Genomic DNA, 72,089 nt, shown 5'->3' on the forward strand with positions numbered 1-72,089 from the left:
ATTTTTTCTCAAGAGTCTCAGGACTGAAGCAACCCTTTCGAAATTTTTAGCATTCTGAAAATATTTTTTCTGACTACAGTTGCCAGTTTTCTGATTGCTTTTATGCAAGACACACGTTTTTGGAGTTCCTTACTCCACCATTTTTACTGTGTTCTTGATGATTGTTGGAAGAATTTAATTATTTGTGCTTGTATGATTGTCATTTTTACTTTCTTACTGGCTACCAACCAGAGGCAATTCCAAGTATCTATCCACTCTCTGCACATCACTCCACATCCTGAACATTTGCACCCTCAAGGCAAGCAAGAGTATATACACTCTGAAGAGACACAACAAAGATTAAAGTTAAACTCAAATATGGCACATATTTTGAAAATAATAGATAAGAAATCTAAAACAACTGAGGTTATTATTATGTTAAGAGCTCTAATGGACAAATGTAGACAACATGCAAGGACAAAGGGGAAATGTAAGCTGAGAAATAGAATCGCTAAGAAAGAATCAAAACAAAATTCCTAATATAAACAAGGTAAATAATACCTTTGGTTGGCTCATCAGTACACAGGATACTGCTGAGGAAGGAACGAGTGTAAAAATATGTCAGCAGAAACTTCCCAAATAGAAAAGCAAAAAGAAAACAAAATAAAAAACCAAAACAGAACATCCAAAAATTGTGTGACAATATCAAAACTTGTAACACACTCATAAATGGAATACAAGAAGGAGGAGAGAGGCCAAAACAGAAGATATATTTGAAGTAATGCTGGCTAGTTTTCCAAAATTAATGACAGACACTGAACCATAGATTCAGTAAACTCAGAGAACACCAAAAATTTTAATATCAAAACATCTATATGTAGGCCTATAGTCAAACTACAGAAAACCAAAGAAAGAGAAAAGCCTTGAAGAAGACAGAAAAATGCTTCTTACTTATACAGGCATAAAGGTAAGGATTACATTGAACTACTTATCATTAGCCCTGCAAGCAAGAAGAGAATGAATTAAATTATGTAAAGAGTTTAATAACAAAAAATCCCTACCAATTAGAATTCTATATCCTGCAAAATATGATATAATGTGGTGAAAATGGTACTTTACCTCTTCTATCTTTCTCCCAAAAGCCCAAAACTCCAGACTAATTATGAGAAAAACAGCAACAACATTACAATATAGGGTTAGTCTACCATGTGTCTGACTGACACTCTTCAAAAGCAGTCAAGGTCACCCAAGCCAAAGAAATTCTGACAAGCCATCAGAGCTAAGAGGAACCCAATAAACATGACAACTAAATGTAATGTGGTATTCTGAATGGGATCCTGGAAGAGGAAAAAAAAAATACAGGTAAAATTAAAGAATTCTGACTAAGTTCCTCATAAAGGATGTCATTGTATAAAGGTTTGTATACCCACTTCACAGCAAAGCAAGGAAATCTTATGAAAATGATAAAATACTTTTCTGAAGTCTCTGGAAATTATCCTAAGTACATACAATAAATTAAAAAAAGGTTTATTCAAAACAATCAACCATCACTTAGTATCAATAGTGACAATCTGTGGCATTTGAGCCATACCCTACTTTATCCCAAGCTCAGCAAATGTGGCTAAAAAGTTGAGTCCAGCTCCCTATCAAAGGTTACCATATTTCATCAAATGGGACAAGGTGACAGCATTTACTATTCTCTCCAACTTTGAGTTGAAGAAGCTAAATTTCTGATGTTTGTTGCTTTTAGGACAGGGATTTCCTTCCTCCACCCAATCCTTGTCCTTAGGGTAGGGACTTTGACACAGGCACATTAGGCTAATAATACTTAGACCAACAATACCGTTGATCAAACTGTCTTGTAAAAGAAAGGTTCCTGTAGGGAAAGGCAACCTAAGAAGAACAAAGGCTACCACCTTGCTCAATGCTCAGAGTAGTGGCTCAGAGAGTTTTCCCAGCCAGTGTAAGAGGCAGTTAAATTGAGAGAGAGAGGGAGAGAGAGAGAGAGAGAGAGAGAGATTTTCAAAAATCTCCTAAAGTAACTGAATTTATAGAAAACAGAGTGTGGAGAAGTCAAATGTTCTCTGAAAAATAATAGCTCCTCTTTATTATGAGACACAAGCTTCAATGTGGCCAAGTAGTTAACCAAAGAGAACCAGTTCATCAGAAAAAAAAAATAAAGATGAGCACTTTTTAGATCAAAACAAACTTCAAAGACTGGTCTTAAACACTGCATCTATCCAAATTTAAGTGGAGCAGATTTCTGAGCAATTTATGCCATAACATTGTCAAAAACAGTAGAGCATCCAACTTTGTTCTTTTAGTTTATGATTGCTTCGGCTATACAGGGTCTTTTGTGGATCTGTACAAATTTTATGATTGTTTATTCTGTCTTTGTGAAGAATGTCTTTGGTATTTTAATAAAGATTGTGCTGAATACCCATTTGGGTAATATAGACATTTTGATAATATTAATTCTTCCAATCCATGAACAGGGAATATCAATCCATTTATGTGTATCTTCAATTTCTTTCCCCAAAGTTTTAAAGATTTTTTTGTAGAAGTCCTTCATGTCCTTGGTTAAATTTACTCCTAGGTACTTCATTTTTTTGGTAGCTACTGTGAATGGGATTACTTTCTAGATTTTTGTCTTCAGGTATTTCATTATTTTCACACATTAATCTATTGACTTTGTGTATTGATTTCATATCTTGCCACTTTACTCAATTTATTTTTTGATTCTAGTAATACTTTTGGTGTAGTCACTAGGGTTTTATACAAATAGGATCATGTTATCTGCAAACAGGGATTGTTTGACCTCCTCCTTTCTGATTTGGTTGCCTTTTATTTCTTTCCCTTGCCTTATTTCATTGGCTAGAATTTCCAGTACTACATTGAATAAGAGAAGAAAAAGTAGGCATCATTGACTTGTTTAAGATCTTAGAGGAAAAAAACTTACATTTTTTGTACATTCAGTATGATATTAGGTGTGGGTTTGTCATATGTGACCTTTATTGTGTTGAGGTACAAAGTTGGAGGCATCACGTTACTTGAACTCAAAATATATTATAAAGCCATAGTAACCAAAACAGCATGGTACTGGCATAAAAATGACAAATAGACACCAGAAATGAATTCACACATTTACAGCCAACTGATTTTTGACAAAGGTACCAAAAATATACACTGGGGGAAGAGACAGCCTCTTCAATATAGCTGGGAAAACTGAATATCCACCCACAGAAGACTGAAACAAGACCTTTATCTCTCACCATACACAAAAGTCAACTAAAAATGCATCAAAGACCTAAATTTAAGACTCAAAACTATGAAACTGCTAGAAGATAACTTAGGGAAAATGTTACACTAAATGAGAGTGAGCAAAGTTTTTTGAATAGCACTACAAAGGCATAGTCAAATAAAGCAAAAATACGCAAATAGAGCCACATCAAATTAAAAGGCTTCTGCACAGCAAGGGACATTATCAACAAAGTGAAGAGACAACCTACAGAATGTGAGAAAGTGTTTGCCATCTACAAATCAGAGAAGGGGCTAATATCCAGAATATACAAGGACCTCAAACAACTCAAACAAATGCTGGTGAGGATGTGGAGAAAAGGGAATGTAAATTGCTAAAGCCATTGTGGAAAACAGTATGGAGGTACTTCAGAGAACTAAAAATTGACCCAGCAATCCCACTACTGGGTATATACTCAAAATAAATGAAATCGATATATCAAAGAGACACCTGCACTCATATGTTCTTTGCAACACTATTCACAAAATGTAAGAAATGAAATCAACCTAAAGGCCCACCAATGATCAAATTAAAAAACCTGTGGCATATGTACACAATGGAACTCTATTCGACTATTTTAAATAATGAAATTCTGTCATTTGCAGCAACATGAATGGAACTTGAGACTATTGCATTAAGTAAAGTAAACCAGGCAAAGATAGATAAATACCACACAATCTTACTCATGTGATATCTAAAAAAAAAAAAAAAAAAAAAAAAAAAAAAATGTGGTTTTTATAGAATTAGGGAGTAGAATAATGTTTGCTAGAGGCTGGGAGGGAAGGGGGTACTAGGGGGAGGGGAAGTGGTGGATTAACAAATAAAAAACTATACTCTTTGAGCTGGCTGGTTACCTCAGTTGGTTACAGTGTGGTGTTATAGCACCAAGGTCAAGGGTTCAGATCCCTGCACAAGCCAAACAGACAATAACAACAACAGAAAAAACCTGTGCTGTCTTTTCTAAATGAATCAAAGTACAGTATATTGAAAGAACACACTGTACCCCACAAATATGTACAAATAAATATTAAAATATAAAAACCCATAGCAATCAGCTAGTAAATAGTGGAAATTAAAGAAAGAGTATTAACATCAAATGCAGCAGACAGCTTAACAGAGTTATCAGAGAATGAGATAGTCAAAGAAGCCCTTACAAAAACCACTGTCATCCCCAGTTGACTGTGTATGTATTCCCAAGGCTGTACTCTCTGGAGAATGACACCAAAATCTTCACACAGTGTGGGAAAATACACCTCACTAAATTAGCCTTACCAATTCATAAAACGAATAAACAATCAAGCCCCAGAGAGTGGGGAGAAAATTCAATATCCAGAGTATTAAAATGTATAACATAAAATTTCCAATTTTCTACTAAAAATTGAGACATGCAAAGAAACAGAAATGTGTGACCTATACACAAGAGAAAAAGCAGAAAACAGAAATTGCCTGTGAGAGTGACCGGAAGTCAGATTTAACAGAGAACAACTTCAAAGTAGCCATTATGATATGGTCAGAGAACTTAAGAAAATAATACAAAGATGTATAAGAAAGAATAAAGACAATATCACCTCAAATATAAAATATTAGTCAAGAGATATAAATTATTTTCTAAAAAATGAACCAAACGAAAACTCAACAGTTAAAAATTACAATAACACAAGTTAAAAATTCACTGAAGGAGCTCAAAAGTAGATTTGAAATGGCAGAGCAAGAATCAGCATAATTGGAGATAGACTGATGGGGATTACACAATCTGAATTTTCACAGGAATTATACAATCTATGAAACAGAGAAAAATAGAATGAAGAATAATGAACAGAGCCTCAGAGAATTGCAGGATACCTTTAAACACACTAACACATACATAATGGAAGTGTCAAAAGTAAGGAAGAAAGAGAAAAATTAAGAAAAATATTTTAAGAAATCATGTCTGAACACTTCTCAAAATTGCTAAAAGTTAGTAATCCATCTATCCAAGAAGCTCAACAAACTCCAATTAGTATAAATAAAATAAATTAACACCCAAACATATCAAAGTAAAAATGATGAAAAGCCACAGACAGAGAGAAAATATTGAAAGCATCAAGAGAAAACTGACTGCTCATGTATCAGGGGAACCAAATAAAATTAACAGCTTATTTCCCCTTGGGTGATGAAGACTGAGATGAGTGGAATGACATTTTTAAAGTGCTTTGGAAAGAAAAAACAAACAAACCAAAAAACACTAGCCAAGAATCTTGCATCCAGTAACTTTTCAAAAATAAAGGTGAAATAAAGGTATTTGCAGATAAAATCTAAGATAATTTGTTGCTAGTACATCCACCTTACAAGAACTACTAAATGACGTTCTTAAGGGTAAAAGCAAGTAAACACATATGGATATTAACATACACACACACACACACAAATACACACACATATAACAAAGAGCATTGGTAAAGGTAATTTTGTAATTATAGAATACAGTATACATGCATTGTTTGCTTATTTTAACTGATTTAATTATCAGTTGCATAAAACGATATTTATATATTTGTATAGTCAGGGTTATTAAATATAGAAATAGAATATACTTAATGTACTTGACAATAATAGAATAAAGATGGTAAAATGGAGGACAGTCATACTGTAATAAGAAAGTTACAGCAGATGGCAACTTGAATCCACAGGAAGAAATGAAGCAAACCAGAAATGATAAATAAAAAGGATAATATAACAAAGTCTATGAGGGTATACTTGCTCTTCTTTCTTTTCTCAGCTTCTTTAATAGATATAAAATTATAGAAACAATACTTATAAATAATGTATTATTGTGTTTGCAACATATATAGATATAATGTGTGCAACAATAATAGCAAAAAAGGGGGTACTGGGAAATAGAGGTATAATGGAGTAACATTTCTATATATGACTGGAACTAAATTAGTATGAATCTGAGGCAGATTATAACAAGTTAAGATGTTTATGGCAAACTCCAGAGCAACCACTGAAATTTTAAGAGGATACATAGAAAAAATTTATTTTAAAAAATTGAAATGTTATACTAGGAAACATTCACTTTATGCCGAGAAATAAACAAATTAAAGAGGAATAGAATAACAAAAATGACATAACATATACAAAGTAAAAGATATAAATCCAACTATAACAATAGTAAGATTCAGTATGAATGGAGTAAATAGTCCTATCAAACAGCAGGGATTGTCAGACTGAATATAAAAACAAGATAAAACTATACACTACCTACAGGAGACACATTTTTAGATTCAAAGATAAAAGTTGGTAGAAGTAAAAGGAGGGAGAATGTTATATCACGCAAAAAGTAACCATAAAAAATCTGAAGTGACTATACTAACATCAGACACAATAGACTTTAAATGAATAATAAAAGTGTGACATTTTATTATAATAAAAGGGTCAGAGGGGATGGCTGGTTAGCACAGTTGGTTAGAGCACCACCTTGTAACTCCAAGGTCAAGGGTTCAGATCCCTATACCGGCCAGCCACCACAAAAATAAAATAAAATAAAATAAAAAGGGTCAGTCCATTGGGAAGTTATAACAATTATAGCCATTTATAAACTCAACAACAGAGTCCCAAAATACATGAAACTAAGGCTGACAGAATTCAGGAGAGAACTAGACAATTCAACAATAATAGTTGAAAGTTTTACTATTCCCACTTTCATTAACAGAAAAAAACAACTAGGTAGAAGATAAAAAAAATTAGAAGTCTTGACCAGTGCACACAAACTAGACCTAGCATATGGGGCATTTTTTATAGACCCCAACAACAGAATGAACATTCTCAGAACATCAGAATACACATTTTTCTAAAATGCAAATGAAACATTCTCCATTATAGAACACACACTAGGCCATAAAACAAAACTCAAAAATTTTAAAGAAGTGAAACCATAAAAAATATATTCTCTAATCATAAGGCAGAGAAATTGCAAATAATTTAAAGAAAGAAATTTAGGAAATTTACAAATATTTGAAAAGTATACAACACACTACTAAATAATCAATGGTTCTAAGAAAAATATTACAAAGGAAATTAAAATACTTTGAGATAAATTAAAATAAGACACACATACCAAAACTTATGTATTGATAAGGTACTCTTGGAGCTATACTTTGAGGAAAATTTATAATGGCAAAATGCCTGCGACAAAAAGAAGAAAATCTTGAATCAACAATTTTACCACACACATTAAAAAATTAGAAAGAAAAGTAAACTCAAAACGAGCAGAAGAAAGAAAACAATAATGAATAGAACACAAATTAATAAAATTGAGGCTATAGAAACAATAGAGGGAAATTGATTAAACAAAAAGTTGGTTACTCAAAAAGATAAACCAAACTGAAAATATCTTGAGCTCAATTGGCCAAGAAAAAGAGGATAGACTCAAATCATTAAAATAACAAATGAAAGAGCAAGTATTACTACTAACTTTACAAAAATAAAAGAACTTATAAAAGATTACTGTGAATAACTTTATGACAACAAACCAAATAATTTAGATGGAATAAACAAGTTTCTGGAAAGATCTAAATACTGAAACCAACTCAATAAGAAATAGAATATATTGACTATACCAACATATGACAAAAAGTTTGAATTAGTAATAAAAAAAACTTTACACAAAGAAAATTTCAGGCATAGTTGTACTCATTATTGAATTATGCCAAAGATTTACTGTGACATCAATTCTTTACAGTGTTTTCCAAACAAATAGAAGAGGAGGGACACTTTGCACCTGTTTTTATGAGGACAGCCCAGTATTAACCTGTTACCAAACCAGACAAAGACATAACAAAGAAAGAAAACTACAGACCCATGTTGCTTATGAATACAGATGCAAAAATCCTCAAAATACTGGCAATCAAATCCATCAATATTTATGAAAGATGACCACGTGGATTTATCCCAGAAATACATGATTGATTTAACATCTGACAATTAACATAATGCACTGCATTAATATAATAAGCAAATAAACACATAATCATCTCAATAAATGCCAAAAAATAATTTGACAATATTCAACAAACTTTTATGATTAAAAACTCTCAGTAACTAAGCAGAAAAGGGAACTTTCTGAACTTGATAAAGGCTTATAAAGATTGACAGCTAGAATTGTACCCAATGGTGAAAGACTGAATGTTTGCCTCATAAGATCAGGAAAAGTTTGGAATAAGAATATGCTTTCTCACCACTTCTGTTCAGCATTGTACTGGAAGTTCTAGCTATGACAATTAGGCAAGAAAATGAAATTAAAGATTTCTAGTTTGAAGAAATGGGCTGGGAGACAGAAAGTAATGTAACAGGAGTTGGGTCATGGGCATTTGGGCCACTTCCTCATGAAACTTATTAGTGCCTTCAGGGAATACTTGAATACTCCCATGTCTCTTGTAGCATTTTCATTTGATAATGTAGCATTGCTGTGCGTGCCCAAATTCATGGCTTTTGGGGACAAACACTGTTTATAGTGGGCAGCTTAGATATCCTGGTAACTTGGAGGCCCAGGTTTAACCATTCAATCTCTACTAAAGCCCAGCAGCAAGCCAAAAGTTGGTTTTCCAAAGAATAGTTATCCACAGAGAATGGCAGGACTTCGCTTCAAAATCCATAAGAACTATGCTGCAGTTCACTTACAGGGACCTGCCAAAGGCTCCAAACAGAATCTCTCTCTGCCTCTAACAATTAAAGCACAATTCAGTCTTTTGGATTACATGGCCCAAATAGGAGAGCAACTTGCAGAGTAGCCTGGACCTGTTACAGAACCTTTCGTTTCTCATTCAAAACTAGCAGCTTTTTGGGTCACTCAGTAAATGGACTTAAGTAGCACACCCAAATGAGAAGTATGTTTTCTCCAAAATTAAAAGAAGCCCACTAGACACTGTTTCATTTTTTTTTTTTTTTTTTTTGGTTTTAGGAGAAGTTGGATGCAACAACTTATTATCCACCTTAGAAGTGATATTTCAGCATGCACCACAACATTGGGCTCCTAGAAAATTCACTGAGGTGAAAGATCCCTGAATTTTTGTTGGATCTATTTCCCACTACCTGACACTCAAATGCTTAATGATAATTCTGGAGTAGTGGCTACTTCGTATTCACTAGGTATTCATATTAGCATAATGTCATCAGTGTAATGGATCATTGTGATGTCTTGTGGAAGGTAATGTAAATCAAGGTCTTTACAGACTAAATGATGACTGCAGTCAGAGAGTTCATATGCCCCTGAGGCATAATAGTAAAAGTTGTCTTGCCAGACAGCTAAAAACAAACTGCTTCTGTTGGTGTTTATTAACAGATATTGAGAATAATGCATTTGCCAGATCAATAGTCACACACCAGTTAGAAGGGGTATGTTAACTTGCTCAAGCAATTAAACTACATCAGGAACAGCAGTTGGAGTTGGAGTCATCATTTGGTTATATTTACTATAATCTATTATCATTCTCCAAGATCCACTCGTTTTCTGCTTAGGACAAATAGGTGAGTTGAATGATGTGGTGAGAATCACCACCCTAGAATTTTTCAAGTTCTTAATGATGGCATTAATCTCTGCAATCACTCTAGGAATACAGTACGCTTTTGGTTCACTATTTTCTTAGATACAGGCAGTTCTAGAGGCATATATTTGGCCTTTCCTTTCATAAGAGCTCTTACTTCACATGCCAAGAAACCAATGTAGGCATTCTGTCAGGTACAAGGTATGCCTAATTCAATTATGCATTTTAGAAAATAACCATAGGATGGGTTTGGGCACCAACTATATCCACTGTGAGAAGGACCTGAACTGAAATCGTATTCATCACCTAACCCCATAAGCTTCAACTTTGACTGTTGGAGCCCTGTGACACTTTGGGTCTCATAGAACTAGTGTCAGGGTCAGTTCAGAGCCAGTGTCCAGTATCACCAAAAAGTCTGATTATTTCCCCCAATAGTAACCCTAGTATAAGGTTGTCAGTCCCTTTGGATAAGGGTGGAAGAAAGATTAACACTACACATTTGACAATATGACAGGGTCCTTTCTCAGGAGGACATTGCCTCTTTTTCATTCAAGAAGTTCTGTGACTGTAAATAGGCTCAAGTCTAGGAATTGATGGAGGCACTGCCTTGGTTTAGTCCTGCAGCTATAAAAAAGTGTTACAAACTGAGTAATCTATTTATTTGTTTATTTTAATTATTTTAATTATTTATTTATTTATTTTGTCAATATACAATGTGGTTGATTATTGTGGCCCATTACCGAAACCTCCCTCTCTCCTCCCTCTCCGCCCTCCCTCCCAACAATGTCCTTTCTGTTTGCTTGTCATATCAACCTCAAGGAATTGTAATTGTTATGTCTTCTTCCTGGCCCCCGTTGTTTGTGTATTTATTTATTTATTTTTAGCTCCCACAAATAAGTGAGAACATGTGATACTTCTCTTTCTGTGCCTGACTTGTTTCACTTAATATAATTTTCTCTAGGTCCATCCATGTCATTGCAAATGGCAGTATTTCATTCTTTTTTAGAGCAGAGTAGTATTCCATTGTGTAGATATACCACATTTTCCGTATCCACTCATCTGATGATGGACATTTGGGCCAGTTCCATCTATTAGCTATTGTAAATAGTGCTGCAAAGAAAATTGGAGAACAGGTACACCTTTGACTTGATGATTTCCATTCCTCTGGGTACATTCCCAGCAGTGGGATACCTGGGTCATATGGTAGATCTATCTGCAATTGTGTGTCCAGAAGTTCATCCATTTCTCCAGATTTTCAAATTTGTTGGCATATAGTTGTTTATAGTAGTCTCAAATGATTCCTTGTATTTCAGATGTATCAGTCGTAACATCACCTTTTTCATTTCTAATTTGTGTTATTTGGATCTTCTCTTCTTTTTTTAGTTAGCTGTGCTAATGGTTTGTCAATTTTATTTATCTTTTCAAAAAACTAACTTTTGGATTCATTGATCTTTTGTATTGTTTTTTGGGTTTCAATTTCATTAAGTTCTGCTCTGATCTTAATGATTTCTTTCCATCTCCTTACTTTGGGTTTGGATTGTTCTTGTTTTTCTAGTTCTTTAAGGTGCAGTGTTAGGTTGTTCACTTGCCATCTTTCCATTCTTCTGAAGTAAGCATTTAATGTGAAAAATTTCCCCCTTAGTACTGCTTTTGCAATATCCCGCAGGTTTTGGTATGATGTATCATTATTTTCGTTAGTTTCAATAAATTTTTTGATTTCCCGTTTGATTTCTTCTTGAACCCATATGTCATTAAGTAGAATGCTGTTTAATTTCTGTGTTTGTATGGTTCCCAGAATTTCATGTGTTATTGATTTCTAATTTTAATCCATTGTGGTCTGAGAAAATACATGGGATAATTCCAATTTTTCTGAATTTGTTGAGACTTGATTGGTGACCTAACATGTGATCTATCCTGGAGAATGATCCATGTGCTGATGAGAAGAATGAATATTCTGAGGTCGTTGGATAGAATGTTCTGTAGATATCTGCCAAGTCCAATTGGTCTAGAATGTTGTTTAGATTTTGTGTTTCTCTGCTGATTCTTTGCCTAGATGATCTGTCCAATAATGACAGTGGGGTGTTCAGGTCCCCTGCTATTTTGGTATTAGTGTCTATTTCCTTCTTTAGGTCTAATAGAATTTGTTTTATAAATCTGGCTGCTCCAACATTGGGTGCATATATATTTATGATTGTTATGTCTTCTTGATGGATCAATCCTTTTATCATGTTGTAGTGTCCCTCATTATCTCTTTTTATGGTTTTTAATTTAAAGTCTATTTTATCAGATATAAGAATAGCTACTCCAGCTCGTTTTTCATTCCTGCTTGCATGGTAAATCTTTTTCCATCCTTTCACTCTTAGTCTATGTGAGTCTTTATGGGTGAGGTGGGTCTCTTGAAGGCAGTATATAGTTGAGTCCTTCTATTTAATCCAGTCAGCAAGTCTGTATCTTTTGATTGGGGAATTTAATCCTTTTCCATTAAGAGTTGTTATTGAAAAGTGTTGATTTACTTCTTGCACATTTTATTGATTTTTGCTTGGATGTCTTAGGTATCTTCTGTTCCTTTCTTTCTGATTTACTGTTTGTTTTCTGTATTTGTTGGTTCCTTGGGTTGTAGACAGCCTTTTTGTTTGTTTTTTTCTCTTCGCTGATGCCATTTGGGTTTTTATTTTTCTTGGGTTTTTATTGCAGTGGTAGTTATTATTCAGGTACCAAACCCAGTCCTCCCTTCAGAATTTCTTGTAAGGGTAGTTGTGTGGTAGTGAACTCCCACAGTTTTTGTTTGTCTAAGAAATATACTATTTGCCCTTCATTTCAGAAGGATAACCTTGTGAGGTAGAGTATTCTTGGCTGGCAATCTCTGTCTTTTAGTATTTTGAATATATCATCTCATTCCTTTCTGGCTTTTAGGGTTTGTGATGAAAAGTCTGATGTTAGTCTGATTGGGGCTCCCTTATAGATGATTTGATGCTTCTCTCTTGTAGCTTTTAAGATTTTCTCTTTGTCTTTGAGTTTTGCCAATTTAACTGTAACATGTCTTGGAGAAGACCTTTTTGGGTTGAATACGTTTGGGGATCTTTGAGCTTCCTGAATCTGAAGATCTGTGTCTTTTCCAATACCTGGGAAGTTTTCTGCCACTATTTTGTTGAATATGTTTTCAACGCAATCTCCTTTTTCCTCCCCTTCTGGAATACCTGTGACTTGGATATTTGAACACTTAAGGTTGTCTGATATCTCTCTTACATTTTCTTCAATGCTTTTAATTCTTTTTTCTTTTTATTTGTCTGCCTGTGTTATTTCAAACAACCCATCTTCAAGGTCAGAAGTTCTCTCTTCTGCTTCTGCAAGCATACTGGTTAAACTCTCTGTTGTGTTTTTTATTTCGTTGAATGAATTCTTCAGCTTGGCAAGCTCTGCTACATTCTATTTCAAGGCATTGATTTCCTTTTACATTTCTTCTTTCAGGTCCTGTATACTTTTCCTCGTTTCATCGTGTTGTCAAGCTGAGTTTTCTTGTATCTCATTTAATTTCCTTAGAATTATCACTCGAAATTCCTTGTCAGACATTTCAAGGTCTTCTTGTTCTATAGAATCTAGTGTGCTTTCTTGATTTTTCGTATTTCTGGTATCTTTCCTTTGATGTTTAGTCATTGTGGCAGGGGATTTCACAGTCCACTGGTTTGACACTATTGTCTGGCTAGGATGTTGCTGCGGCTGCCAATTTTGTATGGCTGCCTCAGTGTCTGCTTGCTTGGCCACTAGTGCTTTGGGTGTGTGGTTGCCTCTAGTTTTGGCCCTCTCCAGGGAGTCACCTGTCTGGTCAGCATGCACTTGGCCATGCCGGGGATGGAGTCAGGCGGCAGCAGCGAGGCCCACCTGCTGTGTCGTGCACTGGCACCACAGGGCGTGTGGTTTCTCCGGATCTTCTGCTTCTCCGGCTGGATGTCTCCCTGCTCCGCATGCACTCAGTTGGGCTGGGGATGTAGTCGGGTGGTGGCAGCAATGCCTACCTGCTAGGTCACGCGCCAGCACTGCAGGGCATGTGGTTTCTGTGGATCTTCCACTTCTCCAGCCGGGTGCCTCCCTGATCCACATGCACTCAGCCCAGCTGGGGGTGGAATCAGTTGGTGGTGGTGAGGCCTACCTGCTGCGTCGTGTGCCAGCACTGCAGGGCGTGTGGTCCCTGCAGAGCTTCTGCGTCCTCTGCTCCGTGTGCACTTGGCTGGGCTAAGAATGGAGTCAGGCTTTGGAGGTGAGGCTTACCTGCTGGGTCACGTGCTGGCACTGCAGGGCGTGTGGTCTCTGAAACTGAGTAATTTAAAACCAATAAAAATTTACTTCTCACAGTTCTGGAAGCTGGGAAGTCCAAGATTAAGGCCCCAGCAGGTTGGTGTCTGGTGAAGGCCCGTTTCTCATAGATGCTGCCTTCTAGGTGTTTTTACATGTTGGAAGAGATGGAAGGGGACAAACAGCTCCCTTACACTTCTTTTATAAGGTTGTTAATCCCATTCATGAGAGCTCAACCCTTACCACTAAATCACCTTCTAAAGACTCCTACCTCTTAATTCTATCACATTGTTGATTAAGTTTCAACATATGAATTTTGAAAGGACTTATTTAGGACATAGCAGGCTTCATGATTCTGTTCTGATAATGCAAGGTGAACTTCTGTTCATTCAATTGAGAACACTTCCACTTATACAAATCAAGTAAGAATTTAGTAGACTTCTCATCCATTTGCCTTTTAGGAACACCATGATCAACTAGCCAGTGCCATAGTACTCTGTGAGGCAGACCATTCTGCTTACTGCTTTGACTCTATCATCTATTATGGTAAACACAACCACTTTGCCTTTGACAGTTAAGTGCAGCCACTTGGCCACTCCTCCCCAGGATCCAAGTATCCCCAATCCATTTAGGTTTTCCAAATCAGTGGCAGCAGTTCCCACTATAATTCCTGATCTATTGAGTAAAGCAACCACAGATATGTTCAAGGATTCTGGGATTCCCATCTCAAATTTATTTTTCAGAATCATGGTGAAAGTTTTGTTCTCCAGACTTTCCCCTGTTGGTTAAGTGAGTCTTACATAATAAATTCATTTTAACTTTTTAATCTTCCTAAGCCTTTGGATACCTTCCTATAGAGTATACCAAGGCAGTTTCAGCATCTCAACTTTATTTAAGGTAGGTTACTCTTGTTCCATGCTTCAGCCAACAAACCAAATTATTAGAACACTTTCTTAGCCCTTGAGCTACAATATTTAATCCAGAATCTCTATTTAGTGGGCCCAAATCAGCAAATCCAACATGAGTCAATTTTATATTTCTTCCACCATTTTTAAAAATCTTATAATTTTGTAAATTATACGTTTTATTTTATATATATATATATATATATTTTATTGACTACATATATTCATGGGGCACAGGGATGACCATGAGCACCTGTGCCCAAGATGTGGTGAGCAAATCAATGTTATCAGCATGTCCACCAGCTCAAATTGCAATTATTCCCCACGTCCTCCACCCAACCTCTACCCAATGCCCCTCTCCCTCCCTTCTGCCACCCCAGCAATCTTAGGTCTGTTCTCTCCATCTGCAAATTCAACACACCATTGAGGTCTTTCTTTCCTTCTGTCTCTCTTACCTCCCACTTATGAGTGAGGACATGCTGTGTTTTTCCCTCTGTGCCAGGCTTATTACACTTAACACAATTTTCTCCAAGCTTTTCCATATTGCTGCAAATGGCAAAATTTCATTCTTTCTTATGGCTGAATAGTATTCCATCATGCATATATACCACATTTTCTTTATCCAATCATCCATTACTGGACTTTTAGGTTGGTTCCATACCTTGGCTATTGTAAATAGAGCCGCAATGAACATCGGAGTGAATGTATCCCTATGAAATGAAGATTTCAATTCCTTTGGGTATCTACCCAGAAGTGGGAATGCTGAATCATATTTATCTGGTGTTGTTTGAGAAACCTCCATACTGTTGTCCAAAGTGGCTGTACTAATTTACAGTCCCACCAACAGGGTAGAAGAGTTCCACTTTCTCCACATCATTGCCAGCATTTGTTATTCTTAGTCTTTTTGTTTATAGCCAGTCTATCTGGGGTGAAATAATATCTCAATCTGGTTTGATTTGTATCATTCTCATGATTAGTGACATTGAGCATTTTTTCAACTTTCCCAGCACCAGTTATTGAAGAGTCAGTCTTTTCCCCAGTGTATGTTTCTTGCTGCCTTTGTCAAAGATCAATTGGCTACAAGTATATGAGTTGATTTCTGGGTTCTGTATTCTGTTCCATTGGCCCATGTGTATGGTTTTTATGCCAGTACCATGTTCTTTTGGTTACTATTGCTGTGTAATATAATTTGAAGTCAGGTGGTGTTATGCCTCCATCTTTATTTATTTATTTATTTATTTGCTCAGGATTGTTCTCGCTATTCTTGGTATTTTGTAGTTCCAAAGGAACGTTAGATTGTTTTTTCTATTTTTGTGAAGAATGTCATTGGATTTTGATGGATATTGCATTGAATCTGTGGATCTCCTTGGCTAGTGTGGACATTTACACAAGTTAATTCTTCCAATCCAAGAGCATGGAATGTCTTTCCACATTTTTGTGTCCTCTTTAATTTCTTTCAGTAGTGTATTGTAGTTCTTGGTGTAGAAATCATTCATCTCTCCAGTTAAACTGATTCATATGTATTTCATTTACTTAAATTCTTATTTCATTTTCTGCTAGTTCTTTATTGGAAAATAAAAATGTTACTGATTTTTGCAAGTTGATTTTGTATCCTGCAACAGTACTGAAATTGTTAATCAGCTCTAAGAGGTTTTTTTCTTATTTTTTATTTTTATTTATTTATTTTTTAAAAAATTTTATTTTATTTTATCAATATACAATGTGGTTGATTATTGCAGCCCATTACCTAAACCTCCCCCTCCCTTTCCTCTCCCCCCTCCCTCTCAGAAACCTCATATCCGTTTGTTGTAACAACTTCAAAGAATGATGATTGTTGTGTCTTCTTCCATTCCCCCCTAGTTTATTTGTGTATTTATTTATTTATTTTTAGCTCCCATAAATAAGTGAGAACATGTTATATTTCTCATTCTGTGCCTGACTGGTTTCACTTAATATAATTCTCTTTAGGTCCATCCATGTTGTTGCATATGGCAGTATTTCATTCTTATTTATTGCAGAGTAGTATTCCATTATGTACATACACCATGTTTTCCATATCCACTCATCTGATGATGGACATGTGGGCTGGATCCAACTCTTAGCTACTGTAAATGGTGCTACAATGAACACTGGAGAACAGGTATACCTCCGACTTGATGATTTCCATTCCTCTGGGTATATTCCCAGCATTGGGATAGTGTGGTTATATGGTAGATCTATCTGCAATTGTTTGAGGAAACTCCATACCATTTTCCATAGAGGCTGCACCATTTTGCAGTCCCACCAACAGTGTATAAGAGTTCAGAATTGCTTTGGCTATGCATGGTCTTTTTTTATTCCATATAAATGTCTGGATATATTTTTTTTTCCATTTCTGAGAAAAGTGTCATTGGAATTTTGATGGGGATTGCATTGAATTTGTATATCACTTTGGGTAGTATGGACATTTTCACAATGTAGATTCTTCCAATCCAGAACATGGGATATCTTTCCATCTTCTTGTGTCATTTGCAATTTTGATGGCAGGACTTCATCAGACAGTCAAAAGCCAACAAAAATTCAGGGGACTCAATGGCCAAAAGTGGGGGTGGAGGAAGTGGATCAGCAGGAGGTGATTCTGCCTCACTATCTATTTCCTCTTTATCCTCTATCTCTTCAGTGCATTCCACTATCAAAGCTTTTTCAATAACAGTGGGGGAAAAAAGTATATCAGAAACTTCAAAGAGCTAAGTAGGCATTTCTCTAAGAAAGATATACAAATGGCCAACAGACATATGAAAAAATGCTCCACATCACTCAGCCTCCGGGAAATGCAAACCAAAACCAGACTGAGATACCATCTAACCCTAGTTAGGATGGCTAAAATCCAAAAGACTCTGAACGATAAATGCTGGCGAGGTTGCGGAGAAAAAGGAACTCTCATACATTGTTGGTGGGACTGCAAAATGGTGCAGCCTCTATGGAAAATGGTATGGAGGTTCCTCAAACAATTGCAGATAGATCTACCATACGACCCAGCTATCCCACTGTTGGGAATATACCCAGAGGAATGGAAATCATCAAGTTGAAGGTATAACTGTTCCCCAATGTTCATCGCAGCACTTTTTACAATAGCTAAGAGTTGGAACCAGCCCAAATGTCCATCATCAGATGAGTGGATATGGAAAATGTGGTACATCTACACAATGGAATACTACTCAGCTATAAAAACGAATGAAATACTGCCATTTGCAACAACATGGATGGACCTTGAGAGAATTATATTAAGTGAAACAAGTCAGGCACAGAAAGAGAAATACCACATGTTCTCACTTATTGGTGGGAGATAAAAATTAATATATAAATTCACACACACACACACAAACTGGGCTGCGGGGGGGAAGAAGATACAACAACCACAATTACTTGAAGTTGATACGACAAGCAAACAGAGGGGACATTGGTGGTGGGGAGGGGGGGAGGGAGGAGGGAGGGAGGTTTTGGTCATGGGCAACAATAATCAGCCACAATGTAGATCGACAAAATAAAATTTAAAAAAGAAAAAAAAAAAGAAACTTCAATATGTTTAGCGACAGCTGAGACCACAGGGGCTTTAGAAGCCTGATGGCCAGGATGTAAACAATCTCTGTTTAAATTCCATAAAGAAAAGGTGTCAACAGGGACCTTAGAAGGATGTACAACACAATAATGGTCTCGGAGCCATCTCCCAACATGTTCCCAAGTTTCAATATTGACTGTCCTTTCTTCAGAAAACCAGGGGAAGACTTCTTGAATGTGATGTAAAAATTTTTCTAACTGAACAATAGAGACCTTGCAGTCCTGGGCTTTAAGCATAGATTTCAAAACTTGGAGAAAGAGATCCTGCTCTTTGCTCCCTCCTTGCCCCATTAGTTTTACTCCTGACTATATGCCTTCGTTCCTAAACAGAATAGGTGGGCACCATAAAGCACAAAGATTCCCTCACATGTTTCCAAGAAGTTTCTCTATACTGTTTGGGTGCCACTTGTTGTTGACCAGTACCCAAGGGGAGATGGTAGGGAATTGAAGAAACACACTTATGGGATCAGGAGGGCTGTACAGGCTGCTGACCTGTAGAGCATCTTAGTTTATTTTAGGTTCTTTTTTATAAGCCAGTAAAAATAACATACTGATTAAGCCAGCTATGTCTGGTACAAAGCTATTTATAGAACATTTTCTGCTGCCACGGTCCTTGAAGATTCATGGCTAACTACTCATCAGCAAAATAAGAGCATAAATTCCTCATTTACAAAGTTCTCAGGGTCCCAGGTTCAAAGAAAGGTCAGACCTCAAGGGGAGGGAGTAGAGGAAAGCAGGCAAATGGGAAGCCAGACTTGCTGGCCTACTCCCTTAAAACGGCAAGGACTCTTTTAGCTCGCTATTCAGTATATCACAATGAACCTTCTGGAAAAATATTAAATATGTTTTATTTTAAATGTCAATGAAATAAGATGACACTCATCTATAATTGTTTAAAATGAATTTTTTTCCAAGAGCATTAGTGTTGAATTACATTATGGATGGCGATATGATTAGTTACACGACCCAAAGAATAAGCTTTTACAATCGGTCATTGAGTCTTGCCAGTGCTGCCTTCAAAGTAAATCTAGGCTCTGACCATCTATCATCACCCCTACTACTGTTAAATATCAACCTCATCCTATCCATCATCAGATCTCTCCTTCACTCCTGTAATAGCTTTCTAACTGGGCTGTTTCACCCACTCTTATTCCTCAGCTGTTTATTCTCCACATAGTCACCTTGTCAACCTGAAGTCAGAAAATGTGCCTCCTACATAAAATACCACAATAGTTCTCCATTATACTCAGAATAAATACAAAAGTACCTACGATGACTTATAAAACCTTGAAAAATTTGGCTCTCATTACCTTTCTCATCTCATCTATTACTCCTCCCACTTTTCTCTTTACTTTATGGTCTGGTTTTACTTGTTCTCACTCGAACAGATTAAGCATCCTCCTCCCTCAAAGCTTCTGTACTCACTATTCCCTCTGCCTGGAATACTATTTTTATAGATATCTTCATGTCTTGCTCCTCCACTATATTTTTTAGGACTTTGCTCAAATGTCACCTGCAATTGCTGCCTTCCCTCATCATTAGCATTAGAATTGCAGTCACCCTACTTTTCACCCAGCACTTCGTCTTCCCTGATTTATTTCCCTTTATAGCAATTATCAATATCTGAAAAACTATCTATTTTGTTTACTTGTTTATTGTCTATCTACCAGCAATCAGAAAATAAGCAACATGAGAGGAAGGGTTTTTCACTGTTTTTTTCTTTTTTTTCTGCTCTCTAAACAGTATTTTCCATAGAGTAGGGACTAAATAAACATTATTTGTGTGAATGAAAAATATGTACTAGTAATATCCCAAAGCAACAATTACTGAAAATTAGTGAGTTGGCATTCAATGCTTATTTTTGCCACAGAAACAGAGAGTCAATTGCCAATATGTTATTGTAAGTAAATTATGTGTAGGCCAGAATATAATTCTGCTCATGATTTCACGATAGTATCTATGAATACTGGACCGTGTTTTATGATGGTAAACATATGTAATATAATTGTTCAGTTAGGTTTCTGAAACTGGCAAATGCAGTGGTAAATTCAACTTCACATTTATCTCTTCAGATTCTGAAATATTATTTAGCATGTCTAATCTTAGTATTCTCACGTGTAGAATGTTTAAAATAGTGGTTACATCATACAGCTACTGTCAGAATTATATGAGTGATAAAAGGTAAGCAAACAATATAGTGCCTAGGTCATACTCCATAAATGTTAGTTCTTCTTAGTAGTCTGAAATATCTTCAGTATTCACCAGTTGGTGGACACAATTTAGTATTTTGCTCAATTGTGTTGGCTCAGAAGTCAAACATACTTAGATTTGTATCTCAGCTGCACCCGTCACCAGCTTTGTGACCATGGGCGTATTACTTGACCTCTATGAGCTTCAGATTGCCCTCTGTGAAACTGCCACTAAAAGTCCCTTCATAAAGTTTGATCTAAGACTTGCTTGAGATAATTTTCTATTTATAGAGTGCCTAGAACATAGTAAGCACTCAAAAATATTATCTATTAATATTGAATGATAGAATGGAAAGGTATCTATATGGTGTGAAATTAAGGCCACAAGTAATACTTCTCCTTCACCACCCCCATCCTGCACACACTCATACTAAACAAAAAACATGTAAACAGACAGACATATCAAAATTTTTTGTCTCAGAAGTGTCCTTAAGGCATGACAAATTGAAGATGTTCTTGGTCTCTTGGGAATACCTAATCTAACTCTAAGATAGATTCCTAGTAGCCCATGGGAGGCACAGGGTGAAAGACAAGGGAGTATTGCTACATGCTGGTACCAAAAAATATTTAAGGTGTACATCCAATAGGATAATTATTCCTTTCTTTTGTATGGTGTCTGGCACCATACAAAGTATGAAACATTCTTACATCTATAAGCTCTTTTACATATATGGTACATCAAATTGCCATGCATGGGGGAGGCTAGCATGTATGGAGCTGTCTGGCAACAATTCACTTACATAAAATTATTTTGATGGGAAGGCGGGTAATATATGGAACATACATTGATCTTGACCTCTTTCTAGGGATGTTTCTGTTGCCACTAATTTCTGCAGTTATAATCAGTGAATTTGTGCCTTTGGGTCGAATACTGCCATTTGCTTACAGGCATCTTTTCAACTGCAAATATCCCTGGGAAAGACAAATTAGTGATGTAGCCATTCCTTAATGTGAATGAGTTGAAGGTATTTTTCTAAGAAGTTGTTCAACTGGAGTTTACCTGCCTCTGGGAGAGCAGTAAAGAGGGGAAATGTTTATGTGGAAAAACAGTTTTCCTTTGATTGCATCATAAGTTTTATACTTTAAGTCATTTCTTCTTCACCATCAAATTTCTGTATTTAATCAGTACTTATTTGTAATCCAATTGTATGTTAAAATCACCATAAAGCTGTTTGAGGGTATCATTGTCTCTTTCCACACTCACACCTAAAAACTTGTATACTCAATGAATACTCATATAATAGGGTGTGGCTATAATTAGATATTTGCCTACTTTAAGAAAAATACAACAGCAGACTTTACCTATTAAACCAGTGATCAAACACACAACCCTACAAATACACATACACAGAGCTGCCCTCAGGGCACACAAGCCCACATTAACTAACTCATTATTTCTGTGGCAAGTCAATCCTTGTCATCTATGATCAACTGAGTATTATTAAAAAGTATCAAGCAGCACACATCTCCAGATTCCTTTCTCAGTTATCACACTGAAGAAAGAAGGTGAGCTGATTAACTACTGACTATTACACTGGCAATAACGGAAAATGATCATTATTTTCTTAGTTCACAGGAAATTACAAGTATTTAAAATGGCAGTCTACAACCATATAAGAAACCCAAGTAACTCATTTTACCCCATTTTTCAAAAATCCAGGGCAATGCAGAAATGCGAGCTAGAATTTTACTTGCTAGTTTCAGATATATTCTAAATGCAGACTGAAAACTGAAGGTTTATTAGGAATATTCATTATGTCCAACATTTAGAGTCAAAGTTAACTTCATCTCTTTCAGACTTAAAGTAATCAAAAAGATCATAATCTCAAAACCAACATTTATAAGTTTAACATTGGGTTAATATTGATTAGTGAGAATTATTCTTAAGATGATATTACCTTAGAAGAATATGTTCCTTAAGCAGCTTATAGTAATACAGTGTCATCAAAGTTGGATTTAATTCTGGTTTTGTGCTTGGCAAAGCAGATATCTACTTACACAGTGAGAGATTTAGAAGGGCCAGAAAGGCAGGCTACATTCATGCCCCCAAATATTTGTTATTCCTATTAGACAAGGATCTGAACTACAACCATTACTGGCCTAAACCATGCGCGTCATCATGAGTCCTCAGTTAAAGTATAAAACTCCAGTAAAAATTACAACACATATTTTGGACCTCAGTCATTTTAGACCCCAGTGACCAAATCTCTGCAAAAACAAAAACAAAAACATATCTATGTATTTCCTGGTTTCATTCCAAATGCCTCCATGGATAAAACCCATTTTCTTTATAGAATTAACAAAATTACTTCTTCCGTTGGGATTCCTCTGTTCTTACTAATCAATCCCCTATTTCTTAAAGGTGTTAATGCTTTCCATAAGACATGTCTTATGTTAAATTCTTAATTAAGAACCATTAAAATACTGTGCCAGCAGAACCAAACAGAGTTTAGGAAGGTAAAATCAATGAATGAAGCCGACGGCATGTGAGATAGTAGGGAGTGATAAGGTAGATATGGTAAACTTGGGAACATGACTTGTCTAAAGACATTGAAATAAAACTATTTTAAAAGCACTGGATGTGAAAAACTGAATATGTCTGTGGAAGGCACCCACTTGAAACCACTGTCCACATTCAGTGATATTCAGAGCTTAGTTTGTCTAATTAGAAGGAGTATAGGTCCTTAGGATTCAAGACAGAAGTGGGCCCAGTGCACAGTGTCCTAATCACCTCCAAGCATCATTAACAAAGTGTCCCTGGGCATTGCTGTGAGATGCTCTTTTCTTGAGTATTTTTAACATCTGACCTTACGAAATCTTTCTCGTTTTCTCAGGTAGAGACAGTCACTCTTTTCTTGGTGCTCTTAGAATGTGTCATACATATTTCTATTATGGCACTTGTCATCTTGTGCTGTGATGGTTTGTTGGCATGTCTTTCTCCTTCACTGGACCATGAGCACCACAAGGGGCTAGCCTAGGATTTATTCTTCTGTGAAAGCCCATGACTCAGGATTTGGTTGCTCCTCAAATATTTGTCTCCCATAAATGTTAAATTTTCTAAAGTTTGTTGATGTTTTTTAGAAGATAGGTAAGAAGGATGGTGGATAAGTTCTAGGGTAACAGTGTTTTAATTTTGAACATTTTAATAACTGGCTTAAAATTATAAGTGTAACATGATGCACACAATTTCTCTATGCCTTTGGTTAAAATTTCAAAGGGGAGATGGAGAGAATACACTACTATAAAATAATTCAGAGGCAAATGGATGATTTATATTTCTTTAGAGGCAACTTGTTGAGGTTAAGGTGCTATAAAAAACTTGGTTAACTTCTCGGAGTGTTTGTTATCTTGTTGGGGTCACAGGAAATGCAGGGCAGGTCATGTGTGAGAGTTACTATTGAGAAGCGTGGTTTTATAAATTCATCTAAAACTGGTTAGGTTGCAGGTAACTATTTGCAGTAATAGAATTTGCTACATATTAACTGATAACACAGAACATCAGCTTCTTAGTGTGGGGGATACTTCTCCATTAAGCCATTAAGATAGTGGTGTATCAGTTTCCTCTGGAGCATATGAACTAAGAAGCGGTGGCAAATTTTTAGATTAGAAGATTTCATTTAATTTTATTTTTATAATACTTTGTCCATTTAAAATTAGTAAAAAGGAGGTTGAACATTTCTCAGAGAATATTTCCACTATAGCTTGATAAATTGCTGCTTTCTGCCAGGGTTATATGTGTTTAAAGAACAAGGAACTGGAATCGGTATTCTAGCTCTGATAAATAGTACTGAAGACTCAAAGGCACATTCATGGTACTTTAAAAAATACTTGTCAATCGGGAAAAAGATTTTGGCATAACCCCACTACTTCATCATAAATGGATGACAGTGAATTAGATTTCATAACAGTTAAATGCTAGAGTGGCATAATTCTAAAGGTACAGTAGGCTACCTGAAAAGATTTAGGAGATGGGTAACTTGTTGAACACACAGGTCATGTCTCTAAATGGGGTACTAATTTCAGAGCTTAAAGCACTCTGACCTTGTACCTATACCCATGAATTAAACTTTGCTCCAGGGTTATCATTCCTGTGTTGAATGGTATGCTTAATTATGTTCAATACAATATTTAAAAGACAATTTATGGAGCATGTTTTATTAGTACACTTTTCCTGAAGTAGTACCCTTTTAAGGCAGTCTTAATTGTTCTCATTTTGAAAAAGGACATGTTTTGTTTTCAAACCATCAGAAACACAGAGATTGGCTTTGTACGTACACTGTTGGTGGGACTGCAAAATGGTGCAGCCTTTATGGAAAATGGTATGGAGTTTCCTCAAACAATTACAGACAGTTCTGCCATATGACCCAGCTATCCCACTGCTGGGAATATACCCAGAGGAATGGAAATCATGATGCTGAAGGGATCCCATGTTTATTGTGGCACTATTTATAATAGCCAAGAGTTGGAACCAGCCCAAATGTCCAACATCAGATGAGTGGATAAGGAAACTGTGGTATGTCTACACAATGGAATTCTACTCTGCTATAAAAGAGAATGAAATACTACCATTGACAACAACATGAATGAACTTAGAGAAAATTATATTAAGTGAAACAAGTCAGGCACAGAAAGAGAAATACAACATTTTCTCACTTATTTGTAGGAGCTAAAAATAAATAAATAAGTAAATATACAAAGAGATAAATGGTAGGGGGGGTGAAGAAGACACAACAATCACAATAATTTCTTGAACTTGTTAAGACAAGTGAACAGATATGATGTAGATGGGGAGGAAGAGGGGAGGGGGAGGAAAGAGTAACAGGTAAAGGGACATGAAAATCAACTACAATGTATATTGCAAAGTTAAAACCAAAAAAAGTATTATGCTGAATACATTATTTAAAAGACAATTTATGGAGCATGCATATTAGTACTCTTTTCCTGAAGTAGTGACCTTTTAAGGCAGTCTAATTGTTCCCATTTTGAAAAAGGACATGTTGTGTTTACAAACCATTAGAAACACAGAGACTGGCTTTGTATATAAAACCTGGAATCATTGAGCCAGGATACAGAGCTGTTGGAGCTGAAAACTGCAGCAGTAAATTTAGACCCAGAAAATCATTCTCCAGAATCAAGAGGAGAAAAAGGAGCTTATTTTGACACTCTGTAACATTTAGTACTAATTCCTTGTTATCAGTGCAGAGATTTTATTATGTTCTGAACACTTTTCAGTTGATTAACTCCTTAGATCTTTATACCTTTTATTTAATTATATATCATTATTATATAATATATAATTCATATCTATGAATTAAGTTCTTCATCAAAAGCAAAGATTTAAAAACAATTTTAACACTCAGTCTTGTTACATTTTCCTCCTTACTAATTTTAACTTGCTAGTTTTAGCTTCCTTTTTTTAGTAATATATTTTAGTCTCAATATTTATTTTTACCAGATATTGTGATTTTCTCAAAGCATGACTACTTGTTTTCCTTTGTATTCCTCCTCTTTAGGACCATAAATTAGACATATAAAAATATAGCTAGTATTCTCTTTCTAAATAACCATGCCTAAATTTTGAAAAAACGAGACTCAAACTTCCATGTTTCATAAAAGAAGGATATTTCCACAATAGGATAAACAGACATCTATGCTAACCCACCCATTACTGTCTTACTGTATGTTCAAAGTACCTGTTATCATCACTATTTTGAAACACTGTTCTGGAAATTGTAGTTAGTGAAAATTAGCAAGAATAACCAAAATATGTAAAGATTAGAAAGAAGAAGCCATAATTATTCTAAGATACAGGTATTACAAATCCAGAAAATTAAAAAATTCAACTAAAAATAACTCAACGTAGGAAGGATTTCTTAACTTATCCTCACTTGGTCAACTAGCCAGATTGCCATCTACCCTTTATTTCCACTGTAGATTATACTGACTGATGAATTAGGGGAGGTTGAGATGATTATAAACAACTGAGGAAAGTTTCTAAAAATGGGCATGAATTCTGCACTTTGATTACAAGGACATGCATAATGCTTTATTTAAAATGATATTCATTTCAACATTATTTATTTTAATTATAGAAATAATAAATATTTTAAATATACAGAAAACTAGAGAGAATAATATAAAACCTATGTATTCATCACTTATATAAAATAATTGTTAATAGTTTTTATATTTGCTTCAAATAATAACAAATCATAAATACAGTTTAAATTTACCCCCTCTTATCTACTTTCCCTTTTTCTTACCTATGGTAACAAGTCAACCAAATTTAGTGTTTATAAATTTAGTATTAAAACCTTGCAAATTTTATTTTTTATTTTCATCACACATGCATATATCCAGAAACATTACATAATATTGATTTATAGGTTTAAACTGTGATAAAATGACATACTATAACTTACTTCTGCAACTTGCTTTTTATACTCTGCATTTTGTTTCTGAGATTTAACTATGTGATTAACTAATGTTAAATAATGTGTAGAAATCCATTGCAATAATATACTATAATTTATCTGTCCATATTCCTGTTGATGGTCATTTAAGTTACTTTCAATTTTTCTCTATTATGACCAATGCTGTTATTAACATAGTTGAGGTTTCCTCTGCATGAGATGTTTTTGCTTCACACAATAGTTGCATAAAGTAAGCACCATTGAGTATCCCTATTTCTGTTTTAGTCCTTTGCTTCTTTCATGTCTAGCACTTTTTAAATCTATTATAAAGTTGTTTGTTTAATTTTTTTAATGCTTTTCACCTTTTGAATGTAAGCTGCATTGTCTGTGACTAGTACAGTCCCAGGCACATACAAGGCCTAAATACGTATTTACTCTTTGTGACTCAGCTAAAATATTATTACCTAGATTCCTAACAAGAAATTATATTATTCTTTATTTTATTTTTTATTTATCCTCACTTGAAAGTAAGTTCCATGAGGGAAGGAACATTGTGTCAATAATATTTTTGTATGATGGAATGAATACATTTATTTTATAAATGAGTAAATGAATGAATGAACATGGCCATGTCCTAGGAAAAGTAATATGCATAGTATGACATCTTAGAGACTATGTTCTAGGTCTCCCATATTATCTTTGATTATTCTGTTTGGCCTTTGATTTCATTATAATCAAACATAACAGTAATTTCTCAGTATAAACCTTTTTGACAATTATTTTTATAACAAGGGTTTTAGTTCTTCAGCCTTCAGCTTTCCCTCTACCATTTATTTTATTCTGCATTTCAAAGCTCCTGGTGGGGGGCAGCAGTCATTGCCCTTTATTCACCTCTTTCCTTTCTCCTCCATGTCCTGTATTTGTGTCTAAGTCATGATGTCATTATACATCATTTCTTAACATTTGAGGGCTGTTCATATTGAAACCTGATTCTGCTAGTCTACTTTTCCTCTTTTTCTCCTCCTCATATTGATAACATCATGGACTACCTCCAAGACGTTTCTACCTACTCTTAGTTGAAATTCATTTGGCCCTTACAAACAACTCGCTAAAGTGCATTGTACAAGTATTATGTACTATGTTTACTAATGGAAGAATTGAGGATCAAAACAAAAAAAAAAAAAAAAGAGAGAGAGAGAGAACTTATTTCTTTAAGTTCACACAATCCATGAGAACCCAGATGCATTATATTCTCTTTACGGCAATTATCAATGTACCTAATTTCGTAATGCTTTGTACATTTAAAATGGAAGTTAAGTTGAAAATTTTAGGCCCTTGGAATTTGGTAAGGTACTTCAGGTTAAAGGGGCTTTTGGTATTCCTCATATAATTCTTGGATCTGAAAGTAAGGCTAGTCTTATGTGAATGGTGTGCCTGAGGATTTGTTGTAGGTTTTAAATGGTTCCTGGGCACTCTGAGGAAGGTGGAAGACTACAGGAAAATTCTTCTTTCTTCTGGCCTTTGGCAACAAGTCTCTTTCCCTAAGAAGGAGTTACTTAAAAACTTTCATGCCATGGGCCCCTTCAGCATTCTAGTGAATCCCAAGGAACCCTTATTACAATAATGCTTTGAAATGAATAAAACAAAGTACCCAGAATCACAAAGGAAGCCAATTATATGAAAATACCGATATGAAGATATTTAAAAAACACAAATTTGTGATACTATTGTGATAAAAGAATGTATATCCATTGTATTAACCCAATAATAAACAAGGTCTAATAACTAACACCAATTTGGTATAGTGATGAATGTAAATAATATTTTATGATCTTTCATGCAACAAGTAATGAGAACTGAAAATATTTATGATTTCTATTGTTGACAAAGTCACAGGACTACTAATACTGCTGTGATTTGTTGCTTACATTCATAATTGAGGGAAATGCAAAATTTCAGGTTAGTGAAGAAATACAATTTTTTTTCACATTCAAGTTTGCCTACCCCTGCATTTCCCCAGATTGAGAAGCCCTCTTAAGGGGTTTACACAATTAGCTCCCAGAAGAACGACTCAATCACATCTGTGCTGCTGAGAGCACTGCTCTCCCCAAGAGAAAGGAGAGAAATCAGCCTTAGTGTATTGCTTTTAATTGCCTTCACAGACGGTAACCAATAGAGAAATGAAAAAGGACACTGTAACACAACTGACTTTCAATATAGTATCAATTTGATTTCCTTGAGGATATGAAGGATATACTAAGCAGGAAACCTTTGCATTAGAAATGAGAGGTAATCAAATTCTTAATCAACCTAACTTCCTTCTTTCTCAGAAACACAAATTACACCCAAGGATGCAAACACCAGGGAACTGTCATGAAATTCTATATTCGATTTTCAGAATATTCAAATTTCTGGCAATCCATATATCAAGAAGTTTTTTCAAAAGCACAGTGAAGAAATGCAGCAAAGCTTGTATTTTTGCCAGTAGAAACACTAATGGAAATTGGCAAATATTACATAACATCCAGATGATATTTCTAATCAATAGGTGTGCAATTCCACTCAGCTTCCAACTCAGCCATCCCAAATTCTAGAACAAGAAAACTTAGTGCCTAATAAAACCACTAAATGGCACAGGGATTACTATAGTGCCTTTATGACTTACATGTATATTTACCTAAATTGATAAAGTTTTGTTCAAATTTTCTTCAGGGGAGATGTATAAGAATTTTGGCTGATTTATCCTGCTTAATAGAATCATGGTGGGATATGGCAGAAGAGTTATGGGCCTTCACCATAAATTGAGCATTCATTATTTTGTTTATTTACTTATTTGCAATTTTATTATTCACATTGATTCAATCATTCCAAGCAGGGATGCACTTAGGAAAGGGATAGAGATGGGGAATTGTACTCAAGGTATAATAAAATGCTTTCTAAATATGCAGAAAACTTTTAAAAACAGTTTTATGATGCAGTCGGTTGTAGTAATAATCTGGTCTTGCATTGCATTTGCCAACCTTAGAATACAGGTGAAGTAACTTGAAAAAAAAACAGAAATCTTACGTGTGTTCAATTTGACAAAATGTTTTCCTCATCAGCCTAATTTTTACTCACAAATAACCAATAAGCAAAATGTATTAAATTGTTTATTTAATAGAGCTAACTCCTGTCATCATAGTCTCAGTATAAGCTCTTAATTTGAATATAGTTAAGAGTTTCTTCACTTTTTACAGGTAACTGTGGTATGGCTTCATTTTCTATTAATCTTATATTACTAGTGTCTTCTAGAAGACAAATCCCCTATTGAGTAGCATTGTGTAACAAAGGGTTTCCTAAAGTACATTTCCAAGGTGTTAGTATGCGTAATGCAAAGTCACTTTCTATGATCATAAAAGTTTAGACAACTCTTTTTAAAGTTTATTTCGTTCCTGAACAACCTCTAAGATTTTAATATACTAATTGTTATTTTTTTTTCAAAAGGAGGACTATGATCTGTACCTTTTATTTTATACTTATTGAGTTGCTATACTTGTAAAAAATATTTGTTCGGAGAAGCTCATAGAAGTTTTGGTATAATGCTTTTAGCATAGTGATTTTAGTGTAGTGTAGTAGTTAAAAGCACACAGTCAAGAATTATCCTGTCCAGATATGAATTCTTTCTCTGCCACTGCTAGCGTCTAGATTCAGCAAGTAATTTAATCTTTATGCGCATCAGCATTCCTACCTGTAAATAGAGGATAATGATTAAACTTACCTAATTGGGTAGTTATAAGAATTATATGAGTTAATATATGTAAAGTTCTTAATAGATAATAAGTACACAGTGAAATTAATTATTAGTAGTAGCAGTATTGATGTTATTCGAAGCTCATCTTAGACAAGTCTGCGAACAGCACTGAAATTGAATAAAGCATATATAAGTTATAATCAAGGCCCTGAAACTATCTATGTGATTTTGCAAAGATGATTTTATTCTTATAATAGACAACATGGTGTATACTATATTTAATAATGTATATTATATATTAAAAGAATAAAGGTCAAAAATCACAGATACAGAAAAAATCATTTGAAAAAAATATATAACACACATTTATGATAAAAGCATTCAACAAACTAGGAACAAAGAAAATTTCCTCAACCTAATAAAGGGCATCTACAGAAATACCACAATTAACATCATACTTAATTGTGAAAGACTGAAAGCTTTCCTCCTGGAAAAGCAAAAGGACAACATTATTCACTCTAACCACTTTTATTCAAAATTGTACTGGAGGTTCTAACAAGGGCAATTAGATAAGAAAATGAAATAAATGGCATTCATATTTGAAAAGAACTAAGACAATCTTTATTTGCAACCAACATGATCTTGTATATGGTCTTATGTATGGGAAATCTTAAACACATAAATAGAACTAATAGAACTAATAAACTAGTTCAGCAAAATTTTTTATACTCTTTTTTTTAATTGTAACATAGCTGATTGCACATATCTGTGAGGTACAGAGTTCAATATTAATACCTGTGTGTAATATGTGATGCTCAAATCAGGATAATCGGTATATTCAACATTGTACCTTGTGATCAATTTCATGGCCCTTTACCAATTCCTCCCTTAACCCCCTCCCCCTTTTCCACCTCTGGTAACCTCAACTTTTAGAGAGTAGTTATGTTCTCTACTTTTGAAAGCTTAATGTATTATTGTGATCGTGGTATCTTTCTTTCTTAAAAAATTATTGGTTTACTTTTTAGCTCCCACTCATGAGTAAGGATATTCAGCATTTCTCTTTCTGTGCCTGGATTATTTCACTTAACATAATTTTTTCTATGCTCATCCATGTTGCTGTGAACGGCAGTATTTAATTATTTTTTATGGCTGAGTAATATTCCATTGAGTATATATGCCATATTTTCCTTCTCCTACCATCCATCAATGGACATTTAGTTTTCTATATCTTGGATATTGTAAATAGAGCTGCAATAAACATGGGGGTGCAGGTATCTCTTTGACATGATGATTTCCATTCCTGTGAGTATATTTCCAGCAGTGGAATTTCTGGGTCCTATGTCAGTTCTACCTGTAGTTTCTTGAGGAAAGTCCATACCATTTTCCATAATGGCTGCACCAATTTACAGTCCCACCAATGGTGTAGGGGGTTCCTGTTTCTGTGCATCCTTGCTGGCATTTGATATTCTCTATCTTTTTGATAATAGTCAGTCTAACAGGGATGAAATGGTATTTCAATGTTGTTTTGATTTGCATTTCCCTGATACTGAGCAATGTTGAGCATTTTTTCATGTGTCTGTTGGACATTTGTATGTCTTCCTTCAAAAAATGTCTATTAAGCACTTTTGCCCATTTTTTAACTGGGTTATTTGGTTTTTTACTGTATAGTAGTTTGAGTTACTTGTTTATTCTGGATATTAATCCCTTGTTGGATGTATAGTTTGCAAACATTTTCTCCCATTCTGTAGGTTCTCTTTTCACTCTGTTGATTGTTTCCTTTGTTGTGCAGAACTTTTTAGTTTGATATTATCACATTTGTTCATGTTTTCTTTTGTCACTTGTGTTTTGGAGTCTTATTCATAAAGGCTTTGCCCAATTCTACTTCCTGAAGTGCTTCCCTATGTTTCTTTTAATTTTATAGTTTTGGGTGTTATATTAAGTCTTTAATCCATTTTTAGTTGATTTTGGTATATAGAGAGAAGTACAGGTCTAGTTTCATTCTTCTAAATATGGACATCCAGTCTTCCCAGCACCATTTATTGAAGAGGCAGTCTTTTCCCCAGTGTATGTTCTTGTTATGTTTGCCACAGATCAGTTGGCTGTAAGTATGTGGATTGATTTCTGGGTTCTCTATTCTGTTCCATTGGTCCATGTGTCTGTTTTTATGCCAGTACCATAGTGTTTTGCTTACTATAGCTTTGTAATATAATTTCAACATCACAGAATAGAATATGAATATACAAATAGCAATTATATTTCCATATACTAGCAATGTGTGAACATTCTGCAAATGAAATTAAGAAAGTAATTACATATACAATATCATCCAAAATAATAACTTATTTAGGAATAAATTAAACAAAAGAAGTGCAAGATGTATACACCAAAAACTATAAAACATCAGTGAATAAATTAAATAAGACCTAAATAAAAGAACAATACACTCTGCTTTCATGAATTGGAAGACTTAATATTATCAATATGGTAATACTCTCCAAATTGATTTACAAATTTGACACAACCCTTATCAAAATCTCATTTGGCTTTTCTTAGGGCTGAAACCACAAGCTGATCCTAAAAGTCATATGGAAATGCAAGAGACCTAGAATAGCCAAAGAAAATCTTGAAAAAGAAAAAAAAATGTTACAGCACTCACACTTCCCCATTTCTTACCACAAAGTGACAGTAATCAAGACTCTGTGAAACTGTCATCTGGATACATATGTACATCAATGAAGTAGAATTCAGACCCAGAAATAAACTCTACCACTTATGATCAATTGATTTTCAACATGTGTGCCAAAAAGAATTAATGGGAGAAGAATAGCCTTTTCAACAAATTGTACTAAAGCAACTGTGTATTCACATGCAAAAAAAAAAAAAAAAAAAATGGAGTCGGGGCTCTAACTCAGAAAAATTAACTCAAAGTAGATCAATGATATAAATGTAAAACTGAAAATTTTAAATTTCTTATAAGTAAATATAGAAGTAAACCTTTATGGTCATAAGTTAGGAAATAATTTCTAGATATGATACCAAAAGCACAAGCAATAAAAGTAAAATATTGATAAATTGGACTCAATCAAAATTAAAACTTCTTGCTCTTCAGGTGACACCACAAAGAAAATGAAAAGATAACAAAGAGATGAGCAGAAAATAGTGCAATTTGTGTGTTGAAGAAGGAATGAGTCTTCAGAATATATCAATAACTATTATAACTCAATATTAAGAAGACAAATAATCCATTATACAGTAGGGTGATCCTAAAATAAATAGATACATATATAGTATGATATACTTTGAAAGCACAGAAGAGCGACTGACTTATTGGGGGAGTCAAGTATATTGATACAAGTAAATATTTGAACTTACAAGTAAGTTCAAATTGATTATTGAACTTTCCCTTATTCGTCTTTCACATGAAAATAATGAGTGTAATGGTTGACCCATTTGACAATATTAATGATCTAATGAGTGCAAAAATCAATAGGGAGTGTGACATATGTAACACATTTGCAAATTTTAGGGAAGAGTTAAAGACTGCTTTTGTTGACCAGTTTGTAGCACTTAGTTAAAAAGCATAGATGAAGAGAGATTAAAAAGATGCAATAGCAACTGTAAGGATAAGCTCTAAGAACGTAACAGTATAAAAAGTAGACAGAAGATATAAATAAAGAACACTTTGAAAATAAGCAGCTAAACAGAGACTCAGAATTTAGTCATCCAATGGCTGAGAATCCCTAGTTAAGAGGAACTGTAATTAAGCAAGTATACATTGAAATAGCTGATACAAATTTTATCAGTTGTGTACATTTGTCTCATTCAGTATTCACTAGTTTTTGATTTGGTTCATATAGAGTGATATACTGGTAATTCTAAACTAAACTTTTAAGTTGATTTCTGAAATCTTGATTTAAAGAATCATTTTAGGTATTGTAAAGGAGGGATGCCTAAAGCCAAATAACTCATTATGTTGGTACCCAATCAATGGTGACTACTCTACTGAGCCAATTACATTAACCAATTCTGAAACACCTCAGACTGTCCATCAATAGATTCACCCTGAGTGGTCCTTTACATCAAGTTCACTAGGCATTGTATCATGTGAATGACAATACCCTAGGTACAGTTTACTTTATTAGTACTCATAGGTTGTGTTCTCTGAAAGTAGAAGCTGAGACAGAATTTGTAGTGTAGAATACATATTATGTGTACAAAGTATACATTTGTGTGTAGAGTATATATTAGAGTATATATTAGGTCTCTCCACCTGTAGAAGGAACAAAGAGGAAGCAAAATTGGGGAAGAGGAAAAGTCACACTGTGGTACATCCCTCCTAAAATTTGGAAAAACACAGGGAAAGTTCTGGAGCATAACTGGCCATCAGAATTACTCATAGTGGGCCAAAATGGCTGAGCCTTTATAATCCCTGTGACAAGTCATTGGAATAAGGACTACCCTATAAAACACATGCTCTTGGTGATGTTTCTTTCTGCCCCCGAGGCAAATTGGAGAGATCCGACAGTGAGAGGTTGTCTGTCAACAGCATTCATAGTAACTGAAGCAAAAAGTCCTTCCTTGAAAGGGAATCTGAAAGGTGCATCTCTGAGTCCACCAGAGTCTATCCTTTGTGCTACTTGGATCCATTTCTTCATATATTTTCCAAAAGGAACTCCACCAGGATTCTGGTGAATGTCTTCCTAGGAGAAACTAGGAAAGTTAGTAGGATAAACTGATAGTCTGTTGTGACAGCTACTCTTGAGGCCAAAACAAATACTCATCAACTCCCTCATCTAACAACCATTCAAAACTTTCATCATCTTCATTTACCACCTCTTTTGGTTTCACTGGATTACTGGGTGGCATGACACAACCTCTGTTGGTCTCAGTGGATTACTTGGTAGTGTAACACCAGATCCTCATCCCTGAGGGATCTGAGCCTCAAATCACTCAATTCTTCTTATTTATTTTTTAAAAATTTATTTATTTATTATTATTATTTTTACATTCTAACATGTTATGGAGCAGTGGGGGGACAGGGGGAAAAGGGAAAGAGGAGGAGGATAGGGTGGGTGGAGGAGGAAGAAGGGGGACATGGCTGAGGCCTGTGGCACCCCCCTCATTCTGGCAGGGGAGCCCAGGGGACTTCCGGCTGTGGATTGGTCATGGCTGGGGTACTTCCAGCAAGGGCCCAGTCATCACTGGGCTGGATGTAGACATGGAAGGGCATGGTTGAGGCCCTTGGCCCCTCTACCCCAGCTCAGGAGACTGGGGGGCTTCTGTGGAGGCTCAGTTGTCACCTGCCTGGATGCAATCATCGTGAAGGCGTGGCTGAGGCCCTTGGCTTCCCCTTCCCTAGTTCAGAACCCCAGGGGAATCCTGCTGGCAACTCAGTTGTCACTGGGCTGGATTCAGATGTCAGGGAGCATGGCTAAGGCCTCAGTTCCCACACTCTGTCCCAGAAGACTGGGGGACTTCTGCAGAGGCTCAGTTGTCACTGGGTGTATGTAAATGTTGGTGGGGCATGGCTGAAGCCCTCAGCACCCCCACCCCTGCTCAAAAGCCCAGGGGGCTTTTGTGGCTGCTTGGTTGTTGCTAGGCTGGATGCAGATGTTGGGGGGGGGGGTATGGATGAGGCCCTCATATCCCCCACCCCAGCTTGGGAGCCTGGGGGGCTTCTGGCTCTTTTGGTTTTATAGGTATTCTTTGGTGGTGTTAGACCTTTACTGGATAATATCAGAACTTTGTCTCTGATCTGTGGGTGTTTTGTGTTTTCTTTCACTTCTGTGTTCCATTATTAGCTACCCCCACTGCTTAACTCTGCACTGGAACTAATTTGTTGTCCTTTGCTTACTTCTAAACTGGGGGAACTTCCTATTGGGACCAGCACTTGAGCCCTGTCATTGAGCTAAATTGCTGTTTTGCTGCTGATTCCCTGGGGAAGGCTTTTTGTGCAGCTCAGGTTTTAATTGTTGACCTTGTAAGCACTTCTGGGTCTGGTGGGGTCTGATGCACCTGGGCTGTGTGGAAACTCTGGTCTTGGGCTGAGTCTTTCAGCAAACTGCACCTCCTGCAGTTCTATATTCCTGACCAGTCTCTACTGAGTAAGCTTGTGCTGACTGGAGGGCAGATCAGCTGTCCATGCTGTGCCCTGGTGTTCTGCCAGTGGGCCTATCTCCCCTACCCCCCACACTCCAAACACTTCCCGTGGGATGGGCTGTGTGCTGGTTCCTTGCAATGACTGACTGGCCTTTGAGTGGCTCCTTTTTTCAGTTGTCTGTGGCCCCTTGCTCCTATATGGGTGCACAGGAACCCTGTCAGTGGTCTTGCTTGCCTGGGGTCCACCAAAGCCCTCCTTTCCCTTGCCCGTACAAACAGCTTCATACAATGGACACAACTGTGGTTTTTGCTCAGCTCTTGCTCCATGTGCTCACCAGGGCCTGCGTTGAAATGAACAGGGCTCAAAATGGTCAGAGCAATCCCTTCTTTTTTTTTATTGCAGCTTCTCCTGCCTTCATGAACCTTGTAGGTTTCTTCTCCTCTTCCCCTTGTGCTCTAGGGGCCCTAGCTTGGTGGTCATTGTTTTTTAATAGTTGCAAATTGGTTGATTGTGAGAGATAGTGATGCTGGGGACTGTCTATTCCTCCATCTTGATTCTTTCTCTCCTCACAACTTGAAATCTTGTCTCCAGATTAATCTTCTTTGGTTCAAATTTTTTCCCTCCAGGCCAAATGAGGTACAGATTCTGTCTCTTCAGTTATTCTGGGCAGGGGTTGGGCCCCTAAGACTCTGAGCAGCCCTGCCTCCATGACTTTGGCCAGTCCCCTCCACATAGTTTTGCCCCACTTCACAGCTCTCACAGTCAGAGCTTTATGCCTTTGGCTTTCCCAGGCTGGAATCATATGCCAGTGGCTCTACCAGTCTCGGGCCTCAGGAGTACTCCTGCTCCCATGGCTCCATTTGACATTGCCCTAGTGTAAGCTCTCTGCAGTGGTTTACTCTCTGAATTCACCTCTGATGAGAGTTATAATAACTGGACTGCCACCTTATGCTAGAGCCTGTCTACATTTCATCTACCACCAGTGATGGGGTCCTCATTGCCACATGAGCAGTGAGTGACTCAGTTCTGGAACCACATTTTATCACCTACTTATTTGGAGCATTTCTGGCTCCAAATCTCACAGGTTGGGCTCTCTGGAAGTAGATACTGATATGGAGTTTAGTCTACGAGGTATTTATTCAAGATCAATACCTGTGGAAGGGAGAGAAAGAAAGCAGAATTGGGCAGAAGGAGAAGCTAAACAGCCATGCAGCCTTAACAAAGCCTCAATTAATACCAAGGGAAGCTCTGAAGTACATATTTCCTGACAAAGTGTCCCACAGTGGATTGGGATGATCACACCTTTATGGCTTCACTGGGATCAGTCACTGAGTGTGGTCCACTACTGAAAGAGCCTGCTCCTTGGTAGGTCAAGTGGCTGCAACTGAGTAAAACATGGAAGTACCTGACAGCTGGAGACTCCGTACTAACAGCACTCCTAGAAACTGGGGCAAGTTCTTCCTTGAAGTGAATATCTAGGTGATGCATCTTCATGTCCATTACACAGGCAAACGACTAATGGCTGGTCACTGGCTCATTAGATAATTCATATAAAAATTCTTCCCCAGAGGTGGACTCTATAATAGATATTGAATGGATATCTGGACTAGAGCTTGTCTTCACAGTAAGTTAAACACGAGACATTCAAAGAGCTAGTCAAGGGCCGGCCCCGTGGCTCACTTGTGAGAGTGTGGCGCTGGGAGCGCCAAGGCCGGGGGTTCGGATCCTATATGGGGATGGCCGGTGCGCTCACTGGCTGAGTGTGGTCCGGACCACACCATGCCAAGGGTTGCGATCCCCTTACTGGTCAAAAAAAAAAAAAAAAAAAAAAAAAAGAGCTAGTCAATAGAAAGTAATAATATAGAAGCCATATGGCAGAAGAGGCAATATATTAGCATAAACATTGAGAGTTAGAAAAGAGTCAGACTGTAGGCATCTACAGAAGCATTACAAGCAGAAAAAAGAGTAAATAAATTACCTAAGTGGCAGAGTTCCCATAGCAAGCAATGTTAAGGGGATGGTAAGATAGTAGCTCTTTCATATACACTAAAGTGGTATTCTAGTTTCCATGGGTCCTGCTTGTGTAGTGGCTAGATTTTTCAGGCCTTCTTCATTTTCTTTTGTGTCCTTACCATAAATCATTTTCATAGAGATAAGAGCTTTTATTTGTTTTTAAATGAAACAGCTTATCTAATTACATCTTGCAGCCTGGTAGAGGTAAGTATTTGTATGGCAGAATGTGGTACTTACTTAGGTTAAGCTAATGTTATTCATATTGAGAAAGGGAGAAAAAAAATACCATCAGGCCCATACAGGGCATGAGTTGTAAAGAGGCACAAGCAGTCCAGGAGATGGAAGTTGTGATCTAGTATTGAGTGAGTATGCACATGTGATATAGAATTAGTTGTTCTAAAGTTGGTTCAGAGGATAGAAGTGATTTCTTCATAGAGGCTTAAATAAGACAGGATAGGAAGGTGCTATTCCCCTGATGTTATTTGAGGCAGATATTTAGTGTAATTCATCAGCTGCAAAAGGAATCTGTAAAGAAGACCACAGAAATCAATATATGATTTGGAGCAGAATTAAATAAAGGAGAGGTTAAATAAAGGGCAGGGGGAGAAAAAAGGGAGAAGAAAAGGAGTCCATGTTGGTATTTCCATTTTGCTTTCTGTACAAAGTAAGAGGATAAGGGTATTGAAGGAGCTGTGGTGGGGTAAGATTAGGCAAGGCATTGTGAAAATTTTGCAGTAAAGTTCTATTACACACATGATTGAAAGTAAGTACACAGCAAGTATGTGTTGGGAATTTGATTAATTTCTAAATTAATTGTGTTGTGTTAATTGCACATAGCCTAAATTATGCTGATTATCACTATAATTGGTTTCATCTAAGAGTTTTATTTGCAGTCATTTTAATTCTCATGAGTAAGAAACTCATATGGTTGTCAGATCTATAGAGAAATAAGAGCGTGACTTGAAAATGCATCCAGAGAAAGATGACCAGAAATATTAGAAAATCCTAGGTGGTGGTTGTACTGAGTGGGCCTGGAATATATTATCTTTGGGAATAAAGTCATACCATGAACCTATAAATAGTGAAGTAAAGTTTGGATTGAACAATGTAGTTATTTACAAAGAAATGTTCTACAAACAGGATTGTTTTAATTGTCAGGTGTTTTTAATTTAAGAACGGTATTAGGGTTCTCCAGAGAAACAGAAGAAAAAATCAGATAAAAATAGGTATGTATGAGCAGATTTATTATAAAAATTGGTTCACAACATCATAGAGGCTGAGAAGTCCCTCTATGCTGCCTGCAAACTGGAGAACCAGAAAAGCCACAATGCCATTCAGTCGAGTCCAAAGGCCTGAGAACAAGGGAAGTCATTGTTATCAGCACCGTACTCTCCCGAGTGAGCCACGGGCCGGCCCCTCAAGGGAAGTCATTGTTATAATTCTCAGTACAAGACCAAAAGCCTGATAACCAAGAACTCTGATGTCCGAGGGCAGGAGAAGATGGATGTCCTAACTCAAAGAGAATGAAAGTGAATTTGCCCTTCTTCTACTTTTTTCTTCTATTCTGTGGCCCTCAATGTATTGGATGATGCCCATCCACACTGGTGAGGGTGGATCTTCTTTATTCAGTCTACTGATTCAAATGCCAACCTCTTCCAGAAACACGCTCACAGACACACCCAGAAATAATGTTTTATTAGCTATCTGGGTAAACATTAACACAGTCAAGTTGACACATAAAATTAGCCATCAAAGGAACAGAAATGAATTTGCTTGATAAGTGGACTAATATATATCTTCTTTGATGTAGTTTATGAAGTCATTGGGATGCACCATGTAATTTTGAACAATTTTTATTTAAGAGACTGCTTTCTCTGAGCATACGGATGGCAAAATCTATGAAAAAAAATATTTATGCCATTTGCCAAATAGCAGGTTAGATAATAAAAATGATGTTATCACAACTGAACCACTGTTAAGAACCCAAGAAGAAAGAGACTCTAACATAACTGAGCTAGGAATATTTTCCCAAAGGAATGGGAGAAAAATTATTGATGCCGTTAAAGAAAATACAGAAAGTAGCATGAGAGAGTTTCAGGAAGACATTGTACAAGCAGGGATGAACAGGAAATAAAAGATTGACAATCAATCAATAAACTGTAATTTATGACAAGAGAAAATAAGAATAAGCCAGGGAGTATAGCTAAAGAACAACACCACCAACAATAAAAGGAATAAAATAGTTTTTTCTAAGCAAAGAAAATGAGCTGGTATTGTCTCAAAAGAGGTATGCTATAAAAAAGAATGAAATACTCCATTTGCAGCAACATGGATGGACTTAGAAAAATTATATTAAGTGAAATAAGTCAGGCACAGAAAGAGAAATACCACATGCTCTCACTTATTTGTGGGAGCTAAAAATAAGTAAATACACAGACAATTGGGGGAGATGGGCAGGGAAGAAGACACAACAATCACAAGTCCTTGAAATAGGTAAGACATGTGAACAAATATGATGTTGTTGGATGGGAGGGGAAAGAGGGAGGGGGAGGGAGGAATCAGTAAAGGGACATGAAAATCAACTACACTGTATATTGATAAAAGAAAAGAAAAGAAACGAAAAAGAAAAAGGTATGCTTTGTGAGGTCCAAGTAGAGAGACAAGTTAAAAGAGAAATATCTAAGACAATTAAAAAAACAAAACAAAACAGTAATAAGTTCTAGTGAACCATTGCACAGTAGGGTGATTATAGTTAACAATAATCTATACTTCAAAATAACAAGAAGAGAGGACTTCGTTCTCACCGCCAAAAAATGATAAATATCTGAGGTGATGATATTTATGCCAATTATCCTTATTTGATTATTACACATTATGTACATATATTGAAACACCACTGTGTACCCCATAAATATGTACAATTATTATGTGTTAATTAAAAATGAAGGAAAACAAACAGAAAAAGGAAAAAGCAGAAATAGCATGAATTTCATCTTGCAATTTTCCTAGAAAGTCACCATGGAACAAAATCTTAGATCAAGAGGAGTGGCATAGAACTTTGTATAAACAGATAAAAAAGAAAGACAAGTGTCATAAGAAAATTTTAATGGATGTTCTCAGACATTTGCTGCATCGAACATTTAAATAATTTTAATGCAGCCACTAAAATTGATGTTATATAAAAAGAAAAACATATAAGGAGTATAAGGTGTATACACAACAATGTGTACTATACGATCATATTTTTGTAAAACAAATAACATCAAGTCTCATTAGTCACCATCGTTATGTTCTATAAAGTTGCCATAAGCACTGACCTAGTGAATACTGAAACATTGCTCCAAGGAGAAATACAGAATTAGGCTCCTGTGAGCCACTGGTCACAACATATTTGCTAACCAACCAATACATAAACTTTTTTTATGTGTGTTTCTATTTAAAGACACCGTATGTAATATATATTGTTTATTCATTAACATCGAACTCATAGCCAATAGCACTATAACTCATGTCTGAATAAAGCTTTTCTAACGCAAGTATTGTCTCCATTAGGCACATTACTGCCATCTTGCAATTAGGAACACTAAACATCACTTCAACACTATGCTTGGGGGCCATTTTAAATAGTGAAATCACCAACAAAAAGCACAAAAATGAGAAAAATGTTGCACTAAGTAGGTCATGAAAAGGACACTTATTTACAGTAGGAGAGTTAACACAAGGAAGGGTCTCCCTGCTGGACCTTATCTGGGAATGTGTGAATGAGGCAACTCAAATTTTTCACTGCTCTTTGCATGTCTGCAAATGACCAAGGTGTTGAGAGTCTTGATTTAAGGATTAAGAATAAGTTTTAGTGAGTAGGTGAATTTGCAAATATGGAGTCTACAAATAATTAGGACTGCATCTCTATATTTCTGTCTTTATATCTCCTCTATATTGCTATTCCTATATCATCTATTTATCTGTAAATGTCGAGAGAGAGAAATACAGAGAGAGAGATTGGAAAACTATATTTTAAAATATTAACTTTTTTTCTGGGAGATAAGATTATGGATAGTTTCAGTTTTGTTTTGTATTTTTCTACATTTTTCTAGCTATTCTACAGTGAGCATGTATTGCTTTTATAGCAAGAATAAAAAATAAGTTATTTTATTTTGTAAATAAAAAGGTTATTAATTTTATAAATAATACATACAGTATTAAAACAAAGCCATGAAGGTGTAATTAAATGCACATGGATAGAAGAAAGCTTAATTGAAATTAGAAACATAATGCACATAAGTTTAAATATGGATAGGCACAGCCAGTTTACAAGGCTCTGGAGGGGAAATTAAACAAAAAGACTAAAGGGAATAAGAATTTGGAATCATTAAATTTGTGAAAAAGTGTGGTGGTTAATAAGTGTTTCAGAATTCTGTGGGGGGTGCTGCTTGTCATTTGAATATACAAAATTATGAAAAGCAAACTTATTTTTATGATTCATAAAATATTTATTAATATGCTACCTGGGAGAGATGATACTGCCAATATATATTTGAGAACTTTGTAGTAACATATATGTATATATGTGTGTGTGTATATATATATTTGTGTGTGTGTTGTTTCTCTCCCTTTGGAATTTTTAAAATTTTAATGGTTACAAATTTTCATTGGGCACAAAGATAATTGTCACCATTCATGCCCAAGATGTGATGGCCAGATCTATACTGGCAGCATGCCCATTACCACAAAGTGTGATTAGACCCCATGTCCCCACCCAATTATCCCCAACGTCCCTCCCCATCCACTTTTCCCCACTACACCTTTTATCACTAGGTATGTTCTCTCCCTCTGCAAGTCCAATACACCACTGTGGTCTTTCTTTCCTTCCCTCTTTCTCTCTTAGCTCCCACTTATGAGTGAGGACATGAGGTATTTATCCCTCTGTGCTTTTCTTATTTCACTCGACATAATTTTCTCCAAGCTCATCCATGTTGTTCAAATGGGAGACTTTGATTCTTTTTTAAGGCAGAGTAGTTTTCCATGGCGTATATATACCACATTTTCCTTATCCATTCATCCATCGATGGACATTTAGGTTGATTCCATACCTTGGCTATTGTGAACAGAGCTGCGATGAACATGGGAGTGAAGTTATCCCTTTGACATGATGATTTCCATTCCTCCGGGTATATACCCAGAAGTGGGATTGCTGAATCACGTGGAAAATCTGTTGGTATTTGTTTCAGAAACGTCCAGACTGTTTTCCATAGTGCTTGTACTAATTTACAGTCCCACCAATAGTTTAGGAGTGTTCCCTTCTCTCCACATTCTGACCAGCATTTGTTATTCTCTGTCATTCTGATTATACCCCGTCTAATTGGGGTGAGGTGATATTTCAATGTGATTTAAATTTGCACTACCCTGATGACTAGTGATGTTGAACATTTTTTCATGTATTTTTTGGCCTTTTGTATGTATTCCTTGGAGAAATGTCTATTCAGCTCCTTTGCCCATTCTTTAATTGGGTTATTTGTTTTTTTAATGTGTAAGTGCTTGAGTTCCTTGGATATTATGGATATTAGTCCCTTGTTGGATGCATACTCAACAGAAATTTTCTCCTCTGTAGGTCGTAACTCTGTTGATTGTTTCCTTTGCTGTGCAGAAGCTTTTTAGTTTGATATAGTCCCATATGTTTATTTTTTCTTTTGTTGCTTGTGCATTCAGGCTCATGTTCATAAAGTGTGTGCCCATACCTTATTCCTGCAGTGTTTCACCAATATTTTCCCTTAGTAACTTTACAGTTTCAGATCTTATACTTGAGTCTTTAATCCATTTTGAGGTGATTATAGTATATGGTGAGAGGTGCATGTCTAGTTTCATTCTTCTGCTTACGTATATCCAATTTTCCCAGCACTACTTATTGTAGAGGCACTCTTTTCCCCAATGTATGTTTTTGTTGCCTTTGTCCAATATCAGATGGCTATAAGCCTGAGGGGTGACTTCTGGGTTCTCTATTCTGCTCCACTGGTCCAAATGTCTTTATTTTTATGCCAGTGGCATGCCATTTTGGTTACTACAGCTTTGTAGTATAATTTGAAGTCAGGTGGTGTTATGCCTCTGGCTTTATTATTTTTGTTCAGGATTGCTTTGGCTTAGGGGTCTTTTGTTGTTCCATATGAATGTTGACATTGTTTTTTCCATTTCTGTGAAGAATGTCATTAGTATTTTAGTGGGGATTGCATTGAATCTGTAGATTGCTTTGGGTAGTATAGACATATTCACAATGTCAATTCTTCCAATCCAAGAGCACGGAATTTATTTCCATCTTTTTGTATCTTCTTTAATTTCTTTGAAGAGTGGTTTGTAGTTCCCATTGTAGAGATCTTTCACCTCCTGGTTAAATTGATTCCTAGGTATTTTATTTTTTTGTGTCTGTTGTAAATGGGCTTACATTCTTGATTTGTCTTTCTGTTAGTTCATTATTGGAGAATATAAATGCAATGGATTTGTGGGCATTTATTTTATATCCTGGAACTTTACTGAAATTATTAACCAACTCTAGGAGATTTTTGATAGAGTCCTTAGTTTTTTCTATATATACTATCATGTCATCTGCAAATAGGGACAGTTTGACTTCATCTTTTCCAATCTGGATTCCCTTTATTTCTTTCTCTTGCCTGATTACTCTGGCTAGTAACTCCAGTACTATGTTACATAGAAGTGGTGAGAGTGGGCATCCTTTTTTGCTCCTGCTCTTTAGGGAAAAGCCTTCAGTTTTTCCCCATTCAAAATGATAATGGTGGTGGGCTAGTCATAGATGGCTTTTACTGTGTTGAGATACTTTCTTTCTATACCTAATTTGTTGAGAGTCTTTATCATGAATTGATGATGAATTTTGTCACTTGATTTTTCCGCATCTCTTGAGATAATCATATGGTGTTTGTCCTTGATTTTATTGATGTGATGTATCACATTTATCAACTTTCATATGTTTACCCATTCTTGTATCCCTGGGATGAATCCGACTTGATCATGGTGTATAATTTTTTTGATGCGTTGCTGTATTCTGATTGCTAATATTTTGTTGATGATTTTTATGTCTATGTTTGTCAAAGATAATTTTCTTTTTTTGTTGTGTCTTTATCTGTGTTATCACGGTTATTTTGGCCTCATAGAATGAGTTTGGAAGAATGACTTCTGTTTAAATTTTTTGGAGGAGAATTGGCATTAACTCCTCTTTAAAGGTTTGGATGAATTCAGATTTAAAGTCATCTAGACCTGGGCTTTTCTTTGTTGGAAGAATGTTGATTCCTGCTTCAGTCTTATTGCTTGTTATTGGTCAGTTCAGGTTTCCTGTCTCTTCTTGGTTCAGTCTGTTTACTTTGTATGTGTCCAGAAACTTATTCATATCTTCCATGGTTTCATATGTGCTGTCATACAGTTGTTTATAATAGTTTCTAATGATCTTTGTATTTCTGTGGTATCAGTTGTAATGTCTCCCTTTTCATTTCTGATTTTTGTTATTTGCGTCTTCTCTCTTCTTTTTTTTTTTTTTTTTTGTTAACCTAGTTAATGGTTTGTACATTTTATTGATCTTCTTGAAAAACCAGCTTTTGGTTTCTTTCATCTTTTCTATCATATTTTGGGTGTCTATTTCATTTTGTTCTGCTCTGAACTTAATTATTTTTTTCTTTCTATTACCTTTAGGATTTGGTTGTTTTTGTTTTTCAAGTTCTTTGAGTCATAGTGTTAGGTTGTTTATATGAAGTCTTTCCATTCATTTGATGTAAGATTTTATTGCAATAAATTTCCCTCCCTAGTACTGCTTTTGCAGTATCCCACAGGTTTTGGTGTGATGTACCTTTATTTTCATTGGTTTCAAGAAACTTTTTCATTTCCTGCTTAATTTCTTCTTGAACCCATACATCATTCAGGAACTTATTGTTGAGTTTCCATGGCCTGGTTTGTTAATAATTTCCAATTTTAGTCCATTGTGGTCTGAAAAGGTACTTGGAATGATTTCAATCTCTTAAAATTTGCTGAGAATAGATTTGTGACCTAATATGTGGTCTCTCCTGGAAAATGTTCCATGAACTGATGAACAGAAAGTATATTCTTTAATTGTTGGGTGAAATGTTCCATAAATATCAGCCAGGTCCAGTTAGTCTAGATTTAGTTTAAAATCCCCATCAAAATTCCAATGACATTTTTCTCAGAAATGCAAAAAAACTATCCAGACATTTATATGGAATAACAAAAGACCACACATAGCCAAAGCAGTTCTGAGCCAAAAAAAATAAAGCTGGGTTGCATAAAAATACCTGACTTTAAACTATACTACAAAGCTAAAAGAACCAAAACAGCATGATACTGGCATAAAAACAGACACAGTGATCAATGGAATAGAACAGATAATCGAGAAAGCAACCCGCACACCTACAGCCACCTGATCTTTGACAAAGGCACTAAGCCTAAACACTGGGGAAGAGACTGCCTCTTCAGCAAATTGTGCTGCGATAACTGGATATCAATATGCAGGAGAATGAAACTAGACCCATACCTCTCACCATATATTAAACCAGCTCAAAATGGATTGAAGAATTAAATATACACCCTGAAACAATAAAGCTTCTTAAAAAACCACAGGAGAAACACTTCAGGAAGTAGGACTGGACACAGACTTCATGAATATGACCCCCAAAGCATGGGAAACAAAAGGAAAAATAAACAAATGGGATTATATGAAACTAAAAAGCTTCTGCACAGCAGAAGAGACAATTAACAGAGTTAAAAGGCAACCAACAGAGTGAGAGAATATATTTGCAAAATATACATCTGAAAAAGTATTAATATCCAGAATATACAAGGAACTGAAACAACTTTACAACAAAAAACCAAGTAACCCAATTAAAAAATGGGCAAAAGAGCTAAATAGGCATTTCTCAAAGGAAGATATATGATTGGCCAACAGACACATGAAAAAATGCCCAACATCACTCAGAATTCTGGAAATGCAAATCAAAACCACACTGAGATGCCATCTCACCCCAGTTAGGATGGCTAATATCCAAAAGACTGTGAATGATAAATGCTGGTGAGGTTGTGGAGAAAAAGGAACTCTCATAAAGTGTTGGTGGGACTGCAAAATGGTGCAGCCTCTATGGAAAATGGTATGGAGGATCCTCAAACAATTGCAGACAGATCTATCATATGACCCAGCTAACCCACTGCTGGGAATATACCCAGAGGAATAGCAATCATCAAGTTGAAGGTATACCTCTTCTCCAATGTTCATTGCAGCCCTATTTACAATAGCTAGGAGTTGGAACCAGCCCAAATGTCCATCATCAGATGAGTGGATACGGAAACTGTGGTATATGTACACAATGGAATATTACTCTGCTACAAAAAAGAATGAAGTACTGCCATTTTCAATGACATGGATGAAACTAGAGAGAATTATATTAAGTGAAATGAGTCAGGCACAGAAAAAGAAATATCACATGTTCTCACTTATTTGTGGAAACTAAAAATAAATAAATAAATACGCAAATAAACTGGGGCAGGGGAGGGAAGAAGACACAACAATTATAATTCCTTGAAGTTGATATGACTAGCAAACAGATATGACATTTTTGGGAGGGAGGGGGAGAGGGAGGAGGGAGGGAGGTTTCAATAATGGGCCACAATAACCAACCACATTGTTTATTGACAAAATTAAATTAAATTTAATTTAATTAAAAAAAAAATCCTGTGTCTCTTTGTTGATTTGTTGCCTGGAAAATCTGTCCCATAAAGAGAGGGATATTCTGGTCACCCACTGTTAACCTATTATGGCCTACTTCTTTCTTTAGGTCTATAGTGTTTGCTTTATACATTTGGATGCACCAGTATTGGGTGTATATATATTTATGATTGTTTTATCTTCTAGCTGGAGAGATCCTTTAATCATTATATAGTAGCCTTCTTTGTCTCTTTTTATGTTTTTTGGTTTAAAGTCTATTTTATCAAATATAAGAATAGCTACTCCTGCTAGTTTTCACTTTATATTTGCATGGAATATCTTTTTCCATCCTGTCACTTTTAGTCTGTGTGTTTCTCTGTATGTGAAATGGGTCTCTGGAATACAGCATATGCTTCATTCTAGCTTTTTAATCCAATCAGTCAATCTGTGTCTTTTGAATAGGGAGTTTAATCCATTCACATTTAGGGTAGTTTTTGTCAGGTATTGTTTGATTCCTGTCATTTAATAGCTTTTCCTCTAGATGCTTTTGAAATCTTTTGATCGTTACTTACTCTGTTATTTCTCTTCTTCAATCTTAGTTTGAAATTTGAGGTGGCATCTTTTTTCTCTTTCTCACTGGCATTTTTGTTTTAATGGTGGGTTTTGCTCTTTCTTGTGTATCCATGATAGTGACCATGATTATTCAGATTCCAGATGAAGTACTCCTTTGAGAATTTCTTGCAGGGCTGGCTGCATGTTGGTAAACTCCCACAATTTTTGTTTGTCTGGGAAATACACTTTTTCTCCCCATTTCTGAAGGAGAGCCTTGCTGAATAAAGAGTTCTTGTTTGACAATTTTTTTTCTTTTAGTCTTTTGAATATATCTTTCTACTTTCTTCTGGCCTGTAGGTTTTCAGTTGAGAAATCTGTTGTTAGTCTGATGGGAGTTCCTTTGTAGGTGACCTGATGCTTTTCTCTTGCTATTTTTAGAATTCTCTCTTTGTCTTTGAACTTCACAAACTTGACTATAATGTGTTTTGGAGAGGATGTTTACGGATTGAATCTGTTTGGGGACCTTTGAGCTTCCTGGATCTGAAGGTCTGCATCTTTTTGTATACCTGGGAAGTTTTCTGTTATTATTTCCTTGAATAGGTTGTCAATACCTTTTCCTTTCTCCTCCCCTTCTGGAATTCCCATGATTCTGATGTTAGAGCACTTGCAGTTGTCTACTGTCTCTCTTAGATTTTCTTCATTATTTTTAATTCTTTTTTTCCTTTTTTTCTTTCTTTCTTTTTTTTTTTTTTTTTTTTTTTGGTGTTCCTGGGTTATTTCAAAAAGACCATTCTCTAGATCTGAAATTCTTTTTTCTGCTTGCTCTAGCCTGCTTCTCAAGCTTTCTGTTGTGTTTTTTATTTCATTGAGTGAATCTTTCATTTCTAGGATTTCTGCTACACTCTTTTCTTAAGGTATTAATCTCTTTGTAAATTTCCTCTTTCATATTCTGGATATTTTGTCTTGTTTCTTTGTGTTCTCTTATTGAGTCTTCTTTTATCTCTGAGTATCCTTAAGATCATTGCTCAGAATTCCTTTTGAGAAATTTCAAGGATTCCCTGTTCTATGTGTTATGGTATTTGAGCATTACTGTGGTGTCATATCTTCTGATTTTTTTTTTTTGCAGGTCTAGTATTTTTTCATTGATGTTTGGTCATCTGGTAGAGGACTTGCTTCTTCTATTACTCTGGGGTTGGCTATGAGGATAAAGACTTCTTCCTCTATTTGCAGGCTCTACTTGTGATTCTTCTGAGTGGCAGGTTGCCTGTAGGGAGTCCCTGCCTGCTACTGTGGTGGTGAACTGCCGTTGTGGTGACAGAAGATGTGATAGTGTCTATATTACACCACCTTGGTTCCTCTTCCAGTTTTCTGTGGCTATAGACTGAGCCCTTGGTGCTGAGCAGGTCTTGGCTCACTTCCACCCCTGCCCAGCTGTGTGTACTTGCCTTCCCCCTGGGGCCTTAGACTGAGACCCAGTGTCATGAGGGTCTTGGCTCACCTTGGTGCCTGCAGGGCTGTGGGTGCTTCTCTTCCCCCCAGGGTCTCAGACTGAACCATGGTGCCATGTGGATCTTGGCTCACCTTGGTGCCTGCTGGCTTGTGGGTGCTGCCCTTTCCTCTGGGCTTTAGACTGGGCCCCAGTGCCACACAGGTCTCAGCTCACCTCAGCACATGCTGGGCTGTCCCTCCTTGGAATTATTAATGTTATTTTCTGTAATGTTACAAAGAAGACTTAGTCCAGAAAAATAGCTGAAGCAATGAAGCATGATTTTACACAAAGACTCTTTATATTTCATTAGCAACAGTAATAAAGATTGCATGGTAGTAGTGGAAGTATAGACACATAGATCATTGGAACAGAATAGACACACACAAATACATTCAATTAACTTTTTTTCAGCTCAATTAATTTTTGATACAAGTGCAAAAGTAATTTGGTGGAAGAGGAATAAACTTTCGATGAATGGCACTAGAGAAATTGCATCTCCAGAGGCAAAAAAAAGAAAAAAAGAAAAAAAAATGAACCTTGACCTAATCCTTACACCTTTTAGAAAAATATCTCAAAGTATTCATGGAATTAAATGTAAAACATAAAACCATAAAACTTTAGAAAACAATGTAAGAGAAGATCTTCAGGACCTAGGATGATGCATTAAAGCTATGCAAGATGTTGGCATTAGAGGCAGGCTGGATGAAGGGTGCATGGGGCCCCGCTGTACATTTCTTTACAACTTCAAGTGAATATATATTTGAAAAATCATCAAACTTGCAGATTAATATTCTATTTCAAAATAAAGTGTTTAAAAAAATTTCCTCTCCAGGTTTATTTACGTGATTAAACTTAAATCACAAAGGAAAAAGTAGGTTTTGGAGGAAATAAAATGTACTTTGGGTAAATTTGGAGGGTAGAGAAGAGAAGGTGGGTTGTTGTCCAACTTACTCAGGATTTTTGGCAACCAGGAAGGGAGATAAGGTTTTATGTGTTTGTGGAGAGAGAGAGTGAGAGAGAGAAAAAGAGAGAGGGAGGCTGAAAACAAGAAAACAAATAAGACTTAAAAGAGAAAAGAACCACTAATTTTACTTCATATTTAATCTGCATTTGGATGGTATAACTGAATTGAGACACTGTGTTATAGAAGTCACCATTATGACTTCACTGAAGAGAGAATCCTTTGAGATATTCAATTCTAGTATATCTGATCTGGTTATAAACCTTACTTCAATAGAATTACAATTTAGATAGTCTGTTTAGCTTTTAATTGTCAAAATATTTAATTTATAATGAAAATGATTTTATTTATTAAAATTACTATTTTAAATTTCATAATGATATAGATTTTAGTTAATAAAACAACGACAAAGTTTATGACTAAATTAGTGCTTTTGTTAAATATGATTTACATCTTGATCAGAAGGTAAGATCATGTCTAGTTTTTCCAGTTGGTGTTTTCCATTATGGTAACTCAACAGCATTTAACTGCTGCTTCTGGATCTTCAGCCAAAAACTAGAGTCAATGTTTCTCCCATTCTTATTTCCCACAAATGAAAGGTGACACATAATCCCTATTATTAATGCTAGACTGAATCACTGGAAAATAGTACAGTTGATTTCTCATTGAAGAGTACCCAGAATAGTCAGTGTTCAGAGTGACAGATGTGATTAATATATTAGACATTTTAATATATCACATGGGCTGAATACTTAGTATTACCAACCTCCCTTCTGGAAATAAAAGTAACTTCTTTAAAAGTGAAAATTTCAATTAAGTAAACAATGGAATGTGTCTCTACCAGACCAAACAACATACTTGAATATGCTTTTCCTTGCAGTAAGCAAATTGAAAGGCTTGAGGACAGTAGTGTGGAGATTCCATTAAAATAATTACAATATTCACAGAAGAACTATGAATTTTTGATCTCTGTTTTGGATAACACCTTGCAATATATCTTCAGATTGCCTGTATTCAAGTTCATGTTTGGCCACCCAAAATCTAAGTGCCCTTGTGTGAGTTACTCAACCTCTCTGTCATCTGTTTCTTCATCTGCAAAATGAGAATAATAAGAGTTGCTATGGACTGAATTATTTCCTCCAAACTCATATATTAAAATTCTAACCCCTAACATAATGGTATTTGGAGACGGGGACTTTGGGAGATAATTCATCTACAAGCCAGGAGGCAAGCCCTCACCAGAAGCCAACCATGCTGGCACCTTAATTTCAGACTTTTAGGCTCCAGAACCGTGAGAATATAAATTTCTGTTGTTTAAGCCACCCAGTCTATTGTATTTTGTTATGGTAGCCTGAGAGAAGAGTACCCAATGTTTAGGGTTGTAATATATATTAAACAAGAAAATATATATAAATCACTTAGTGCAGTATTTCATATATAATAAATGCATGGTAAAGACTACTTTTTAATAATTATGATAAATTACTTTTTTTATTATTACCCTTTACATTGCATATATCAGCTTAGTGTATATTCATTACTTGCTGGGTAATAACCAAATGAAAAGATAGTATAGTGTAATGTTTGACAATATGTGCTCTAAATAAGACTTTTTAAAAATCCAGCTCAGTGTTTGTTAGCTAAGGAACTTCAGCAATAATTTAACATGTCTGACGCTGTTTCCTCATCTGTAAATTGGGGTGATAATCCCAACTATAATGTAGGGTTGCTGAGAATAATTTATTTTGAAAGGACCCAAAATATCTTTAATCAGTGATCAATTGAAGAAGAAATTAGATCCCAAATCTAAGTCCTTAGGAAATTATAAGTAGGTGGAAAATGTCTTAAGAAGAAGTGACTCCAAAGTGCAGTGTCATCAAGAGGATCTACTGATGTGTGGAAAAAAACCAAGAACTTATTATTTATCTTTCAAAACAATGAGAAACTAATTAGTCTTTACTAACGTATCCTGTGCTGATGGATATTAATGTCTTCAGTGGTTTTAATGCCAGATGGTAACATGCAACACATAGTTCTCACAGCATACAGAAAGCAGAATAATAGCTCCACAAGACAGAGGAGGTGACAAAGGTAATTTGTTCTCTTATAGCATATTGTAAAATAGGTCAAGTTAATGCGACTATTTAAGTGGGTTTACCAGTTATAGTATCTTATTTTAATTAAGAAAGAAAACTCTAACAAAATGGATGAGTGTATTAAAAAGATCCCTGCCGTGCAGTGAAGAGATCAATTAGACAACAAGAAAACAAGAGAAGAGTTGACATACATACTACTATTACAACTTCTAGTCAGCCACATTATAGATGAAAGCAGAGATCATTTAATTATATTTGCCACATTCATTTACATTGTTGTCACTAAATATATTGTTATTAATATATTTATACTGCAGTCACTATATATTATTGCTACTGTTTTTGCTAATTTTATTGTTGGTTATTGTTAATAATTTTAGTGAAAGCATAAACATTGTGCCATTCGACCTTTAATATTTTCTTTATATTTTAAAAATCATAATATATAATAGAGTAGAGCATGCATATAATCTATCTACACACATGTAAGACTGCTTGCTAATTTTTAATGGATAAGGTATAAAATTGTGAAGTTTGGAAAATATTACTTCAAAGAACTATAAATTCCTTTAATCAGTTCATTTATAACCAACAGTCGTGTAGAACCTATAAACAAATTGATTTGTGAAAAGAAATAATCAATTGATCATTTTCAAAATGATACTCTTGAAAGGAATAAAATTCAGCACCAGTTAAAGGATGAGACACAAACGCAAGGCAGCTCGCCAGATAAGGTTTTTTATTCAGCGGGCACATCTGCTTTTATACGGTTAGAAGAGAGCTGATAGGTTTGCTGAGGACACGGGGCGTTCGGGGATTGGATGGATTGCATTGCTAAGGGGCCAGGAGCAGGGAGCCTGTGCTGATTGGTGTCCGATTCATGCCGGCAGGAAGGTATTGTGGCGCCGGCAGGAAGGAGAATGTGGAAGAGAAGGGTAGCCAGCGCCATGATGGGGCGTGGCTGAAAAAGGGTTCTCATACGACCTAATATTCCTCCCTTTTTGTTTTGTTAGGAAAAGGGTGACGTTTCTCTTTCTGGCTACTGCCTGCTGGTAGGGGGCGTTGTTTGGGAAGGGGTTGGAGTGTCAGGGAGGAATATGGTCAGGAGACCCCACAATATGGTGGAATATAAAAGAACCTCCTGGGGGGTGAAATGAATGAAAGTTCCCTGCAGCCATAAGTCGATAATCTGTTGAGTCCATTCCTGATGTGTAAAAATCGGGTGTAGGAGCCAGGCGTCAGAGGAAAGGGCATCTAGGAAGGCAATCCATTGCGTCCTGTAGGTTTCATCAGCATGTGGTGAGGTGTTTCTGAGAAGAGGCGGAGGGTTCATCAGCAGCTAGGAGTCGGTAGTTTCTAAGTAAAAGCTGGTTAAAAGTCTGGTTAGAAATTTTGCCCACTTGGGTTTGTAAAAACTTGAGTATACAAGGTAAAAAAAGGCATACCAGAAGGATTACAGAGAGGAGGCCGAGGATGGGCCAAACCCAGGTTAGGAGAGGGTTGGACATTAGAGAGGAGAATGGGCTGGAGTCGGGTGGGGCACGCAGGCTGGTAGCTAATTCAGTGAGTTTAATGCTGTTATTATCTACCACACCCGATTTGTTAATATAATAACAACATTCTTCTCTTAGGAAGAAGCAGGTGCCACCTTTTTCTGCTGTGAGCAGATCAAGGGCTCTCCTGTTCTGGAGGGTCACTTGAGCCAAAGAAGTTATTTGTTTTTGTAGGGAGGTTAGAGATTCTGCCGTGGATGTGAGGGCCCTTTCTAACCTGGATTTAATATCTTCAACAGCCCACAGAGAGTGGCCCAGGGCTCCTCCCGAGAGGCCGGCATTGGCAACAGAATTGGTTAAAGACATACCAACCAAGATAGGGAGGAAAGCCGCTCTTTTCTGTCAGTCTGTGGGATTAAGAAGGTGAAACATTTCTGAGCTGGTGTATAGGGTGAGCTGGGGAACAACAGTTATGAGAAGGCAAGAAGAAGTTACGTTGGGGAGGAAAGCGGTGATAAGGGTTCCCTTGCACCAAGAAAGGTTCCAGGCAATGCATGAGTAGTATTTGTGAGGTTCAGACTGTATTGGCAAAAGGGGTCATTGAAAGATTTGGAAATAGTGGGGCCACAAAAGCATGTTCTATGGAGGAGGGTGTGGTTGCCATCCTCAGGCTCCCACAAAGGAACATTAGGTAGGGGTGAAGAGGGCAGTGGGGCCTGGGAAGGGTTTGAACGAAGGAGTGAGTCGGTGTTGTTGACTGGGACAGTGGCAAGCAGGGGGTGAGCCAAGGAGGCGCACAAAAAGCAATTTCCAGGGGAAATGGATGGAACAGTCTGGTTTAAAAAGGACAGGATATCAGAGATGATCTGTACCCAAGTATATATAGGGGAGCCCGGGGCATGAAGGGAAGGGGCATTTTCTAAAGAGGATATGATGTTCTGTTCATGATGTTTTATGTCTGCAGAGACAAGAGATATAGGGTCATGAAGAGGAACATACTCACGGGATATTTCAAAAGTTCCGCAGGGGTGTGAAGCATAGCCATTACAGTAAACAGAAGCAAGGACCCTGGTAGACCATCGGCTCTCCCATGGGTCCTGGATGGTTAAAGAACACTCATTTGCCATCACACTGAAAAAGTCTCCTACCAGTAGGCTGTCCCATATACCCTAACCCCCAGTGGATCTTACATGACCAATATGGACAGCTGCCATAGGTGTCAGGCCACCAGTGGCAGTAACTGCGGGTCTGATCAAAGAGGAAGCAAAGGTAAGGGCGGTTGGCTTGTTTAACTAACCTGGAAATGGAAAGAGTGATAGTGACAGCCTCGGAGCAACCTTTGATGGAGCAGTCCGCAGTAGCAGCCAAATGGGTGACTTTGGTGGTTTTTTGTGTGTGTATGACTCTCTCACCTTAAATCTCCATACGTAAGATGGAGAAGAAGAGGAACTTTGAGGAAGTATAAAGAGAAAGAGGAGGAGCATATAAAAAGTGTTAAGAATACTAAAAGGGAGGGAGCATCCTTGTGGTTGATGAGAGGAAGGGCAGGAATGCGGGAAAATCGCAATTTCAGGGGATTAGATGGGTCCGGAGTACAAGAATAAGAGGGAGAAGGAGTAGATGGAGGGGAGCCTCGGGACTCTTCTGAGATATCCTGGACGCCGGTGGGGACGAGGTTCCAGGTGTCTGGTTTTAATCTAGAAATGTGAATCCAGGGAGCAAAACAGTTACCAGGTAAAGAGAGTTTGGCGGCTGTAGGGGTGCAAAGAATAACTGGGTAGGGGTCCTCCCACTTGGGCATGAGAGGTCCTTTTTCTTCCAGGGAGTTGTAATATACTAGTTGTCCAGGGTGGAGAGGCAAGAAGTTTTGAGAGGAAGCAGGGTCAGGAAGAAGCCAATCTTGAAATTTCCAAAGTTCAGAGTGGAGATGGAAAAGGAGAGGTAAATTGAGGTCTGGCGGTATTGGACCCTGTGAGGGAGGGAGCCCTGGAGGTAAGAGGGGACGCCCGTACATTATTTCAAAAGGAGACAACAGAGAGGGTTTTTTTGGAAGAGCCCTTATCCTGAGTAAGGCCAACGGGAGTAGCTGAACCCAGTCCAGGTGTAGTTCTAAGGATAATTTTGTTAAAATATTTTTAAAGTTCTGTTGGATCTCTCTACCTTTCCGGAAGCCTGGGGATGATAGGGACAGTGTAAATGTCACTGAAAAGAGAGAGCTTGGGAAACTTTCTGGGTAATCTGAGAGATAAACTCAGGACCACTGTCTGACTGTAATGAAGTGGGCATTCCAAATCTAGGGATAATCTGAGAGAGAAGGATGGACGCCACTGTAATAGCCCTTTTATTAGATGTGGGGAAGGCCTCTATCCATCCAGAGAAGGTATCTACGAACACTAGGAGATATCTGGTGCATCGCACAGGTGGCATGTTAGTGACATCCGCCTGCCAATCAGCTGCAGGTGTGTGACCTCTGGCCTGGTGGGAGGGGAAAGGTTTAGGTTTTAAAGGAGTGTTGGGGTTAGTGCGCTGGCAGACTTTACAAGTAAGGGGTGAGCGTAAAGAAAGTTTGTAAAAAGATTGTTAAAGTTTGGGGGCTAGTGTGGAAGAGAGCATGTAGAAGCTGGAACAGGGCCGTATTGTCCGCGGGGGGGTATGTCAGTGAGGGCGGCTACAAGGTGAGCAGGTTTCTGTTCGGGATTCATGGCCGCTGTTTGTGCAGCCATGTCGGCCCTGGAATTGCCCTGTGTGATAGGGGAGTTGTCTTTCTGATGAGATGAATTAGTGATCGAGTTTCCTTTTGTGGTGAGTAGGCCCCGTTCCCTCCACACAGCAGCATGGGCAACAGGATGTGGAAAACATATTTGGAGTCAGTGTAAAGCATGAGGGATTTACCTTGGGCTAAAATACAGGCTCTTGTAAATGCTATGAGCTCAGCCTGTTGGTTGGTAGTGCCTGGGGGTAGGGGTTTGGCTTCTATGATTTCGGTGAGAGAGGTTACTGCATATCCTGCATAATGGGCAGAGTCCTGTCTGAAAGAACTACCGTCCATAAACCAAATGTAATCAGGATGAGAGAGAGGTCCTTCTGAAATAGAGTGACAGGAGTGACAGGGCAGGAAGTTTTCTATGGCTTCCAGGCAATCATGGGAAGGGGTGCCTATACCTGAAGGACAAGGTATGGGAAGTAAAGTGGCAGGATTTAAGGGGGGGCATGGAAGAAAGGTGATGTCAGGGTTTTCGAGGAAGGAGGTGAGAAGGGACAAAACCCTGGATGGAGGGAGGGATTGAAGTCCCTTGTATGTCAGGAGATCCTTTAAGTGGTGAGGGGAAAGGATAGTTAATGGTGCCCCGGAAGTTAATTTGTATGCCTCCTTTTGTAAGAGCTGTCCGGCGGCTAGGGCCCTTATGCAGGGTGCCCATCCACGGACGGTGGGATCTAACTGCTTAGAAAGGTATGCTACGGGAGCAAAGGTGGGTCCATAATTTTGTACCAACACCCCCGAGTACCTGTCCGCCCTTCTCATGGACATACAAGAAGAAAGGTTTAGAGAGATCAGGGAGATGGAGTGCCAGCGCCTGTACAAGGATCTGTCACAATTTTAAAAAGGGATGGCGGGGGGAGGAGAGTAGGGGTTCATCAGGGGGACCCTTAGTTAGGTTATACAGAGGTCTGGCCAGGAGAGAATAATTTGGGACCCAGGCTCTGAGGTATCTAGCTAATCCCCAAAATGACAATATTTCAGCCTTTGTTTGGGGAATGGGAAGGTCCATGAGAAGTTGTTTTCTGTTAAGCATAATTGACTTTTTCCCTGGGGAAAGGGTGTTGAAAGGCGAGTGAGTGGGCCAGAGATGGCCCTTTTTTTGTAAATCCTGAATGATGGGGCAAAGGCCAAGAAGGGCTGTGGTGGTCAGGGGATACTGGGCCTGGCGTATAAACTTAGTGGGGTCCTTAAGCCTAATGTGTATTGGAGAACACTTTGCAGTGGAGGGGCTTGACGTGTCCCAGACAACTGTGTCGACAGGCTCAGTTAATGTTGGAAAAGGAGGCCATGAGTCCGAGTCGTCGGCCAGGAGTGCTATAAAAAACTGTGTGGTAGGCGAGGCATGGGAGTGATGATGCTGATCGTAACCCTGAGAAGGGAGAGAATATCTCTTCCCAGTAGAGGGATGAGACATTGGGGCATGACAAGGAAGGAGTGTGAGAAGGGTGTGGAAACATCTTGCATTGTGCATGTTAATAGGGGGGTTTTACAAGGGAAAATCTGTTTACCTCCTACCCTGACAATAGGAGAGGTGGAAGGTGTAGTTGGGCCCCAGAACTCCCTCAGGACCGAAAAAGTGGCTCCGGTGTCTAAGAGGAAGGAAATGGGGCACCCATCCACCACAAGCCACACCCTGGGTTCCTGTGTCATGATGGTCATGGTCGGGAACAGAGACCCAGGCCCCATCAATCTTCTCCTGCTAGTTCCAACAGGTCGGGCTTAGATTGTGGGGTGATTGGCCCCTCTCCCCTTTGGGTGGCAGGGCAATCAGATCCCCAATGGCCCCTTTTGTGGCATTTGGGACAGGGAGTGGTTGGAGGCCGAGGAGAGGGGCAGGCTTTTGCTCAATGTCCCTCTTTTCTGCATTTAAAGCAGGTTCCAGGGGGTGGCTTATGGGTTTGTGGGCGCCTGGGTTGTGGCTGTCCTTGGATTATTTGTGCAAGCATCTGAAAATTTGCCTGATTAGCTCTCTGCTTGTGGCATTCCTTTTCCTCCTCTCTATTATGAAAAACCTTAAAAGCCACCATAAGAATTTCAGTCTGAGGAGTAGCAGGCCCCTGCTCTAGCTTTTTTAATTTAGCCCTAATGTCGGGGTAGCTCTGGGCTAGGAAATAGGTCCTTAAAACATGACAACCATCTGGGGTTTCTGGGTCTAGATTGGTATATTGTTGATGGGCCTTGGTTCCTTTTTCTGTATTACTTCCTGCACCTTTTGGAAATTTATTGTGGCACCAGCGGGAAGGAGAAGGTGAGGCCGGCTACAAGGCAGGAAGGAAAAACATCATGGGAATTTATGTCAATAGGGGTGTTATAATCCCATTGGGGATCCTGTTCTGGAACTGCATTGGGACCTGTAGGGTGGTTAGGATTAGTCCTGTGTGTTTCGTCTGCATGGGCTCAGGCCAATTCCCATACATGCCTTCACTCCTCAGGAAGGAGAGTGTTAGCTATCAACCTGTATATGTAAGCCTGTAGATCCACTGAAACTCCCTAACATAGGTGGTAGGGTCAGTGGTAAAGGAGTCCAGTTTCTTCTCTAATTATGTGAGATCAGAGATGGAAAAAGATACGTGAACTCTGATTACCCCTTCTGGGCCAGCCACCTCTCGAAGCAGTGCAATAGTGGGAGGGACCGGAGGGAGCCCCTGTGATCTAGTCCATGGAGGACTAAAAGGTTTTGCGAGAGGAGGGGAAATGGGGGGAGGGGGCAGCTGTGGAACTGGCAAAAGTAGGAGGGTCAAGAAGGGGTGGAGACTTACAGGCCAGGAGGGGATCTCCTTCCACTTTTTGAGGTGCTGGCAATAGTTAAAAAGGTTGTGAAGGAGGTCTGGGTCTAGGGATCCCTCAAAAGGCCAATGGTTTTGGTTGTCCAGGAGGTACTGGGGCCAATCTTGAGTGCAAAATCTGATCAAGAGCTTTGGCTTAATATCTGGTGTAAGGGAGAGTACGGTAAGGTTTCTGAGTAAGCATTTGAGGGGTGAGGTTTCTGGAAGGGATGAGGAGGCTCCCATTGTGAAGTGGACAGAGATAAGGAAATCAAGAGGAAGAGAAAAAGAGAAAATGAGGAAATGAATCCCCAGGCTGGAAGTGGGTCAACAAAATCCAGGAGGCATCCCCCGAGGAGTTTGTGAGCCATGGAGGTTCTATAGGAACCAGATTAGGAGGAGAGTGAGGGTCGTCATCCACACTTCAAGCTCCCAGGAGGCACAGTGCCAGAGGCCACGAGGAACCTAGTACTAGGATTTTTGGAATCCGTTTTAGCATCCAGAGAGAGAGAGAGAAGCAGAAAGGAGCCTCCACCCTGAACCCTCATGCTCAAAGGCTCCTGAAGAGAAGGGAGAGGATAGATGGAGGGTCCGCCACGACCGTAAAGGTCTTAATGTGGTGTAACTTTATACCTCTTAAGGGCATCGGAGTCTAGTTGGTTGATAACTGCTCCGCTGTAGCCCAGAGGAGGGTGGCAGCCTTATAAGGGAGACTTACCTAAGGGTGGAAGCGGTGGTGAGTGTGAAGAGCCAGCACCCAAAAAGTTGGACGAGGGCAAACCGCCTTGTTTGAGATGGAGATGGGGTCCACAGTGGACAATCCCATCCTGGGTTTTGGCACCAATGAAAGGAATAAAATTCAGCACCAGTTAAAGGATGAGACACAAACACAAGGCAGCTCGCCGGAGAAGGTTTTTTTATTCGGCGGGCACATCTGATTTTACAGGGTTAGAAGAGAGCTGATAGGTTTGCTGAGGACCTGGGACGTTCGGGGATTGGATGGATTGCATTGCCAAGGGGCCAGGAGCAGGAAGCCTGTGCTGATTGGTGTGCGACTCGCGCCGGCGGGAAGGTATTTTGGCGCCGGCAGGAAGGAGAAGGCAGAAGAGAAGGGTAGCCAGTGCCATGATGGAGCGGGGCCGAAAAAGGGTTCTCATACGATCTAATAACTCTGATTGAATGTAAACTGTGATGTCTAGACACATCCTGAAATTCCCTTAAAAACAGTATTGCCAAACTTCAAGCTTCTGGTTCTGCTTATAAGGAGCTCAGAAGTTACCACTGTATCCTAACAACAAGAAAAAGCTAAGCAGATTGAAAAATCAACAACTCTTCTTGGATTCATAAGACAGGGGATGTCACAGGACAAACCACTGCACGCAGATTGGAGAGGCAGACAGACACATAAGGGAGTCACAGATTGCACAGCAAAGAAACTCAGGAGCACCTACCACTACAAGAATTAGTGCCAAGATAAGACAACCTTAAATGCAATTGATAAATTGCTGGAGTCTCAGTGTGGACAAGTCAGAGTTAAAAGCTTCAGGGGAACCCAGTTACAGAGGGGTCTTCCCAATATTGTGAGTTTTACTTCCAGAAGCTCAACCCCATTCCCACAGTAAATATTGTGGGAAACCCCCTTGTGCTTCTAGCAGAGAGAGGCAGAAAGAAACTATTTTAAAGTACTTCATACAACTCAGTTCTTAACAAGGCATGCCCTCAGGAGAAACCAGTTAACAAAAACCCAACCTCCTGGGGCATTATCACAGCCTGAGTTGGGGGAATGGATATACCCAGTTCCAGTCCCCTTTAGCCATGCTGTTCTACTTGTTAAGTCTATACTCCAGAGACATAGGCTCACTAAAAGACTGAGAATTTTTCTAAATTAATATCATACACTAAACCACAGATCCAAGAAACTCAGAGAACAGCAAGGAGGATAAATGTTAAAAAACCATGCCTAGACAAATTATTTTCAAACTACAGAAAATAAAAAAAAAGAAGAAGACAAAAAAAGCAAAAAGAAAAAAAAAGAGAGAGAAAGAAAAATCTGGAAGAAACCAGAAAGGGAGAAAGTACACGCATACTTACCGAGAAAAAAATAAGAATTAAATTTGACTTCTCCTCAGAAACCACACAAACATGAAGAAGGTGGAGTGAAATATTTAAAGTGCTGGAAAAAAAACCAAAACACTAACTATTCTGCATTCCAAGATATTACCCTTCTAAAATGAAGAAGAAGTAGACTTTCACAGACAAACTAAAATTGAAGGAATTAGTCATTGGCAGACTTGCCTTGCGAGAAATGTTTTAAAAAGTTCTTTAGAGAAAAAAAAGCAATATAGGTCAGAAACTTAGATCTATATAAGAAAAGGTACAGAATCAAAGAAGGAATAAATGAAGGTTAAATAAAAACTTTTATATTATTTCTAATATGATTAACAGATAAAATTTGGTTCAAAATAATCATAGAAAAGTTCCAATTATACATTTGTATACATATGTCATATGTATATATATGTCTACATATACATATACATAGATATGCTTATGTGTGCCTATATATAAGTAAAATAACTGAAAACAGTCAGACAAGAGACAAGAGAAAGAAAGGAATTAGTATTATTTCTTATTACAAAGTACTTTCATTACCTGTAAAGTGGTGTAGGGTTATTTGAAAGTAGTCTTGGATTGATTGTGAGTGAATATTGCAAACTCTAGGGCAAACACTGAAAATGGAAAATAAAATATAAATGAACTATAGTTGATATGCTAAGAAAAGAATAGAAATAAACTTATAGTAAAATGCTCAATTAAAACCACGAAAGGTAGAGACAAAGTAAAAGACACAAATGGAAGCAAAGAACAGAGACAGCAAATACAATATAGTAGCAAATATGCTGGATAGTAATACAACTATATAAATAGTTACTTCCAATGTGAATGGTCTAAATAAACCAAATAAAAGACAGAGATTTTCAGAGTAGGCCAAAAACAAGACCCACGTATAATATGTCTACAAAACCCCCCACTTTAAACATAAAAACACGTGTAGAATAAACGCAGATGGATGAAGAAATATATACCATGCAAACACTAATCAAAGGAAAGCAGGAGTAGCTTTATTAGCTTAAGACAGATTAGACTTAAAAGAAAAGAAAGTTATCAGGGATAAAGAAGCAGCATTACCTAACGATAAAGGGGTCAATTCTCTGAGAAAAAAATAATCTTTAACACGAATGCACAAAATAACAGAGTGTTAAATTATGTGAAGCAAAAACTAATACAACTATAAGGACAAATACATTAATACACCATTATAGTTGGAGACCTTAACATCCTGCTATCAGAAATGGACAGGTCCTGAAGGCAGAAAATTAGTAAGGACATAGTTCGACTCAACAACACACCATCAATCAACTGGGAAAAAATGACATCTATAGACTACTTCATTCAATAGCAATAGAGTACACATTTTTCTCAAGCTCATAGATAACATTCATCAATATAGATCACATTATGGAACATAAAACATACTTTAACAAATCTGAAAGAATAGAAATCATACAAGGTATGCTGTCAGACCACAATGGAATTAAACTAAAAATGAATGATACAAAGATAACTGGAAAGTCCCAAAATAGGTGGAGATTTAACAACACACTTCTACGTAATACATGAGAGAAAGAAGAAACATTAACAGAAATTAAAAATATTTTGAACTAAATTAAAATGAAAATACAGCTTATCAAAATTTGTGGGGTACAGTGAAGTCAGTGCTTAGAGGAAAATTTAGCATTGCATACATATATTAAAAAAGAAGAGAGATATAAAATCAACTTAGTTTCCAACTTAGGAAACTAGAAAAATAAGAGCAAATTAAATTCAAAGTAAACAAATTAAAAGATAGCAAGAATTAAAGCAGAAATCAATGCCATTTAAAAAAGGCAAGCAATAGGAAGAATCAATAAAACCAAAAGCTGGTTCTTTAAAAACATCAATTAAATTTGATAAATCTTGAGCCATCTTTTTTCTTACTAAGAAAAAATAGAGAATGCAAATCACTAACACCAGAAATGAAAGAGGGGTTATCACTACAGATACCCCGGGCATTAAAAAAGATAACCATTTTATGCTTACAAATAACCTAAATGAAAATGACTAATTTTTTAAAAGACACAATATGCCTAAACTTACACAAGAAGAAATAGAAAATTTGAAACAAATGACTCAATTTAAACATAGGCTTCTATATATTAAAGAAATTGAATCAATAATCAATAACCTTTCAAAACAGAAAGCGCCAGACCCACGCGAGTTCACTGATAAATTATACCAAATATTTAAGGAAGAAATTTCCCAATTTTCTCTGATCACTTTCAGCAGATAGAAGCAGAGAAAATACTTTCTAACTCATGCTACGCGGTCAGCATTACCGTAATATCAAAACCATCCAAAGACATTATGAGAAGAAATGACAGATTAATATTTCTCATGAACATACATGCAAAAATTCCTAACAAAATATTAACAAATCAAATCCAATGAGGTATAAAAATAATTGTACATCACAACCAAGTGGAATTTATCCCAGATATGGGAGGCTGGTTTAACATTTAAAAGTTAATTGATGTAATGCATTGAATCAACAGGCTAAAAATAAAAAAAATGATATGAGCATATCTATAAATGCAGAAAATGTGTTTGACAACATTCAAAATCTATTTGTAATTTTAAAAATGCAGTAACTAAGAATGAAGGAGACATTACTCAATTTAATAAAGAATATTTATAAAAAAAACAACCACTAGCATCTTAGTTAATGGTGAGAAACTCAAAGGAGAGCAAGTGAGCACGTCAACAAGTGCTCTCACCCAGCCCTCATTACTTGATACCTTGTGCTGCCACAGGACTCTGTAGGCCTTCATCATATATACCCCCTGGATCATAAACTTCCCAGCCTCCAAAACTGTATAAAGCAAATTTTATTTCTTTATAAATTACCCAGTTTCAGGTATTGTGTTATGAGTGACAAAAAAATGAATTTATGCATCATATGTCATCAGAGAAAAACAAATTAAAACAATGGGACACCACTACACACCTATTAGTATGGCCAATGTCTGGAACTCTGACCACACCAAATGCTGATCAGGATGTACAGTAACAGGAGCTCTCATTAATTGCTGGTGGGAATGCAAAATGATACAGCAACCCTAAAAGACAGTTTGGCATGTTTTACAAAACTAAATATGCTCTTATTATACAATCCAGAAATCACACTCCTTGGTATTTACCCAAAGGAGTTGAAAATATGTCCACACAGTAACCTATTTAAGGATATTTACAGAAGATTTATTTATAATTGCCAACATATGGAAGCAATGAAGGTGCCCTTCAGTAGGTTAATGGATAAACAAACTGTGGTACATCCGGACAATGAAACGTTATTTAGCACTAAAAAGAAATGAGCTCTCATGTCACAAAAAGAAATGGAAGAAACTTAATTATATATAGTAAGTGAATAAGTTAATCTTAAAAGGTTTCATACAGTATGATTCCAACTCTTTAATATTCTGGAAAAGGCAAAACTAAGAAGACAGTAAAAAGACAAGTGGTGGACAGGGGCTGGAAGGAAAGAGGGATGAATAGGTAGACACAGAAGAGTCTGGGGGCAGTGAAACCACTCTGTATGATACTACAGTGGTAAATACAAGTCATTATACATTCTTCAAACCTATGTAATGTACAACACCAAGAATAAACCTTACTGCAAACTATGAACTTTGGGTGATTATGATGTGCCAATGTAGGTTTATCAATTGTAACGGATGTGCCACTCTGCTGGGGAATGTTGATAATGGTGGACGCTATGCATGTGTAGGGGCAGGGAATATATGGGAAAATTGTGGACCTTCCTCTCAATTTTCTTGTGAGCATAAAACTTCTATTTAAAAAATCCTTTAAAAAATAACACTACTACCAGAAAATTTTACTTCTGTGTTATAATATATAAGCAGCAGCAATAAAGCAATTGGCTTAGTTTCACAAAGTCAACACTGATTTTTTCTCTGTTGGACTTTGCACCCTCATAAAATGTTCTCAGGGAATGATAGAAATGGTCATCTATTTGGAGCACCTACCTCATCCATTTCCTTACTTTTTTGCAGTATTGCACCAGTTTAGAGAAGTAATTCTTTAATTCTGTGTTCTTCCCTATCTGAGAACAGGTAATCACCCTGTATCAAGTTTTTAAAAACAAATATTAAAAATGTCTTGGCAGATTTTGTGTTATTTATATCTTTAAATTCCTCTTGCCTTTTAAAATCAGTATGCATACTGATTCTTTTTTCACAAACACTTATTTTAGAAATACTTAAATTAAAAGTACTTATGGGGAAATTGCGCTCAGAGAACTAATTTCTCATATTATAGAGCTGACATTTTATAGATTACGTTAAACCCCTAAAGAAAGATGAACTTCCTAGTTCTGTAGAAGTCTACTATTTCCAACCACTAACTGGGCATAAAATACTACATTCTCTTCTGATTGCAGTATTTCTAGCATTTCAGTGACCAGAGACAATAAAAATCAGAAGATATTTTGTATAAGGACAAGAATATTTGAAATGTAAAGCATTATATTTCAGGGAAATTTATTGGGAAATGTTCCTTAGAAATAAAGGTAGGAATCTGTAATACTTTTTAAATGACTCAAATATTCCTAAAAGGCTAATTTACAATTACATCAAGGAAATATGATATATTTGAGTAATTTTTATTTATCCTCAAATGTATTCTAGAAGTTATTCACACATACTAAACAAAAACAGACTAGCATATATAATGTTTCTGAGGTGAAATACTTCTCTAAATGTAAATCTGTGATTAAATAAATTACGATTGAAAGAGATAAAACAAAATAAATAAAGATATTAAAGTAATACTAAGATAGTATTATATTTCATTTCTACTAACACTACTTTGGTTCTTTTCTCATTTAAGTAAACATCTGAGCTGAAAATGCAAAACATTTATAGAAATGTAGAAAGAAAAGTTAATGAGCTATATAAAGCAATGACAAAGAAAAGGCAAAGATTAAGTTAAGAACTCTTGACAGGTAGAGAAGGATACTTTAAAATTTGAGCTAGCATATTACCCTTGAATTTACAAAGAATTCATACACATTTACAAGAATATAGTTAAACATCTCATTTTTGGCCATTTTATGTGGTGTAAATTATATACCTGACGCTATGAGTGATGCAAAAGAGAATCACAATGAAATTTTATTCTTAAAGAATTTTAAATTTACTTTGCAAACTGTATAGATCTTTAAAACTATCTATAAATCTATTATTTTCTATAGTTTACATTATTCATTTATATTTATTTTATTTTGAAATCTCTGTTGTGTTTCACAATTCACTGTGCTTGCTTTGTTGATGTGTGACCTGTAATTTAGAATCAAAGTTTTCAGACAACTTTGAATAATCTACATTTGTAGTTAACCAAGTTGGGGGTAAGCATCCCTCCTCTGAAGTCTTGAGTTAATATTTTGGTTATGATATATTACCATGTGTCATAATTCCTTTCTGCAAGATCTAAAATTACACAGCATAGTTATGTAGAATTAGAGTTACCAAACACTTTCATATAAGTATCCTCACTGGTTTATTACCACATTCTTTCCTTCACAGTAGATGGAGTAACTGGGATGACACCTCATACATACTATTTTTAAAAAATCTATCAATTTTATTCATTCAACATATTTTTATTGAGCATCTTCTGCATCCTAAGCACTATGCTCATAGTTACAGATATTATGGTAAATAAAAGACACAGTTTCTCTTATCAGGGTGTTTGTATTTCATTTGGAAAAACAGAAAATTATAATAATGTGTGGCAACTGTTATTGCAGATGGTACAGGGTACCATTAAGACCGAAGGGGAGAGGGAAGAGAAGATAAGGAAAAGTATGAGAGAAAGTGAAGTCTAAGCTATATCTAAGATATACATAGGAGTTAACCAAGCTAAGAGACAAGGGAAAATGTTTTAGTCAGGGAAGAGAATATGTTTGAAATTCTGAGCCTAAGGTAATATGACATTTTCTAAAAAGTGAAAAAAAGTTTACTATGGAGAAAATATATAGTACAAAAGAGAAGAGTGGTGAGATCCAATTTGGTAGATATGCAGGGGACTGCTCCACTGTTAAGAAGTTTTGACATTTTTATGAGCAATAAGAAGCAATGGAAGATTTTTAAGCAGATGAATATAATGATCAAGTATTCGTTTTAGAAAGTCCACACTATTTTATGGAGAATGAATTAGAGTGAGGAAATATTTAAAGAATGGAGATTAGTTAGGAAGTTATTGTGATAATCTGGGCATAAGATCATGGTGGATTGAGCCAAAAGAATGACAGTAGAGGAGAAAAGTAGGTGGATTCAGTGTTGGGGGAGGTAGTATATTTGACAGCACTTGTTGTTAGGAGAAGACAAAGTTGAAGAATTCAAAGGTGATGTTGCTATCCCTGACTTAGACAACTAGATGTATGATGGTTTCAATCGATGGAATTGAATGCGTAGGAGAAAGTAACATACAGCAGTGTCGGGCTTTAAAAACTAATGCCACCTTAAGTGACATTACAAGTGGATTAACGTGGCAGCCTAAGACGGCACCGGGAGGAAGTAGGGTGGGAGTGTCTGCGGGAACCTTGCCTTAGCCCTTAATTGGCCGCACTCGTGAACACTGCGTGGTTGCAATAGCTAGGCATTGAGACAGGATGCATGCCCTTGACCTTTAAGCTGATTGGATTATGTTAAAACCTCCCCTCCCTATCTGCCTATAAAAGCAAGTGCTTGTGTGGTAATAAACGGAACTGCTCGACAGAACCCCTGCCATGTCTGAGTGTCCTTTAATGGGGCTGGTTTGGGGCTGGCATTGTGCTCACCTCTCTTCACGGCTCTCTTCCCCCATCTCCTTCCAAAGGGGACAGGAGGAAAAGAGGAATCCCGGGCTGTTCGCTCGCCCACCAAAAGCAACGAGGCTAGGGCTGTTCAGGTCAGCTGGCGGCGGACCCGACAGAGTGGTGCCCCGTGTGAGGCATTTTTAAAACTCGTGGGTGAAAGGCAAGTGAGTGAGGCCCCCGGCTGCTCAGTCCTGAAAGAAGGTTGATGAAGGGTGATCAACCAGTGGAGTGGCCCCCGTAACCGCGGTAGTCGCCATGAAGTAATCTGCCTGCGTGTCAGGGTGAGTACCATAACAGGGGGAAGTCCCTGCACTTCTATGCCCTGTTGCTCCCTTTGTCCCTTCCTCGGGGCAACATGGGAGGTGTGTGTGTGGAAAGAGTGACGAGATAGCCTGCAAGGCTCTAAAAAAAAGCACATTTTAAAAAGCAACATGGGAGGTGTGTATAGAAATATCTGACGAGATAGCCTGCAAGGCTCTAAAGTACATTTTAAAAAACAGAGGCCTAGAAATTTCTGACTCAATGGCCACCAATGCCTGGTGTCATGTGGTGAAGGTGGTCCCTTGGGCACCTTCGTCCAACTTGTTCTCGTATGAGACTTGGGACTGGGTTCAGACCCTGGCCAGAAAGAACGAGATTAGTCACGGGCTAGACCCCCCCCCCTTAGGGTTCTACCCAACCATCTCTGCCCTAAAGCTTTGCTTCAGTCCCGAGCATCAGGAAGAGGCAGAAAGGGATTGGGCGCAGTTCAATGAGGAGCAAAAAAAGGAAACAAAGCTGCCAATGCAAGGCCCTGAGCCACTGAGTGATACTTTTGCCCCTACATTGTACCCTCCTCCCAGGCATACTCACCCCGCCAAAGTTTAGCCGAAGGAGAGAAAGCAGCACCTGAAGAAGTGGAGGACGCTAGCCCACCTTTAAAAACATCCCTGGCAGAGCCACAGGTTTTTCCTGTTATGGCTCGCTGGGAACCCCCAGCCATCCGCAGCCCGTGGAAAATGCTCTGTAAGGCTGTCCTCCCTCCAAGCTTGTTTATCAAGTTCTGTGCCTTCTTTAAAGAAGAGTGCCATGTGTAGGCAGAGATAAATCAAGCAGTAGCGTTGCCCAATGCCACCAACCCTGGACTCACTTTCCTGCAGGTCCTTGGCAATGCTTCCTGCGTAGGTGCCAACAAACCCTTTTGCAGCACTGTGGCAAATCTCACCGCCCCCAAAACCTGAAATAAGCGGACCCGAAACAAGCGGGCCACAGGGGCAGCTGCGGTGGCCATCAGCTCCCTCTTGGGAGTTATTGGAGCGGGTACCGGGACCGCTGGAATAGCCTTGGCACATCAACAGGTAGCTTCCTTTAGGGAGGCAGTGGACATAGATCTTGGCCGCTTGGCGGTGTCTGTATCACATTTTAAAAAAAATCACTAACATCACTTTTTGAAACTGTTTTACAGAATCGACGTGGACTAGACCTGTTGTTCTTACAGCAAGGAGGATTATGCACTGCCCTCAAAGAAGAGTGTTGCTTCTATGCCGACCACTCTGAAGTGGTCAAAGATTCCCTAGCTAAGCTTAGAGAAGGGCTAGAAAAGCGCAAAAAAAAAAAAAAGAGCAAGAAGCCAATTGTAATTTGTTCCAAAGCTGGCTTTTAAGTTCCCCGTGGCTCACCACCCTGCTGTCCTCCCTGGCGGGCCCCCTAGCATCTTGGGGCCTTATGCCATTCGCCAGGTTGTGTCCTTTATAAGGTGCAACACCACTTATCTCGTAATGCTCACCCAGGTGGTAGAGGAGGTGGCCCATAATGAAAGACCTGAGAGCCCTTGGGTCAATATGGACCTTCAAGAAATCAATGCCAATCTCTAAGGCTCTGCCCACCCCCGCTTGGCTGGATAGTCAATGACGGGTAAGATTTCCAGAGGGAAACTACCTAAGACAGGCACAGCCACCAGAGGGAATGGAGGCGAGGCTGGGAAGGTTAGCCGCCTCCAGCTGCCTTATTAAAACAAAAAGGGGGAGATGTCGGGCCTTAAAAACTAACGCCACCTTAAGTGACATTACAAGTGGATTAACGTGGCAGCCTAAGACGGCACCGGGAGGAAGTAGGGTGGGAGTGTCTGCGGGAACCTTGCCTTAGCCCTTAATTGGCCGCACTCATGAACACTGCGTGGTTGCAATAGCTAGGCATTGAGACAGGATGCATGCCC

The sequence above is a fragment of the Cynocephalus volans genome, chromosome X, assembly GCF_027409185.1.
Source record: "Cynocephalus volans isolate mCynVol1 chromosome X, mCynVol1.pri, whole genome shotgun sequence".
Classification (NCBI taxonomy): domain Eukaryota; kingdom Metazoa; phylum Chordata; class Mammalia; order Dermoptera; family Cynocephalidae; genus Cynocephalus; species Cynocephalus volans.